The sequence below is a fragment of the Acipenser ruthenus genome, chromosome 37 (assembly GCF_902713425.1).
Source record: "Acipenser ruthenus chromosome 37, fAciRut3.2 maternal haplotype, whole genome shotgun sequence".
NCBI classification, from domain to species: Eukaryota; Metazoa; Chordata; class Actinopteri; order Acipenseriformes; family Acipenseridae; genus Acipenser; species Acipenser ruthenus.
Window position 1 is genome coordinate 10,879,876 of NC_081225.1, and position 71,872 is coordinate 10,951,747.

The window sequence follows — 71,872 nt, forward strand, 5'->3', positions numbered from 1 at the left end:
AGAGAGGGGGAGCACAGCACGAGCGCCGCTGTGACGGGTCAGAGACTGGGAGCGGAGCACGAGCGCTGCTGTGACGGGTCAGAGAGGGGGAGCACAGCACGAGCGCCGCTGTGACGGGTCAGAGAGGGGGAGCGGAGCACGAGCGCTGCTGTGACGGGTCAGAGAGGGGGAGCGGAGCACGAGCGCTGCTGTGACGGGTCAGAGAGGGGGAGCGGAGCACGAGCGCTGCTGTGACGGGTCAGAGAGGGGGAGCGGAGCACGAGCGCTGCTGTGACGGGTCAGAGAGGGGGAGCGGAGCACGAGCGCTGCTGTGACGGGTCAGAGGGGGAGCGGAGCACGAGCGCTGCTGTGACGGGTCAGAGAGGGGGAGCGGAGCACGAGCGCTGCTGTGACGGGTCAGAGAGGGGGAGCACAGCACGAGCGCTGCTGTGACGGGTCAGAGAGGGGGAGCACAGCACGAGCGCTGCTGTGACGGGTCAGAGAGGGGGAGCGGAGCACGAGCGCTGCTGTGACGGGTCAGAGAGGGGGAGCAGAGCACGAGCGCTGCTGTGACGGGTCAGAGAGGGGGAGCGGAGCACGAGCGCTGCTGTGACGGGTGGGGTGCAGAGGGGACATGCAGTGTGGGTTACTGTGTCCTGTTGTCAGATCAAACTGTAACGGAGGGTAAGCGGCAGCTGTTTCATTGTGTTGTTTTGTTTCAATGGCAGCCCTCCTCGCCCACACACACCCCTGGACGAGGGGCAGATAACCTTCGATGTGGACATGCACACGAGCCGAGACTCCTGCAGCTCACAGGTACAGCACTGACCACACCAGCGCGCACACACACACACACACAGGTACAGGACTGACCACACCAGCGCGCACACACACCCACCAGCACACACACACACCAGCACACCCACACACACAGGTACAGCACTGACCACACCAGCACACCCACACACACACACCAGCACACACACACCAACACACACACCAGCACCAGCACACACACGTGCACACACACCAGCACACAGGTACAGCACTGACCACACCAGCACACACACCAGCACACAAACACACACACACCATTATACTAAACACAGACCACGCCATGATCAATCTCCTATTAACTCTGTGTGTGTGTGTGCGTGTTTCCTCTCCAGTCGGAAGCGGACAGCGTGGACAGGGAGAAGGAGGAAGACATTCTGATGATGAAGAGCGCTGACTGGGTAGCGGACTGGTCCAGCCGACCAGAAAACATCCCCCCGAAGTGAGTCCAGCGAGACGAAGCATTTCAGAGCAGCCCAGCGCAGCGGGTTTGTCTCGTGTGCGCTAGACTAGCAGCATTCACTGTGTGCTGAGCGTTTGTTTGATCAGAACGTGGTTTCTGTGTGCAGCTGACCCTGTCTCTTTGGTGTAACAGCGTCGTCTGTGCTCATGAGATCATGCTCTTACACCAGCACGGCTGCTCTTGTCTCTCCAGGGAGTTTCACTTCCGGCACCCCAAGCGCTCGGTGACTCTGAGCATGAGGAAGACAGGGGTGATGAAGAAGGGGGGCGTCTTCTCAGCCGAGTTCCTCAAGGTGTTCATCCCCTCCCTGCTGCTCTCGCACATCCTGGCTCTGGGGCTGGGGTGAGTTCAGACTAGGAGCTGTGTTTGCACACGTGTGGACGCAGGGTCTGAAGAAGACGTGTTATTCCGATTCTCTATTTGCAAGAGTGGAAATAGTAGGCAATCTGTGTAGTTTTGTCAGAGTTTTGTTAGAGATTTAGTTAAAAAAAGCTCCCCTTTTGTTTAATGATTCACACATCAGTGCTACTTTGAAAAGGCCTACAAAGGAGGCGTGCTTCAGTTGAGTGCAGTTTGCAATGTGCCCAGCAGAGGGCGCGGAGGAGCTCTGAGCAGCCCTGAGCGCCGCAGTGCAGTGCTGCAGCTCCTCCCACTCTGCCTGGTGTCTGTATCCTGTTAAACACTATTCACATGATTGTGCCAGCTAGAGACCATCTATGGCAAAATTTACATTCAAAACGGCTCAATTTTAATGAAACTCTGCATTGCTAGAACAGTGCTCCCCATTTAGATAGCAGTAGGTCGTTTACTAAAATGTGCTTTTATAGTGCAGTGTTTTGTGAAGGTGCGTTAGATATCCTGTAGTGGTTTTGGTGGCTGCAGCTGAATTAAGTAAAGAGGCTGAGGGGATGGGTGGTTCAGTAGAAGTGAGGATGGGTTTCAGCTTGCCCCCCCCCCCCCCTAATGCTCTGCCCCTCTCTGCCTGTTTTTCAGCGTGTACATCGGGAAGAGAATGACAACCCCCTCAGCCAGCTCCTTCTGAGCAGGGAGTGAAGAGCCTGGGGACTCCTGTCGCAGTCCGTTCCATGGACCTCTCTCTCTCCTCTCTCCTCTCCTCTCTCTCTCCTCTCTCCTCTCTCCTCTCTTGCTCTCTCTCTCTCTCCTCTCTCCTCTCTTGCTCTCTCTCTCTCTCTCTCTCTCTCTCTCTCTCTCGTTCTTGTATTTTATTATAATGGATTTTTTTTTGCCTTCTGTAATTTGGTTTGCGAGCAGCAGAGACCGTTTGTTTGGGGCGCCACCTGCTCCTAAACTCTTGCGATTCATTTTCCTAAAGATCCTGGTTTGCTGGACTGGCTGGCATGCAGCGTTTTTAAATTTGAAAGGATGAGGATGTAGAGCTAAATCGTATTCAGAATGACGCTGATGACGTTGTTGTAGGTGCTAGGAATTAAAGATTATCTGGGCAGGCTGACCTGTCCTCGCTAGGGTAGGAGATTTTATAAGGAGCAGATTTGCAAGCCGGCCGCATAGCCTGAACAGTGAACCGCACAGTATACTTTGTAATCGCTTATGCTAAGATTTTTAAAATGAATTAAAAATAGATGAATTTTTCTTCCAATATTTTGCAAGTCAGGGCAGCAGTAGGGGAGTTGCTGGGTGGCTTTTTAGCTAAGATGGTTTTAAGGGCTTAGGGTTCTACTGGACTACAATTGTGACCCAAATGAACCAGACTGTGAACACCCGGAAAGGGCTTTCAGTCCCAGGTGAAGGATTACACCTGCCTGGCCCGCTAACAGATTAGACACTGAGCCCGCAGGACCAAGCTGAACTGCACCAGAGCCCTGGCACCCCCTGTCTGTGGGCAGGGGAGACAGAGGAGCGAGACCCTACGCGCGCGCACACACACACACACACACACAGCCACTGCTCTCTCTATGTCACCTGACTCCACAGAGAAGTGTCCAGAGGAGCATTGCAATAGTCAGTCAGTCACTCAGCTCCACAGTCTTTGGCTTGCCATGACTCTAACTGGTGTGTGTTGCCTGTGACGTTTCTTAGCACTGCTTTTAAGACTGCTCTAGATCGCTATACTCTCTGTGTCAGGCAGAGCTGGTAATATAAATGGCCTGACTGCTTATAGAGATTATTCAAGCCCTGGGCAGCAGGCTCAGCTGAGCTCAGCTCCTGAGACGGGATAAGAAGATTGGTGAGCGAAACTTTCCTCAATGCTGAAGACAGGTTCCTACCAAAGAAACCCACAGTGTGTGATTTGTGCTTTGAAAACCCCAACATTTGCAATGGAAGCAGGCGCTGTGGCGGACAAGCTGTAGTGTTTAAATTGTGCAGTTCATGCTTAACACTGTCGTGTCCAGCACGTTCCCGATGGCAAACCCTTAAACTCGTGTGTTCTGTTTTATTCCGGGGGCGGGTAGCATGCTCATTTTTTTATGGATTGACGCATGGAAATAAAAGTCTAATCATCCATTCTCCACAATGTTCAGAAGCTGATATGAAGCTGCCTAATACAATTAGGAAGAAACACACGCTCTGTACAGAGCAATAGCTGAAGAAAGACTTCTTGTCTGCAATGGGTTTTTGAACAGAATACTCTGAAGGAAGCGACAAACTGAATTAGCCTGGCTGTTGAATTGAAAACTACCAAATAACTGCTTTGTTTGAATCTATATATATTTTTTTGTATTCTTTTAAAAGTAACTATTAAGGAAAGCCGCAGCACTGTAAGTAAAATGTAATCTCAATATAGTGTTACTGGAGGTGACAGTCGTATAGTTGCATCGTTGGCCAGACTGGTATAGATTAACGTCTGGTGAGCATGGGCAGTACTGTAGCATTTCATCTCAGTGACCCTCTCTGCGGTTCAGTATCGTCACCAATCGCTCTTCCTGTTGGTTCAAATTGAACTGCAGTCTAGATCGGGTGGGGGGGGGGGGATTTAATATAACCCCCCCCCCAAAAAAATAAGTTTTATTGTGCTTATGGAATGTTTTTGTGGAATGTTTGCTTACACACAGCCTTGAATGACGAAGGCAGTTATTTAAAAAAAAAAAATTATTTCAAAGTGTTTTGAAAAAAAAAAAGTTTATGCGGGGGGGGGGGGCAGGTGGGTAACTAGCACAGCTGACCTGACTGCCGGACGCAGTCTGACTCCAGTGGCTCGTTTCTGATGCATGTCCCAGTGGAACGCAGTCAGGACAGCCAGCACGCTCCCTACACGTTTCGGGTAACGCCTTTGTCAGCTGCTGTGTGTTTTTACATTAAGAAAGGGGTCCTGTTGTGCCGTTCCTCTTGTTCTACCTTTGCCTCACCTTGATGTGTACCTCACCAGACCCGTGTGCATCCTCCACACATAGGTGGGCATACTGTAAACTTCATTATCACAGGTAGCAAAGGGCCTCGCGTCTATAAAAAAAAAAACAGCAACAGTCGAACCCGTGACTCTGACGAAGGCGTTAACCAAACGTTGATGCAGTTTTAACCGACTGGAACAAACGCACACAGACAGACACATGTGTAATACAAGGCAGTTGGAACAGGCTCCAGTAACCTGCTGGCTGGCTCCCCTCCCTCCCTCCCTCCCTCTGAGACTCCCCTGGCTGCTGTGCCCGCACTCTGCTTGACCCTTGCGTCCCGCACGCCTACAGTTTAAAAACTTTATCAATCGTGTTTTGAAAGCATTGGAGTTTACTGAGCCAAAGTGATTGATCTGACTCTTTGTTACGTTTTATGTTAGCACTTTGTAGCATTGTATGTAATTATTAATAAGAACATGTAAAAGTAGTGATACTCCTATTGTGCCATTAAAAAAAAAAAACTCTGTGAAAGATGCTGTGCCTTTGTGTTTCTTTGTCACGTTTCTGTTAAGTTTATTAATCACGAAACGGCATGAAAACAGGGAGCAATCTCACTGGCTTGCAAATCCGTCAGCCATGCCAACACCGCTTGTAGCTTTCACAACCACTCTGTCTGATGTACTCGACAACCACTTCACTTCGGGTCGGGCGGGGGGGCGTGATGCCATTTTCTAAGAGCAGTAACGCTCCAGGGTGTTTAAATGCGGTCCAATAACCCAGGCTGTTTCATAGCACCTGGCTTCACCTCGCCCCTAGTTGTGAATCTCTATTAGCCACAATTCTCAGTGCTCTTGTGAGAAGTGCAGTATTAACAGCACTGGGAAATTAGACCTGAAATCGTTTCATCCACTGTAGAGGGAACCCACACCAAGGGAACATCAGAGATATTCTGTTCTAATACAGGGCAGCTGCAGCTTGCTGAGGATGCGCTGGTAGAATGGCACCACAGTGATAATGTTGTTGTGTTTGTACATGCCAGCGGCACGCTGGTAATCCGACACGGTGTCATGTAGTACCGGACCCGCGTGCTGTGCAGTGTTTGCTTCCGGTCCATTGTGTTGCTGTTGCTGGTGATGCTGTGGTCTGCTAGCTAGTGTTTCTTCAGGGGGATACACTTGTGTTATAATAGGATCCCAATGGGATTATTCAAACTGTTCTGTAAAGGGTAATAGGGCTGCCTTCAGAAAACGTAATGGAGCCACACAGGCTTTGTAACGGATGAAAATTGTGAATGAAATGCATTCTGAATGGAAGCCACCTGGAAGCGAATGCAAAGGCTGAGCTCTGGTTCAATGCATTATTAATGTATTTACTTTAAAGTGAACGGCATATATACAAGAAAAAGAAGAGCCTGAAACACATGGACGGGTGCAGTCGTGCTGAAAGATGAGGGACTGCCGGGGTGCAGACCTACGTCCGTCTGCCTGGCTGTGTGTCTCCAGAGGGTAAGTTCAAAGTCACCAGTCGCACTGTCCGATTGTTAGTCTGCCAGATCAAAAGAGGCACTGTTATCCTCCCAGTCCCTCAGCTCTAACCACTACACTCTGCTCCCCTCCCTCCCAGTCTCAGCTTGAGCCACTACACTGCTGGTCCTCCCAGTCTCAGCTCTAACCACTACACTCTGCTCCCCTCCCAGCCAGTCTCTCAGCTCTAGCTAGCCCCAGGCACACTGCTGTCCTCCCAGTCTCAGCTCTAACCACTACACTCTGCTCCCCTCCCAGCCAGTCTCTCAGCTCTAGCTAGCCCCAGGCACACTGCTGTCCTCCCAGTCTCAGCTCTAACCACTACACTCTGCTCCCTTCCCAGCCAGTCTCTCAGCTCTAGCTAGCCCCAGGCACACTGCTGTCCTCCCAGTCTCAGCTCGTCACTGCTTTTCTCCCTCCCAGTGTCTCAGCTCTTACCAGTAGACAACACTGCCTCCCTCCCAGTCCCTCATCTCTAATCACTGAGCCACATTGTTTCTCTCCTTCCTGTATTGGAGCTGTGAATCCTGGTTTAGGGAAGGTTGCGCTTGTGTGCGTGTGAGAGAGAGAGAGCTTTATTTCCTTAATGGGATGGACCAGGCAGGATGCAGATTAATATTAATGTGTTCTGGTCTTAACCTCATCCAAACACGAAGACCCTTGAGGGCTGGGGGTGCAAATATTCATGCATAACCATTAAACACTAAATAGTGCTGAATTTAGAAGCACTAAAATAATGCTAGTTTCTTTTCACATTCCTAAAGGGCAAATTATACCCAACCCCTAGCACACACACGCACACACACACACACACAGCCGCCAGGACGATGAACCCATCAGATATCAGGATAGCGCACTCAGCTGTCTCGGTTATAGACTGCAGGAGTCTCAATCAAAGGGATTGAGCAGACAGGCAGGATTTCATACAGAAGCTGCTTTGCTGCAGTGACTTGACCAGCCCCACAGTTCTGAGGAAACCATCAGAAATGCAGAGATGCATCCTCACATTCACACTGAGAGGTGCTACCTAATAGCTGTAGGTAACAACGTTTTTTTTTTCGTTTTTTTTTGCCTGATTTTCTTGAAGCAGTCTGTCGTCTTGCTGTCCCCACTTGACTGTCTAAAAACTGATGTAACAGGGAGATGCAACTTCAGTTTGATAAAACAGCTTTCAAGATCTAAACTGAGGCGCTGCTGTGACTTCAGAGAGACACGAAGAGCAGTTTAAAACCAGAGGTTATGCCAGGGTCCAGGTTATGCCAGGGTCCAGGTTATGCCCGGATCCAGGGTATGCCAGGGTCCAGGTTATGCCAGGGTCCAGGTTATGCCCGGGTCCAGGTTATGCCCGGGTCCAGGTTATGCCCGGGTCCAGGTTATGCCCGGGTCCAGGTTATGCCAGGGTCCAGGTTATGCCCGGGTCCAGGTTATGCCAGGGTCCAGGTTATGCCCGGGTCCAGGTTATGCCAGGGTGCTACACAACTGACCGGAAGTGAAGCAGACGGATGCTTCAGCTCCTGCCTTCGTCGGCGATCAGGGTGAGAGGTGGATGAGGAAGGGTTTCGTGCACGCCTCGCACAGCACTGTCCGGCAGAACCAGGACACATGATTCATGAAAATCCTTGTGCGTTTGTGCAAGAACAACTGTGGCATTTTCACTTACAAGAGCATCCTTGCAAAATGGGTGAAGAGGATAATGGGGGTCAGTAATGGGCCACGCTGTACGCGGTATGCAGCTATCAATACACACACACACACACACACACACACACACACACACACACACACACACATGCTGCTGCTGCGGAACATGGACCCATTAGGGTAGAGCCGACGCCCAGTCTCCCACGGCAACATCACAGAGCTGCAGTGGGAGGAGCTGGGGGTGGCCCTGACACACGTTATTGGCTGGCTGCAGGTGTTCTGAGGCGTTTCCACGGAAACAGTGACAGGGCAAAACAAAGCAGCCCTGCAATGGCTCAGTGATGAGGGGGGGGGGGTGGCCTGTGAGCACGCCCTCCTTCTCTGAGGCTGGGACCAGTTCACACGCCAGTTCATTTGGATCTAGGATTTCTCTGTGCTCTTCCACAGGACCTGGGTTCCATGTGGGCACAAAATTAGTATGGCGTCTGCCCAGCCCCCAGTGGACAGGGGTGTGACCCACATAATCACAAACACCACACAGCCCAACACAGCTGTCTGTTTGAACGCTATACACACGTAGCTGCTGATCTGAGATTGTCTGGGTGTGACCCCCACACTGCAAACCAGCCCCGCCCTCTCTCAATCCCACAATCCCTATAGGAACACCAGACCCTGCCTCGTTACCGTGGAAACTGGCAATTACTTTTGAGCAACGAGAACAAAACCATGCGTGTCTGACAGAGAGAGAGACAGAGAGGGGGGAGAGAGACAGAGAGGGGGAGAGAGAGACAGAGAGGGGGTGGGACGAAGGGAGAGAGAGTCAGACAGGCTCTCTGAGCCACTAGCAGACCACAGCTGTACCAGCAATGGCAACACAGTGCATTGGGAGCAGATACTGCACAGTGCAGCTGTGCTGATACGCCAGCACACTGTCTGAATGACTGAATGAGCTCAGTGCAGTGGGGTTGCGCTGGAGTCAGTATTTAGGCCCCCGGGTGTATTAAGAGTCTCTGTGCTGTAGCCTGAGTCCCGGAGTTCACAGCTGATGACGTGCAGCTCTGTGTTTTCATTCCAGTCTCCTAATGAGAGCGCCCATATCTCTCTCTGTCTCTCTCTCTCTCTCTCTCTCTCTCTCTCTCTCTCTCTCTCTCTCTCTCTCTCTCTCTCTCTCTCTCTCTCTGCTTCGATCTCATTGTAATATTAAGCATTGAGAAAAAATTCGAAACGTTGGTCAGAGAATGTATTAAGCTTATTCTAAGACTTCTAATAAGATTCCAAAAGCTCCAGAAAAATTAAAAAAATTAAATGCTTTCCACTTCTCCGAAGACTAATAGCTAATACCTTCATTTTAATCCACTTCGATACGGCGCCACAGTTCAGTAAAGACATGCGGGTCCAGTGATCTCACTCTTTAAAGCTGTCAGGCATTCCTGCGGGTCCCGTTTGAACCCGTGGTTTCGGCCCCCGCTGCCGCGTGTGGTTCAGTGTGTGTACCGAGGCAGGGCGCGGCAGTGCTGATCGGACAGCTCCTCGGAGTCTCACCAAGCGAACAGCGGGCGCGTTTAACCCGGCAGTGACCCCATCCACCGGGAGAAACACTCTGCACGTTATCCCTGTATCAGTCATTGCTGGTATTGAACGGTTGCCTCTGTCTATAAGAACATAAGAACATAAGAAAGCTTTCTTCGGGGCACTGCAGTGGGGGCTGGTTTAAACTCTTCTGCAAGGGCATCTGCTATTTGTAATATTATGAAATCTGGATTTGAGATCAAAGCCAGTCCGTGCATTTGCAAAAACCAATTACCGAATCGATTTCTTTTCTGTGTTAATGGATACCTTTTAGTAGACCCGATTATTTTTTTTTAAAGATTCCTTTTAAGTAGATTGAGTTAGCTATACAATACTAATACACCGCTGTTCGGCGTCACTTCCGGATGCTCGTTCACCCTCCTCTCCCCCCTCGCTCCCCCCCCCCCCCCCCCCCCTCTCTCTCTTTCTCCCTCTCTCTCTACACGGAGTTTCTTCGCCTCTCTGCCGGGAACTTCGCCCATCAGCCGTCTGCCAGCGCTGTGGGGAAGACAGCTCACTGCGGGGCGAGCAGCAGGTTACTGTTTTTTAAAAATTTTTAACTCATAATAACAACCATCTTTTTGTACAGAAATAAGCATTGCAAGGATGGGCGATGCAGCGGCTCGAACAAAATATATTATTAGGCTACACAACATACAGAAACACTGATATCTTTCATATATATATATATATATATATATATATATATATATATATATATATATATATATATATATATATAGTAAATCTGTGAGGGGTGGGAGTATTTTAAACATCATATAAATACATAGGTATATGTTTATGTATTTTACATTTGTGTTGTAGGTAATTTAAGCATCCTTATAGACGCAAATTAATATGAAATACAGTAAATAATAAACGCCTGTCATTTTTTTTTTGCAGATTTGTATATATATATGTTGTCCTCTGCATGGTAGGTGCGCTGTCACTCAGTATATTAAATATTCCTGACTCTGCCTGACTCTCAGAGACCGCACACCGCTCCCGGAGAGCCTCGCCAGTGTTCACTTTCAGTTACAATCTCTAGAATTAGCGACAGCGGCAGCATTCAGACAGCCATGTCCAGCACACAAGATGCGCCTTCCTTCTTTAAGAACATGGGCTCCGGGAGCCCCAAGCCGCGGCAGAAATTCTGTGGCATGTTCTGTCCGGTGGAGGGCTCGACAGACAATAAGACGCTGGATTTCGGCTCCCTGACCGGTGGGCGAGGCGGGGATGTGGCCGGAGCCAGGAATACCAACAGGGTCATTGCCCAACAAAGAGACATCTCGACTCTGGACCGCGGGAGGAAGGTGGAGATCCGCAGCGGTTCGGGGAAGGAAGCGTTGCAGAATCTCAATGACCAGGTAGGCGTCTCTCCAGAACCGCATCGCAAACTGTTGCTTGGGTCTGGGTCTGGTTCCTTTGTACAGCTTCTGACAGCTCCACCTATACCTCAGGCAAACAGCAGGTCCACGAATTATTATTTTTTTATTGCTAACAAGCAGCATGCAAATACTGTCACCCTAAATCCACTCACAGCACAAGCTTTAAATCAATTGGATTTAGGGAAACGCACTTGTTTGTGTTGAATGTCGCATTAAGAACAACACAGTTTGCTTTACACAGACCTACAATGAAAGTCGTGTTGTTTTACATTATCTTTTGAAGCACAGATGCGTTGTCCTTTTCTGTATTAATCAGAACTCGTGCATGCCTGGAGTTTAGGCTAATGCAGTATGATACAGTATTCATGGGTTTGCTAGAAAACCCAGTAGAATTCACGAACTGGTCCATACTGGTAGAGCAGCGTGTACTGGTTTACTCTGGACATGTACTGGTTCAACTGGTGACTTTTCAAACTCAGGATGCTTTACTGGTTTAGACTGTTGCAACACTGGCTGGGTTTATACTGGGGCTTAACTGGTTTAACTGGGATCTGTACTGGTGTGGTGTAGTTGGTATTAGGCTGCATCCTGGTTTGAACTGGGAAATCCCTCATGTGTAGCTTTGCACCCCCATCCCCCCTCTTAATAACTCGTACCAAACACTGGCTCAACAGGTATGCAGTGTTGTGGAGTAGTCAGAGCTGATTTGGAATTATTATTATTATTATTATTATTATTATTATTATTATTATTATGACTATGACTATATATAAGTGTGTGTGTGTGTGTGAGTGAGTCAGTCCAGCATGTGCAGGGTGCAGGGTCTGGTGATGCTGTGGAGCGCTGGAGAGGGCACACCCTGACTGAGAATCGCTTCACACAGGTCTGGTGATGCTGTGGGGTGCTGGAGAGGGCACACCCTGACTGAGAATCGCTCCACACAGGTCTGGTGATGGTGTGGAGCGCTGGAGAGGGCACACCCTGACTGAGAATCGCTCCACACAGGTCTGGTGATGCTGTGGAGCGCTGGAGAGCTGGAGAGGGCACAGCTGGGGTCCAGTATAGGGTGGCAGTCTCAAAAAGAGGGAAAACATTCCTTTGGCTTTTAGACTTAACCTAAAACAAAGCGTGCTCCCTCCAGTCCAGGGCAGACTTGAGGCAAGGAGAGTGAACTGCTCCCTCCCTCACCTCCCTAAGAGAAAGGGTGCTCCCTCCAGTCCAGGGCAGGCTTGAGGCATGGAGAGTGAACTGCTCCCTCCCTCCCTCACCCCCCTAAGAGAAAGGGTGCTCCCTCCAGTCCAGGGCAGGCATGAGGCATGGAGAGTGAACTGCTCCCTCCCTCACCTCCCTAAGAGAAAGGGTGCTCCCTCCAGTCCAGGGCAGGCTTGAGGCATGGAGAGTGAACTGCTCCCTCCCTCCCTCACCCCCCTAAGAGAAAGGGTGCTCCCTCCAGTCCAGGGCAGGCTTGAGGCATGGAGAGTGAACTGCTCCCTCCCTCCCTCACCCCCCTAAGAGAAAGGGTGCTCCCTCCAGTCCAGGGCAGGCTTGAGGCTTGGAGACTGAACTGCTCCCTCCCTCACCTCCCTAAGAGAAAGGGTGCTCCCTCCAGTCCAAGGCAGGCTTGAGGCATGGAGACTGAACTGCTCCCTCCCTCACCTCCCTAAGAGAAAGGGTGCTCCCTCCAGTCCAGGGCAGGCTTGAGGCATGGAGAGTGAACTGCTCCCTCCCTCCCTCACCCCCCTAAGAGAAAGGGTGCTCCCTCCAGTCCAGGGCAGGCATGAGGCATGGAGAGTGAACTGCTCCCTCCCTCACCCCCCTAAGAGAAAGGGTGCTCCCTCCAGTCCAGGGCAGGCTTGAGGTATGGAGAGTGAACTGCTCCCCCCCTCACCTCCCTAAGAGAAAGGGTGCTCCCTCCAGTCCAGGGCAGGCATGAGGCATGGAGAGTGAACTGCTCCCTCCCTCACCTCCCTAAGAGAAAGGGTGCTCCCTCCAGTCCAGGGCAGACTTGAGGCATGGAGAGTGAACTGCTCCCTCCCTCACCCCCTAAGAGAAAACGCTCTGCTCCAAACCCGTCTGTTATTGTGCCCCTTCTTGAACTTGAAGTGAGAACCAGAGTTTATATTTGAGGTCATAGGTAAACACCGTAAAGTCCAGAAAGGTTTGCTAAAGCATATTAAACACATTTACCGTTATAAACTTTTTTTTGCCCTCATGCGGTAATTACCTCCTGCTCACAAATGTCATTGTGACTCGTTCCTGCAGCCATTTCGTCACGGTGACGTAAATCTTTATGAAAACAAGTTGTACAGCTCGAGCATCAGAGTTTGTAAAAGTTTGCGTAGTATCGAGTAGTCGCACTTATCGCAGACACTGCGAAACAGGAGCAGCAGGAAGACTCGACTTGTCGAAGTTTACAAGAGCGGGAACAGAGGAAAATATGATGGTGCACGGAGACACCAGCAGAAACACGGGCCGGGGGAGACCGAAAGCCAAGGTACAACAACACAAGAACCATGTCATTATGGGTGCATTGCGCTTGCCATTAGGAGCTCAGACTGTACGGTACCGGTGTCACGGGAAAGCGGTAGGCGTGGCAATGATTTTACTGCGCTTGTCAGCTGGCATTTTCTACTTGAGAAACTGTAACCGTTGAACGCCCTTTATAATTACATCGCGGTTTCAAACTGGTAACCACAACACTGTAAAACACAGCAAACTGTTTTAAGCTTAAAACATTCTGTCAGAATCTTTATTAAAATTATTAAAAATATTTCGCTACAGACATAAATCACATCGTTTTAATAATAACATTTTTTTAAGATGACATACCGTTAAATTAATTCATATAAATGGACTGTATTTTTATTATGATCTATTATTATAATTAAACATAGTGGCTACCTTTACCTTAGTTTTTTTAAATTGTATTTATTTTTTAAATTGTTTTATTTATTTTTTTGGTGAAACACATTTCATTCAATTTTTAAATACAGACATTTGTTAAAGAATGAAAAAAAAAAAAAAAAAAAAAAAACATTGCTCGTCTCCTGAAGATAAAAATAAATGAAACATGAATTGACTTTACACCTAGATAGATAAGATGACACACGTCAGACTTTGCTTTTCGGTCCCGTGTCAACTGATCTTCAGAGAGTTTCCAAGGAACCCGCCAGCTCAGACATTCGCGCATGCGCAGTATAGGCGATATTGAATTTGGAGAGATGTCTTACTTGCAAAAGAAAAACGAAGGAAGAAATCCGAGTCTACAGAAAGTGCAAATCGGCAGAAAATTATACAGAGTCCCCGTGGATCAGTTTTATGCTGGCTTTAATAATAATAATAATAATAATAATAATAATAATAATAATAATAATAATAATAATAATAATAATAATAATAGGATTATCAGTGTTAGTTATTATAGTTTTATCTTGAGGGTAATGTTTTTGATACTGTGCACATGGCACACTGGTGTGAAGTACATGGTGCGTTATTTATAATGACTTTACCGAATGGAAAGCGAATACGAGAGTGTCCAAAGAGATTCCTAAACGCGGCATTTTAATCCTGTGCATCCAAAGACATGTCATTAAGTTGTAAGAATGGAACTACGGTTTGGTATTCTGTCCCAAACCAGCAGTTTGTCAGTCCCAGACTGTTGTGAAAAATGATATTAAATAAACGGTACCCTTCAGTGAGCGAAAATTGTAAAGGGTACTTTAGCTGAAACCTCCAGACAGAAGGGAAAAGGTTGATATCTATAAATAGATAGATAGATAGATAGATAGATAGATAGATAGATAGATAGATAGATAGATAGATAGATGTAGTATATTGTGCATCGCAGAATGAGACAATGGATCCAAACCAGACCCGGAGCCTCTCTCCGCCTCTGGCCCAAGCTTTAACACCAGAGATTCGCTCGGTAAGGTTATTTCGACAGAGCGTTTTCCATCATTAAATGGATTTGAAAAAAAAAAATGCAAGGGATGCAATAAATAAAGGAAGGAAGAAAGAGAGATCGAGCGGGCGGGCGGTCCAGTAAGGGCAGTTAGTTCATGCTGTGATTTGAATGCTGAGCAGAAAGCCCCCCCCCCCCCCCCCCCCCCCCCCCCCCCCATCCCGGGCAAAGAAAGAGGAGGAGAAGATTGTTCTATGTCGGAGCAGGGCGGGGCACTGCGCATGCTCGCTGGACTCCGCTGAGCAAATCCCTCTCTCAGTGTGTGTCGGAGTAGACTTGGTGCAGCAGCAGCAGATAAAGAGAAGGTGCTGCATTGGAGGCACAAGGTTTTTCTCGGTTGTGATATTATAGCGGCGGTACACCAGTGGCAGCGACGCGACTGTTAGTACAGGCTTCCCGTTGAGCTGGTGTTAGGCTGGTAGCGTGATCTGGGGCTGCTGTGCGTTGAGAGATAACACCCCCCCTGCACCGTGCAATAAACTTGAGCATCGCTTTGTACATTTTTATATCACACACTGTAGTAAAAACAACAGCGGATCCAAGATGTCCGGATATCAGGGCAAGAAAAATATCCCTCGCATCACAGTGAGTATTATTGAACAATGCAGAAGGACAGAAAACAAACACCCCTCAAGGTGTCTTTTGTGAAATGCACGGATTATACAATAGGGGGGACAGACCGTTTTAGCTTCGGGGACCTACTGCTTTGTAAACACCCCTTTTAGCGACTAGGGAGCAATTCTCGGGCTAATAACATTTTCTGAGACAGTTGCATGCCTATATAATGGCTTGATAATAATAGATATAACGTTGCATAGTCAATTGAACATAACTGTCGTGTTTTCATCGTTTAAAAAATTGTTTTGGCTTATTTAAATGAATAGGAATCGTGCATAGCCTTTATTTTCGACGATAAGGACAGTGCGCTATTTACTCGGTGTATCGTTATTACATTATGTGTGGCTAGCGGTCCATTCTGCGGCTGCCGCTGAAAGAGTCCCCACTAAAAGAATTTACGACCATCATTTGATTAAATTAAAATAAAAAGCCAAATGTGTTTTTATTTTTTTTGATCACCGAGTTCTCAAAAGATGTAACGGTGCCTGTAAAAAATAAAAAAAAATCATTTGAACCCGCCCCATCCGTCGCAGGAACTCCGTTATTCGGCTGTGATTCAGACTTCGCTGGTGTTGTAATGTTACTGTATTCTTGAATACAAACGAGACTGTGCGTTTTAAATAGCTGTGAATTGTAAAGGACTCGGGCTTTTTTTTCCAGTGTCGCTGCACACAGAGAGAAACCATGGCCAATATAAAACATTAGCGACTAGAATAGCGAGGACAGGATTGGCTGAAAACTCACAGCGAGATGGAGCCACTGCCGCCCCGCTCTCTCATCACAATGCTGCGGGAAAGCGGCCGACAATTCAGCGTTAAAAAAGAATCTCATCACACTACGTGCTAATGAGACGAGATGGGGGTTTCATTATGTTTTGTCGATTTATATATATATAAAATTAACAGCTTCTTACTCATTTCCATTGTTCATTGCAGGGGGAAAAAAAACAGGATACGTCCCATTTATACGAATTACTAGACAAAGACCTGCTGGGCAAAATCCATGACAATAGATGTCATTAAATATCAATTACAATCTATGGATTTTATGGTTTGTTGATATAATCTCTCGATGATATATATATATATATATATATATATATTATATATATATATATATATATATATATATATATATTCAAATGCTCATTACTTTAACAGATCGGACTGCTGCTTTTGTCTTGACAAAAACCGAATGCATGAAAGCGTCCCTCTAGCCAGCCCTGCAGAAGCATGGGAGAGATTCTCCAGACCTCTGTCAGATTTATATGATCTGTAGTTCAAATCCTCCCGAGGAGATGCTGCATCTTCTGGGGAACATGAACGCTAATCAGAAAAAAATGGGTTTTGTGTTTAGCAGTTACCAGTATGCACGTGTGTGCACAATATAGACGGACAATGCGTCTGAATTATTGTGCTTATGAGACGTTGTATTAGTTGAACACACAGAATCAGTGTTGCCCTTGCAGTTCGTATGAAGCTGTTAACAATCACACCTGGGATAGCATCGCCTCTAAATCAAAATGAGGACATTTTGGAACTCAGTGAGCCACACAAGCACAGCTCAAAGCCTGTAATATATGCATGCGCATCTGTAAATAATATATGTGTGCGTATTGTCACGCATGAAGACACGGCCACGCACACCCACGCTCTGGATTTTGGTGGACAAAGCCTCAGCCTGCTGATTGCTACTGTACTGCTGTGAGCCCACACCCAGGCTAGCAGCTGAGAGGGGAGGAGAGAGGGAGGAGGGGGTGGAGGAGGAGGGGTACAGCTAGGATCAGGGGCTGGAATATTAAAGGTTGTGTGTTTGTTCAAATATTCTTTAAAAAAAAATCAGATTACCATTTTAAATGTTCTTTAATTTAATTATCTTAAACAAAAACAACAAGTAATAATAATAATAATAATAATAATAATAATAATAATAATAATAATAATAATAATAATAATAATAAATAACAAAATAGCGAAACGTTTCTGAACCCCAAACACTTTCAGGTCTCAGAAATTCAATCACATTGCAATGTTGCAGGAGGAAGGTTAGCTTTGGGGGGTCCTAGTGCAACAGAGACCTGCTGGCATTTATTTACAGGAGTGACTCTCTGCTCACGTTTCTTGTCTTTTCTTTCAGACTGTTTCTGTTTCTTATAAATGTGGGTTTGATTAAATATTCTGGTTCCCCTCCAAACTGCACCGTCTGCTTCACGTGACCCCTGCGTGTGGTATTTAGATGCTCTCTTACTGAGGGCACCCACAGTTCGTTTTGTAATTTCTTGCACTGATCCCTGTATTCTGACTGCGTTCCGCTGATCTGCCAAACTGCATTCCTGAAAGTTTTCATCATAACCGAATCATTACTACCAGTTGTTTGCATTGAAGAGACCATTACTTAACCCTTGTATTCAAGAAGCTGGCTTAGCTGAATGGTGCTGGAACTTGAAACCTATTTCTCTAAGTATATAATTGTGACTCCTCGGATGGCACTGAGCTTCATTTAATGGTGTGACTAACAGGACCAGGGGGATGCGGATATTGCTGCGTTGTTTTTCTGGTAACTTGATTAAATGAGTCACACACACACACACACACACACACACACACACACACACACACACACACACAGCATACCAGCTCCGTTGCTATACCCGAGACAGGCTTGGATGAGGCAGTCGGCTCAGGAGAACACAAAGCAGCCCTTGTTTGTTTGCTTCTGAAGATGTGACCAGGATCTCAAACCTGAGCCGCTTCTAACAGAGAGCTGCTCTCTGCTTTTAAATACGTTCGGATTCACCTTTTCTAAGGACTTTTAATTGTGCTGTAGTTTGAATTCTTTTTGTTCAATTACTGTTGGGTGTAGCATAAAGTAATAAGCAAGCCGATAGTAACCCTGTAGTAAACGTGGTGTTGGCTCTTCAGCTGTACAGGTACACTATTCTAGATACATTGCTTACAGAGCTAAGCTTTGTATTAAGTGCTAAAGGTCCAACTTGGGGTTTTATGACCACTTTGGCAGTTGGAAGTCCAGGTGCATTGTGGTCCACAGCTGGTCTAGGTTTGTGGTCTTTGTCTTGGTCGATGGGGACGTTACACACTGCTGTAGATTCTCTAGTGGAATAGCATATTGATTCTTAGAGTGTTTAGATGTTCTAGTGGAATAGCATATTGATTCTTAGAGTGTTTGGGGTTTAAACCATTGTGGAACCAGAATCCTGGACTTGCTTCCAGGATATTGTATTTTAAAAAAAGCCTGACTACTGTTCTGTCCCACAATAGAATGGGGGGTGGGGGGGAATTAAGTTTTCGGTTTCCAGTTTAATTCCGTGGCTCTGTATCTTTCACAGTCTTGGTCTGATGCGGTAGATTCTGCGTCATGCTTTACTGCCCTTGAATACAATTACCTTGAGAAGAATAGATATGGAGACATTCAGAAATGAGGCTGCTAAAGCTGTGATGTCACTGTGAGGTTTCCCATAGTGGCTGTGATGTCACTGTGAGGTTTCCCATAGTGGCTGTGATGTCACTGTGAGGTTTCCCATAGTGTCTGTGATGTCACTGTGAGGTTTCCCATAGTGGCTGTGATGTCACTGTGAGGTTTCCCATAGTGTCTGAGCTCCATTGCAATCCTCCAGCCTTCATTCAAGTGGAGAATGTAACTGAGCACCGTGTTGCACTCTGTGTGTAACTGTATAGCTCTCATAACAAAATACTCTACAAAACCTCTTTCAGAGTGACCGGATGTTGATCAAAGGGGGTCGAATCGTCAACGATGACCAGTCCTTCTGCGCTGACATCTACATGGAAGATGGGGTGATCAAGTAAGTATCACACTTTTACAAACAGTTGTAGACAAGCACATTCAAGAAAGGCTGTTTTCCATGTCTTTGAGGAAGCAGTTTAGTTGTGGGCACCCGTTTTGAAACGTAAAGCCTCTGCTGAGGGAATGTGTGAAAGCAAAGTTCAGTGAAGACTTCCAGGAATAGCCAAGCTAAGTCTGAGCATAGCCAGTGCGGCCGAGCCCTGGGTGAGGCACGGAGCCTGTTGGGTGTGGAGGGGCTGGACTGTATTAACCCTGTCTCTGCCCCGCAGGCAAATTGGGGAGAACCTGATCGTCCCAGGCGGGGTGAGGACCATCGATGCCCACGGCCGCATGGTGCTCCCAGGGGGGATCGATGTGCACACGCGCTTTCAGATGCCGGACCGGGGCATGACTGCAGCCGACGACTTCTACCAGGGAACGCGGGCAGCACTGGCAGGGGGCACCACGATGATCAGTACGGAAGTGCACGGGGAGGGGGGCGGGCTGAGGGACACGGAGCCACTTTCAGGAGACTAGGTTTCACAGGCCACTGCACGGCACACCAGGGGAGACTCGGGGTTTGATGCAGAAAAGTGGCTTCGTGTTCTGATTGATTCTTAAATGTTCCAACTTTAAGTATAAACAAGTTTAAACACTAAACATGCTTGACATGAATTTATATTTAAATAACATAATGAAAAGCATATTTGTGACTTAATTAAGATTGACCAGCGTTTGCTCTGAAAGAGGTGAAGTGTCATTCTCATTATAACCAACGTGCCTTTGTGCATTTTCAAGCAGGCTCTTTTGATTTTAGTTTTAAAAATGGTTTTGTGGCAGCAGTTCAAACGAGACCCTGCCTCTCCAGGGCTCCCCTAAACGAACGAAGGACATAAACGAATACAGAAAGGTGACCAATCCTCTCTCGCTTCGAGCCGGACGCCTGACCTCTGTTGTGTCCCGCAGTTGACCACGTGGTCCCGGAGCCCGGGATGAGTCTGCTGACCGCGTTTGAGCAGTGGCGCGAGTGGGCGGACAGCAAGTCATGCTGCGACTACTCCCTTCATGTGGACGTGACCGAGTGGCACAAGGGAGTGCAGGAGGAGATGGAGGCTCTGGTCAAGGACCACGGTGAGCACTGACCGCATACTGAGCACAGCAGCTTATCTGCGTTAGTCTGTGAAATCATTCTTACAAACATCTCTCTTTCTGTCTCTGTCTCTCCTTTCTTGATTATCTTTCAAAGCATTTGCTTGGGCTGCGTCACGTTATTCCCATGGCGGGTGTGAATGAAGCAGGTACTGTAATGCCCACGATTCTGTCTTTCTTTTCAGGTGTCAACTCTTTCCTGGTCTACATGGCATACAAAGATGTGTTCCAGCTCTCTGACTCCCAGGTGAGAAGGAGACACAAGGGGCTGCTGTACATGTGAGCGTTTCATATCTGTGACTAACTCTGCTCCTTTAACAAGGACTTTGCCAGTCATCTCATTGTGCACACGCTGACTCGAAACTGTTGTGAGAATCTGGGATTTTAAAATCTGGGACAGTGGCTTGAAACCTGGTTCCAGGAGACCTATTTTGAGGCAACGCTGCTGTATTGAAACCTAGTCTCCTGAAACCAAGTTCCAAGCCACAAACTGACTCTGTGTTCCCTCAGCTTTACTTTAATTAAAGAGGGAGCAAACTTGCTTTTGCTTGTACAATTCCAAGCAAAACAAGCCTCCCACATTTGGAGTCAGCAGTAAAAACAGGAGGCGTGAACATTGCTTCAAATTTCATTGGGGTGCAGTGTTAAAACAATCAGCCAGGGGGACAGACGCAGTGTGCTGTCCGCTCCACTCCCATCCCCCGTCAATCCGTCCCTCTGCAGCGCCCGCATAGTGGATCCTCAGTTAGTGTGCCCCCCTAATGCTGCTCTCTCTCTGTCCTGCAGATCTATGAGGTGCTGAGTGTGATTCGGGACCTGGGTGCCGTTGCGCAGGTCCATGCGGAGAACGGAGATATCATCGCTGAGGTAACACACTCCCAGTGCTTGGTTGCTGCTCTGGGTGAAAAGCAGTGGATGCTAATGTGCATTCAGAAATATCATGTAACCTTGCATGTAATTAGACCGCATCTTACAAATTTTTTTTTTTTCATGAATTCTGTTCACTCTCCCAGTAATTGTATAGTTGATGGTGGCAGTGTCTCATTTCTTACTTAAGACTTGCAGGGGAGATGAGGAAAAAAACTGACTGTGACTTGATTTGGAGATGTGTTCATTTAATATAATAATAATAATAATAATAATAATAATAATAATAATAATAATAATAATAGCCTTATTTCCAAAGTAATAGAAGCCACCTAGTGGTGAAGTGATAAATAGGTTTAACACACTGTCCGCCGGCTCCCCCCGCAGGAGCAGCGTCGAATCCTGGACCTGGGGATCACAGGACCAGAGGGACACGTGTTGAGCCGGCCAGAGGAGGTAAGGACATCTGGGGCTGAGATCGCCGTAGGAGTCAGCTGTGCCATGCTGTACCAGGCTATCAGAAACAGGGGTCTTGCAGGGATAGCTTTGTTCAAGATAAGCCATGGCAATTCTGACACATGCATTACACATCATTACACACAGTGCAGATCTAGATGTGAATGGTGCTGGTTTTGTATGTGTGTGTTTGCAGGTAGAGGCAGAGGCAGTGAACCGCTCTGTAACAATCGCTAACCAGACCAACTGCCCGCTGTACATCACCAAGGTAATGAGCAAGAGTGCTGCTGACATCATTGCCCTGGCCAGGAAGAAAGGTAGGCACTGCGTTACTAGCGCTTTCACCCCAGAGCAAGAGAGCCGAAACCCTTGGCATGATCCAGTCTGAAAAGGCATTGCCAGCTTTAGGGACCGCTGCGTTATTGATTGTGAATTAAGGTTCTTTTTTAGACAAGCTGAAAATAAACATCATAACTGATTAGTCTTTTACTGAAAGCAGTGTCTCGATGCGTTGGAACCCACTGTGATGGAATACTGTCTGTGAAAATCCTTTTCAAATGTGAAATAAATAAAAGAGAACATCGAAGAGCACGCTGTGTACGCTTGCTGTAATTGATGGTCATTTTGGACGACCCCTTAGCACTAGCCCTAGACTACCTTACCTAGAGTGACCTTGGCTTGTCCAAGATCATAATCAGGGTCTGTGAAACCAATCTGACCAGCGTGGATTTACAGCCTTACATTACGCATACTGAAAATCTGCACTACCCAAATGAAATAGTTAATTAACCACACGTCTGCCTGATGACTTTTAACCTGGTGAATGCGATTGTTCCTCACTCAGGTTCTGTGGTTTACGGAGAGCCCATCTCTGCCAGCCTGGGTACTGATGGATCGCACTACTGGAGCAAAAACTGGGCGAAAGCGGCTGCCTTTGTCACCTCTCCCCCGCTGAGCCCGGACCCCACCACCCCTGACTATCTCAACTCTCTTCTGTCCTGGTGTGTACCTCCCACAGCTCCCCCATTCACCAGCGCTGCTCCGCACCACACAGAGGCAACACCAGCTGAGGAACCAATGCAGCACATTGAGGTCTAATCTGTTGATCTACACAGTGGCAGATCTCTATACTGACACCATGTTAATATTGCATTGGGACTTGCTTTTAAAGGCACAGTGACACTTGAGAGACGCACACGCTGTTGGAGTGTGATGTTGATTTTTTTCAGTGTCCTCCTCTTTCCTTGATGTAGAGTTGATCGTATTTAGATCCTCTGTCAGCCTGACCCCATTGGTTGCAAGCTGGTCTCAGAAGTTGCCTGTCTCTGTGTCTGTCTCTTCTGGTAAAGCTAGCTCATGCTTCAGTGGTTGGACAGTGATAGCAACAGTGAAGCACGAGCCAGCCTAGCGTTGTAGAAGGGTTTTTATTTTATATAACCTTTAAGATTAAAGATCGTGCATTAACAGATTAAAGAGAACATGGAAACAAACAGAAATAGCAACTCACACTTTCCTTCATGAAATGGAATGTAAAAACTGTCTCCTCCCTGCAGCGGAGACCTGCAGGTGACTGGCAGTGCCCACTGCACCTTCAACACTGCCCAGCGCGCTGTGGGCAAGGACTGCTTCACCCTGATCCCCGAGGGCACCAACGGGACAGAGGAGAGGCTTTCCCTCGTGTGGGACAAGGCCGTGGTAAGAGGACATTCCCAAAGCTGATTGGTTAGGAGAGTGCTGATTGGTTAGGGGTGTGCTGATTGGTCAGGGGAGTGCTGATTGGTTAGGGGTGTGCTGATGGGTTAGGAGAGTGCTGATTGGTTAGGGGAGTGCTGATGGGTCAGGGGAGTGCTGATGGGTCAGGGGAGTGCTGATGGGTCAGGGGAGTGCTGATGGGTTAGGGGAGTGCTGATGGGTTAGGAGAGTGCTGATGGGTTAGGAGAGTGCTGATGGGTTAGGAGAGTGCTGATTGGTCAGGAGAGTGCTGATGGGTTAGGAGAGTGCTGATTGGTCAGGAGAGTGCTGATGGGTTAGGAGAGTGCTGATTGGTTAGGAGAGTGCTGCGTAGCGATGAATCTTCATATTCTCTTTACATGGCTTGTGTGTTTTGCAGCTGGTATGAATACACACACTCTCCATTTCATTTTAACAGGATATTTGATCTTATTGCGCGTCACGCAAGTAGCCCATCAGGCCCCCTGATGCTTACTGTATCATGATCTAGATATCCCAGTAGCTGTTGTATTGTGACATCAGTGTGTCGTTGCACCCCTGACTATTCAGACAGCTCTGAATTCGGGTTGCCATCTCACCCTGCTTGGAAGATCAAAGGGCTGGCTCAACTCCTCCTCCCGCTCTCGCTTCCTGCTGTAGGTGACCGGGAAGATGGACGAGAACCAGTTTGTGGCCGTGACCAGCACCAACGCAGCCAAGATCTTCAACCTGTACCCACGCAAGGGGCGCATTGCTGTGGGCTCCGATGCCGACCTGGTCATCTGGGACCCCGACTGCGTGAAGACCATCTCCGCCAAGAACCACAACCTGGTACGCTGGGGGTGCTGCGGGGTCTGGCAGGGCAGCCAGGGATACTGTTTGAAAGGGTGATCCGTTCCATCACCGGCTCGGGGTCTGTCTTCCACACAGAGCTTTATCTGTGTGTGTTTTAGTACCCGGATAGTGGATCTGCACGCTTCATACTAAGGAATGCATGGAATCTGGTCTGGGTTTGAGAGCTGGTATCGTCCATGATGTTAATTGTCTTGCTTTTAAGGGCACACCCAGACTTCCCCATTGGAGATAGCATGTATCTCCCATGCAGACGCTGTATAACTAGAAGAAAATACCTTTTCTGATTCTTCACCTGCTCTACAGCTCTGGCCAAAGGCTTTGCATCCCCCTATAGAATGAACTAATGTTGCTTCATAAAGTCGAATGAAACCTGCCGAATAATGTTAACATATTGAATTACACACCGCTTTGTAGTTTTCCATATGCTGTACTTAACAAAAAAAACTGGCAACAAATTGAAAAATGTGACATTTCGAAATCTAACATGAAATACTGTACTACTATTATGGCTTCCGGTATATATATATATATATATATATTTTGTTAAATTATGACTCAGTCCTAAAATTCTAGGTGATGCAAAACTTGTATAATGTAAAATCCAGTGTGCTGTGAGCCCGTTGCTGTTGTCAGCCTCGCTGTGCCTCCCTCCTCCCCAGGCTGTGGAGTACAATATCTTCGAGGGGACAGAGGTGCGCGGAGCCCCTCTGGTTGTGATCAGCCAGGGGAAGATGGTGCTGGAGGAGGGGACCCTGCACACCGTCGAGGGGACCGGCCGCTACATCCCCCGCAAACCCTTCCCGGACTACGTGTACAAGAGGATAAAGGCTCGCAGCAGGGTGAGTGAGTGAGTGCCCGCACAGCCTGGTCATACAGAGGGGACACGCCAGGTTCTGCATGGGCAGCAGAGGAGAGACGCAGAGGGGAGACTGTCCCAAGGCTTTACTCACAGATTCATTTCGTTTCAGTTATCCACAAAGTACCATTGCATTTTCTGTTTACACCAGGAGTAACTATTTACCTATGATGATACATTTCATGCATGTTCTGGTTTTAGGGGTTGAACGTTGCCGTTGCTTTTTGAGGCACTGTCATTTCAGAGAGGGGTAGCACCCACATGCATGCTGTAAATCTGCTGTGTGTGCCGTATTTTTGATTGGCCTGTGTGGCAGTGTGCTGTTTTTGAGTTGAATAACCTCCTCTGTCTGCTGTTCCCAGCTGGCTGAGCTGAGAGGGGTACCCCGCGGCCTGTACGACGGACCGGTCTGCGAAGTCTCGGGGACCCCCAAAACCATGACCCCTGCCTCCTCCACCAAGACCTCCCCCGCCAAGCAGCAGTCGGGCCAGTCGTTGCGCAACCTGCACCAGTCCGGGTTCAGCCTTTCCGGTGAGTTTCGAGAGCACAGACCCTGCCCAGGGAGTCAGGCTGGGGAGCACATTGTCCCTGACACGAGACAGCTAGTATAATGCGAGAGTCTCTGAGAATCCACATTGAGGAGAGATAGTGAGTATAATACACACTGCACAGAGACAGGGAGGGAGAGAGTATCCACATGGCAGACAGACAGACAATGCCTGGTTGAAAGAAAGTCAGACTCTGGCTTTATCAAATTTATTTACTCTTTATTGAATGATCTTTATGCTTGGCAGGTTCACTGAGATGCAACATTGTGTTGACAGGCAAGCGCACCCCACAGTGTTGAGGGACCGGAGGCTGACTGGTGATCGCTGTGAAAGGAAGGCTTTGAAAAAGGAAATGACGCGTTTGTGTGTCTTTCTTTCTTTCAGGAGCCCAGGTTGACGACAACATTCCCAGACGCACCACCCAGCGCATTGTGGCTCCTCCTGGGGGAAGGGCCAACATCACCAACCTCGGCTAAACCAGCTCCTATTGGCTGACTGGGGGTGGAGAGGCGGGTCCAGCCCTAGTCAGTGTTGAGCCTGTGACCCTCACTTCAAACAGACGGGCTCAACAGCGCCCCCTATCTCACTTCCCTAAACCACCCTCCACCCAACACACAGACACCCACTAACACAATCAAGTCTCCTAAACACTACACTCCATGCTCCGGCACTCAAGACTCTAGTATTATTATTATTATTATTATTATTATTATTATTATTATTATTATTATTATTATTATTATTATTATTATTATTTAGTGTTTTATACTGTATTACCCACCTGCCATCACCATAGTTGTTTTTAAAAGGAAGAATAAAGTGAATTGACCCTGAGCTGTTAATAACAACAATAAATCATTACAAGAAAACAAAGGGAGGAATTCTGTAGAAGTTTCTAAAGTTTTTTATTCAGAAGTTTTTTTTGTTTTATTTTGTTTTTAATTCTCAGTTCATCATCGCTTGACATTCAAAAGATCAAAATGGCAGCTCCACAGGAAAGAAAAAGATTGCCAAGCGACAAAATTCTTCTTCTTATTTTGTGTTTTGTTGTGAAACATTAAAACGGTGTCTCAGTGGAGTTAAAGATCTCTGTCCTCATTCTAAAAGGATACAACACTGAGCCAGGACCAGCTGATGTTTAGCTGCCACACCCAAGGACAGAGTGTAGAGAGCTGGGCCCTTTGTGGCACAGTGGGCTAATGCAAGGAGTTCTGGTGAACTCGCTCAACACCAGCACCCAGTACAGTGTAATAATCTTACTATATGGTATAGCCCAGGTCAGTGTAATAATCTTACTCTACGGTATAGCCCAGGTCAGGAGAGACCCAGGGGGCAGTTGTGGTCTGGATTCTTATTAGTAAGCTTTGTGCCATACTGCCCACTTACTGGGTCTCGCTATAAAATCAGTGCTGGTATCGTTACCTCCGGTGGGCTACAAATTCATTTTAGATAGGAGTGCATATTCAGTGCAGCTGGCCCCGTGCACAGTGTAAGCAACTAAAGTGTCTTGACGGGCACACAGATTTACCTTTAACAAAGAATAATTAATCGCCCTCACAAACCGAAAATAGATTTCCTCTACAAACCCCGCCCTTTTTCTAGATGGACAGCGAGTCGTGTTGTAGCCTCATTCCTTCCTTCACACAAGCTGTCCTATCCAGGGCTGATTTTGTGTGAAACCCTCCTAGTGTGTGCGTGGGTGTGTATAAAGTATTGTGAGCTGTGGCACCTTGGGAGACGATCAGAATGGAGTTTTATTATGACGTTACTCCATTGTTAGCAAAGTATACAACGACATATTCTTGTCTAGAAAGATTAAATTGCAATGGATGTCTTAATTGAATCACAAAAAATGCAGCTATACCTGTGCTGTACTGAGTAACTCTCACAGATTTTTGTATTATTATTATTATTATTATTATTATTATTATTATTATTATTATTATTATTATTTACATGCTATTTGGTTTACTGAACAGGTATCGTGTAGCATATTGAGTAAAAGTTATTAAACGCTTTGATTTGCTTGGGGTAGATGGGAGGAGATCGGAAACCCAGCCTAGCCGAGCTCATGGAGAGAGCTGAGGGGGGCGAGGCGCAGTGGGTGCAGTGGGGGAGTTCTGTGGTTTCAGTGTTGTGTGTAGGTATTACACTCATAAATGGATTACGAAGAACAATCCACTTATGAAAATAATAACTTTGCCTTTTGACTTTCAATAAGACGATACACTGTTATCATTTTTAACAGATAAGCTTTAAATGCCGTCTTAATATAATACTGCACAGCTCAGCATCGCACAGGATTTCAAACGCGTGGAAACGGGCAGATGGAAATGGGGGTGCGGATTCGACAGGGGTCGGTCTAACGCGAGGCTCAGTATTCTTCAGATTCACTTCAGTCTTCCTTCCCTTTTCCACACACATTGACGCTTTTGATTAATGTCATTTTCTTTTTAATTTATTTTTACTATCACGTTGTTTTTTTTAGTGAGTGATCAGTCCTGAATTTGTACATTAACATTTCCACAGAGTCTGTGTGCAATACTTGGGCATGTTTAAGACCATGTTCTTTGGAGACTTGAGGTCATTTGCTAGTTTTTCCTTCTTTTTTTTTTTTTTTGGCTTACTCGCTACCCTGGCAACAGTACTGCTTGAAGCACAGTCGCCATAACAACTGGCCTGGCTCTAGTGTTTGTCATGACAACGGTGCTGGAGCGGAAGTTGTCCTAGCAACAAATTTAGGTTTCTATTGCCAGATTAGCAGATGAATGAGGGGAGTGATATTGGCTAATAAAGCTGGTCTCTCCATTACTGTACCTCCCCTACACCATCCTCGAACTGCTGAGTTTGTGTTAACCCTTTCACTGAAAAGTTATATCCGTGCCAAATACTGAACCCAGCATTTATGGGTATGTAATATTAATTCAAAAGCCCCATTGAGTCAGGTGACGCAGACACTTCCCTGTCCCATCTCTGTTTTTGTAGTTTGCTCGCCCCTTTCCGCGCAGACTGAACGGTTCTCTGTAACCCGCCCCTCCCTCACAGCTCTGAGACGGGTATCTGTCCTCCCGGCCTCGCTGAGACTGGCTCCTGTATTTCATGCTAGTGTGTGATGTAAGCTAAGTGCAGAACGGGAGTCCTTGGTGTGTGTTTTTAAAACGTTTTTATTTTCAATTGTAAAAGTGAAAATGTTGATGGCATATGTTCGTAGCCTAAAGGTTTTGAGGGTGCTTGTATCTCGCCAGAAAGAAATCAGTTGATGGCTAATTAATTAAAAATAAATCAAAAGTGAATAAAAAAGCGCCTTATTTTGTTAATTTCTTTGAAGATTAAAGTCATCTCGTGTTACATTGACTCCTTAAAGGCACCGTACAGAGCGTTTAAAAGGGACCAAGAACCAGGTACACAGAAAGAGTACTCGGAACTGCAAACACAAGTCAAAAAGGAAGTTAGAAAGGCCAAGAGAGAGATAGAAATGAGCATTGCCAGGGGGCTAAAACCAATTCCAAAAAGTGTTTCCAATATTATAACAGCAAGAGAACATTCAAAGAGGAGGTAAAATGTCTAAGAGATACAAATGGCAAAATCATAGACGAAGAGAAAAAAAAATAGCAAATATATTAAATGATTACTTTTCACAAATTGAAAAACCGAACGAAAAGTCGATGACCATTTGTAGAAGTGGTATTTAAGACTTGGTGTCGTTTAGGTATGCAAATGCGGCATTCGTATCATGGTAAAGTATATTATAAGAGACATACACCCGCATATATACCCTCAATGTTAATCCTCACAGTAACCTGTGCTAAAGCACACGGCACACAGTCCACCCCAGTTCACTGCAGTCCATTCTGAAAGCAGCGGAACCCCACAGAGGCGTTAAAAACAGGAGCAGATTGTCCGGGGGGTTCGGAATCACAAGCCTCAAACACGTAACACGTTTCGTGCATTCCAGAATCGGAACCTGCAATACTTATCAAGTCGTTTCATATTGTTTTTAGAATTGTGATTGGTGTCGGTATAAATGGCTAATTGCAATTGATTTGATAATTTCACCCCATGTATTTATTATTACTACAATGAACAGCACTCGCTCTTTACCGACTTGATCTGTGCCGCGCTTGCTGCAGTGTTGCGCCGCACGCTGCCAGCAGATGGCAGTATGGACCACTGAGACACTATTTACAGGAATGTATCAGCCGTGGAAGCAACACCTATTCACGTTGATTAATGACGGACTCAGCTAAAGAGGAGAGAGTCCTGCTGATACCAAATCTTAGCTAAATCGGTTCCTATTAAAAACAGCCATCATCACAGGCAATAGCAGACATGACGATGTTTAGGAGTCTCTCTGTTAAACCGGGCGCCACAAACCCGTTGACTATCTGCACACACGCATGATAATGATCTGAAATCGCTCCTCTTTGCTGAAAGTCGTTTCACACCAGAAGGAAACAGAGAGACGACCGATATTATAATGATGTCTCTGATGCCTGACACCCTGTATACACGAAGCGCTCAGTCTGCGTAATACGTTCTGAACCAGTCCGCTCAGCTACCCAGACAGGCGCTATGGTGAGAATCAAGCTAAAGGACACAATCTACAGCTGCACACTTTATTTTTCACTCGTGTCTGGTTCGTAGTCAGCTGGAATCGTGGGCAGAAGCAGGAGCAGAAACAGAACATCTTCATTTTACTGTTCTGGGAAACAGAAACTCTTTGGAAAGTTGCCAAGTGTTTACTGCCGTCAGGTGCACCGGAAAACCAGCAGGGGGAGCCATGTACTGAAAAATCAACGGGCAGTTCGCTGAAGTCACCTCTCAAGTTTGATGCACAGAGAAGGGCTCCAGGATCTCTCTGCACAGGAAGCATTTGTCTCAGGGTGGGACAGGGCTAGCATAACAATCTGCTGCAAAGTGACCCTTACAAAGCTATATATATATATATATATATATATATATATATATATATATATATATATATATATATATATATATATATAAGCAAAATGTTTAAAGCAGTAGAATTCTAAAAAAAAAATGATGTGAATCTTGCCTACATTATTTACTGCAGAACTTGTTTCAGCTTTAATGGAAACAACGAAAGGAATGTAGGTCAGATTAATCACTCATCCACTCGACCAGCATTCCAGTTGACGAAACCGAACCTCTGCATCTCCACATCTCCGATGACAGTCTAACTCTATAAATACCCTTAAACATACTTTGCAGAATGATTTATTAAAAAAAAACAAAAAAAAAAAAAACACAACAACCTAGCTATCAGAGTGCAGTCCTGGAAATTTTCCCTCAGAAACAGAGTTTCGGCCTAGCACAGAGGGGCATCCTGGGATTAACCTTTGTGAGCTACCGAGGGTCGAGTTACTGTCTGGGGGGCAGCTTTCCTGCCCAGGCCCCTGGTGAGAAGGGCTGGTTTTAATTCATTTTGTTTGAAAGTGTTTATTGTGTAAATCCAGAAGATTGAGTATCGAGTTTTATCCCGTGGGAAATCCCTGGCTGTTGTTTTAGTAAATTAGGTTCAATGGCCTTTAGCTGAGGGAAGAGTTTCTTAGTAACTGGGAGAGAGGAGACCGGGCTAGCTGGCCTGACCTCATTGAAGTCGTCAAAATGACATCTCAAGACATCCTGCCTCTGTGTTGTGCTGACAAAATAATTCCAGACAGCCTTCGCTAAGAAGCATTTCCATCAGCTTGGGGGGCTCATTTTTCGGGTACGTTTCGTTCTTCATCGAAGTGCGATCGTACACTCCTAGCCTCTGTGGATGTTTTGGGGTGCTTTGACTAATTGACTTATTTTTATATTCATTATTCAAACCTTTCAGGTCCTGTGCGATTGTTATTACATCCTGATGAGAACCTCTTTATGGTTGACTTTATTTTTTATTTATTTATTTATTTTTAAATGGAAGTTATTTTTTTTACGTAGCATAGTGAAGAAAAAAATATCTTTATGGTCTTCTCTGTGCTTTATTACACTGAGTGTGCTTTTACCAGGGGATACCAAAGCAGTGAACTTTGAGAAGGGGCTGGTTCATTATCTTCACTGTGCTTTGAGAAGGGGCTGGTTCATTATCTTCACTGTGCTTTGAGAAGGGGCTGGTTCATTATCTTCACTGTGCTTTGAGAAGGGGCTGGTTCATTATCTTCACTGTGCTTTGAGAAGGGGCTGGTTCATTATCTTCACTGTGCTTTGAGAAGGGGGCTGGTTCATGATCTGCTCTGTGCTTTGAGAAGGGGGCTGGTTCATGATCTGCTCTGTGCTTTGAGAAGGGGGCTGGTTCATTATCTGCTCTGTGCTTTGAGAAGGAGGCTGGTTCATTATCTTCTCTGTGCTTTACTACACTGTGCTTTTAGAATTGGATCCCGCGGTGCACTTTTACAAAGGGTAGTTTGAGGGCACTTTCTTCCAAAGAACTGAGTCGTCATTGTGGATTTGATTTCATTCATCCCCCCAGCCTCTAACAGAAATATAATCAGAAATGAAGCCTGTAGAGTTAACCCTGCGCTCATTATCCAGAGTGCAGGATTTCAGCAAGGACATACAGGGAGAAGATATTAAAATCAGATGTGGTGACTGTCACAGAGATGTGTGTGCTTACATCAGACCAATGAAATAAACATGAACATGTTTTAATAGATATTACTAATAGAGATTCTTTTTGATGTTTTTTTAAAGCTGCAGTGACCATGAATCATGCCTCAGTCCAAACTAGAATACAGATCCTATACTGTGAGCTCACGATCCACACTGCTGGTAATCCACTGCAGTCCCCTATCAGCAGCAGACAGACAGTGTGCTGCCGTATCAGGACCGCTGCACTGTGCAGTATCTGCTCTCAATGCATTGTGATGCCATGGCCGGTACTGCTGTGGTCTGCTGATGGTCCTGCTAGCTGGGGTTTCTTCAGGGATTAGAAACAGATAAAGAAAAAGCTCACAAGGATAGCACGTCCTGATAAGAGTTGTAGCATTGAAGACAAATCTCAGCGGCCACAGAGAATGACAACTAATTAAGACCGTATCTCTGCTGGTACCGCGCCACCAATCTGATCAGCCATCGATTCAGGCAGCACAAAGTGACCCCTCAAAGTTAATTCCTGAGTGCTGGACCTCTGCCAGGGCTGTGCCAGCTGACTCACATCACACACCGGCAACATTTCAGAACAAGAGTTCTATAGTTACCATTTTACTGTTTGTGAAACGAATCTTGCAAGAGATTAAGGAGTGATTAATCAAAGCTTTTAAAATCATGAGAATGCAGGTATAATATGTTGAATTTTGTATCAGTGTGCATCAGTGTGTTTTTGTGCTCTGACTAATGAGATGGAATGAGAGAGCACTTTATCAATTAGCTCCTTCATGATCTTTGCATGGGCGTAGAATAGAGAGCAGCGTCTTTCAGAGATAATGACTGGAGCGACATGCTTTGTGTTTATCCCACAGACTATCTATAGGTCTCTGGAATGACAAACGCGACTCTATGAATAAGACATGGAGTCTGATGGAGGTAATGTCAGCAGGCTGGGATTGCTGCCCAGTTTCTCTGTTCACTTACACACAGGTTGGCTGCACTTTAGTGAATTTTCAGCGTTTTCTTTGAATTCTGTTTCTTTATAGTTTATTTTTTGCCTTTCCAAAGCTTGAGCAGAGGTTTCATTGTGTGACAGGCATCATCCAGGTCTGCACTTTATTATATTGTCCCTGCCTGTTAAAACGTTTAAGTAGGACACAGACTCGGGCTCTTAAAATATCTTCTTGTTTTACTCCAACACATGACATCAAAACACACAGGAAGTACAACATTTAAACTGGAAACCATTGCCTGATGTCCCTCAGATCACTGGGAGTGTCACTCTGACAGCTGCTATCCCAGACTGGGAGCACTGGGAGCGGTAACTGGGGGTGCAGGAACAGCCCTTACCGCACATACTGCACATATATATTTTATTTTATATTATAAAATTAAACAAACTGTTCCTTTTAAGATGAAAACATCTATCCGCTTCAGTCCCGACGTTTTCTGAAACATTATCAAAATATATAAGCTAAATAAATTGATTTTAAACTTCTCTTTTAACATTATACTCAAGAGTCATTTGATTTATTGAACACAGAATTTGAAATCCACATTTGTGAAGTCAGGGCCTGAAGGGGAGACAGATAAAGTCACATATTTGCTACGTGAAACATTCCCAATCCATGAGAAAAAGAATCCTTTGGGCATTAGTTTTGAATCCAGTTGGATTATGAAAAGGAAAAGATTGGATTCATTTTCGAATCCCAGCCATTTTGACAGGTAATTTTTCATCGTGTGCAGGACGTGACTTACAGTTAAAAGAGATGTCATCTCGTGCAATTTGAACGAGAGGAACACAAAGCAAGGCTGATCAACATACATGGAATCAGAAATACAAAGACTGTACTCTGCTATTGTTTTTTAAGCTTCAGGATGGTGGCATATGTTCCCTGCATGGGATGACATTGATACACAAGAGCAGATGTACTGGAATCCTTTCCAGTGATTGGCTGATCTCTCATACGGTAAGTGATTTATAATGTGAAGACTCGCTCTGTAATTATGGAAGAGCAGCTGTTGAAATGGCACGGCCAAAATCAACATAGAGAAGTAGAATTTAACATCAAACAAGACATTCAGAGAGCTGTGTGCACACGCCACACATCCATATCCACATCCCAGCCCCCATCCTGATCAAACTGCCAAGGATGCCAAGGTCAGATTTTTACATTCATGTCTTAGCTTTGCGTCCTTCCACAGGATTTATTTTAATCAAAGTGTTTTTCGTTTAGCATTGGCTTTTAGTTGTATTGTCTGTGCGAATATTCAAACTGCCGGTGCGTGTCACAATAAAACATGAATTACTGCACAATCACAGTCTCAGGGCTCTTAGAGGCAAGAGAGTAATAGAATACCGACTCAAAAAAAGAACCTGCACCCGCCTGCCTCCCTGCAGCTCAGCTGGTTCTGCAGTTAGACATGTTCGTATTCCTCTGATAAGATCTGGATTTGTCTTTGCATAGGCTTCAAGATAACACTTTAAAATCAGTTACCACAGTAAATTTGCACACTGGTTAGTCTTTACCATCATTTACCATGGTTTGCCATGTTTATGTAATATGCTTTGCCATACCTCACTGGGCTTTACATTGCTGTATCTATCTTTACCATGCTTTACTACAGTAATGTGCAATGCTTTTATTTAGGGACACTTTTATAAAGGAAGGCATTTGGTGTTGCTCATAGTTCTGTCTGTCTGGGCTTCAATGCTGTGCTTCCCATTCCCTTGTGCAAAGCAGTGACATCATAACAGGGATTCTAGAACACATGGAGGACAGAGGATCAATTAGTCAGAACTGTGAGCTCAGCTAGCAGTGGGAGGAGTTAGGAGAGGGATTAGACACGCCCACTCTGGAGAAGACCGGGGCTAGTGCTGTACAGAAATACTCATTTACAAGAGAGTCCTGTCCAGCAGTATTCTGTGAACTGCAGACTCCTGAAATGCTTTCTTTACCCCTCAGTTTTGATTGAGTAACACCAGAGGTCTGATGAGCACAGTCACAAGTCCCATTGAGAAGCGGCTCTGGGAAGGACTCCAGTTCTTTCTTTGTTCCAGGATTTTGGAGAAATATTTTCCCCTCCCAACAGTTTCCAATTCCTAACACTTGAATCCTGGTTCTTGTTTAGTTTAGGAGTTCAGAGTGCGCTGAGTCAGGGCTGGGAGCAGGATCCCTGGTCGCCGTGGTTACACAGCCTCCCCATTCTCGCACAGAGAGAGCATGTGCACCTTGATGACAGGCAGGGGGCTCGGCCTGATTGGCTGGGGTGTGGTTTCCGTGGCAACGCAGCAGCAAGCCCGCAGCAGACTCTTACTGCGCACACGGGCCGTCGTGGCCCCGCAGCACGCACGACCCCCCACCCCCAGCCCCGGGAACCCCTTCCACTCCGCACTGCCCCCTCCCAGGGACAGCTGGCAGGACACCGGCCTGGAGGGGCTGAGCCCCGGGTCCCTGTGCCCCTCTGGGAGCCCCAGTGGGGGCGTTTTGGGGCCCGGGCCCCCGTTCAGCACGTTCTGGAAGGCCTTCTTGAACTCCTGGCTGGAGCAGGGGTAGATGATGGGGTTGATGCAGCTGTTGAAGTATCCGAGCCAGAACGTGATCTTGAAGACGGTCTCCGAGGGCCGGTAAGCAGGGAAAATAGACCCTGGAAATGATAAACGAAACAAACATGCGTACAATAAAGAAAACAAGAGGAGAGACAGCAAGATGAACCCACAATGAACCGAATTCATACCCCCCTGGCCCTTTCACATCGCTGGCTCTCCCGCTCTGAGTCTCTGGTCAATGGATGTTTGACTTGGCTTTGAGCTGTGTTGTATTCTGCAGCATGATATGACTGTCAATACGTCTGAGTTGAATTGACTTGAACAGCCTCGTTTCCAGAGTAACATTCAGGTAAAGGATGGTCTGGGGCAAGGTGTAGTTAGTGAGCAGGCAGGCCAGGTCTTAATAATTATTAAGAACTTTTTTTTAACTGTCTCAGTCCCAAAAGGAAGGAAATCGCAATGCAATTTAATTTCCCAATCTCAGTTCTAATCTTCCCCAATCTCACTCCTAATATGCTCTAATATCACTCCTAATCTGCTCCAATCTCACTCACTGGATGTTTTGACGTTGGCATCTGAGTGATTGTTCCGCTCTCGTTGTGATGCATGTCAGGGTCGAGTCACCAATGTCTGTGTGTGTGTGTGTGTGTATGTCTCTCTTTCTCTCTCTCTCCTTCCCCCTCTCTCTCTCTCTCTCTCTCTGATTTATGGAGACTGGAGCCGTGTGTGGTGGGAGCGCATGAATGATAATAAATAAAGCTAATGATCTGTGGTACAGTGTGAACGTGACTGAGGTAGAATGCTCTCACTTGCTCGCTCACTGTGGGACACGTGTGTGCGTGTGTGTGTGTGCGTGACTGAATTCAGAAAGGAAAAAGCAACTGCATTTATCCTCAACCCTGGGAACCAGCTGATCATTTATTCTCATTCTCATCTCAGTAGAGCTCAGTTTAGGAACACTAAAAGGAATGTACCAAATTCAATGACAAATGTTTTACTGGACGTCGTTCTCAATGTCTACCGAAGAGAAAGACTTCTAGACAGAACGTTTGTCATTACATTGATGACGTTAATTTCAGTGTTTCTAAAAGTGATCACTTTCTGCATTGAACGGCCAGTTTGGTTGCTTTTCCTAACAGCCGTTTTCAACTGCGTCAGAGGGATGATATGATCAAAAATGAGACGGCCCGCGTTGTTTCCTTGTACTGCAGCAGTATACTGGATAATACAACCAGTCGTTTTTTTCAGTGAGGTGCTATGAAAGGAAGTTTGATTTATGTTACCATTAAACAGGGCAATAACGTTGATCATAACCCAGCACAGTATCTAATCATTGAATCTACCCCCCCCCCCCCGAGTGTTTATTTAATTTATCCGGATTTCAAACACAGCTCTGTCAAACATCCACTTACAAGGGGGAGGAATGTTGGCGTGAACCAATGGCAAACAACGCAGCCTTTTTTGTTTGTTTTGAGCTCTTGGTTGAAGGAGTTTGGCTTGAAAAAAAAAGTTGTCCGAGTTGGCGTGTACACGCTGGCTCAAACTCATCGGCTTGTCAGCATGCTGGCTGGTCAGCGTTCCCTGGCTGTGAATCAATGCAGTCAAACTTCTCAAACACTGACAGGCAGGGACACTGCAATGGCAATGCAGACAGACGGGGGCACTACAATGGCAATGCAGACACTGTATGTAACTGCTGACTGTGCTTCACTGTAGCATCACTTTGTCTGGTGTTATTAATAACACCGGTGACGGGGAGCAGCTGTATGCAGATGTGGTGTAAAGTTCAGGCATTCCTTCTGTGCTTGTGGTTAGTGAGGGAGCACAGGCTACACTGGGACTCCTATCACAGCTCCACTGTGTGTTCTACTGCACCTCCATATACAGCACTGTCTCGTGTGTTCATACCACCCTGATACCACTGTGGCACCATTCTGCCAGTGGCTGCTTCACCCCTTGTGCTACCCCCTTAGTGCAGGACTGTAGTGCTACCATTGCATTGCTAGTAAAGGTCTCAGCAAAACAGCAACACATTCTCAGAGGAGACCATTGTTCTTAAAAATCTAAAAAAAACAATTGCTCTCAATTAGGTTGATGAGCAGTGATTGAAAGTGTGTGGAGACTGGCGCAGTGGTAGCACTGATAGACACTGGTGCAATGGTAGCACTGAGCCATTGATCTTGGTTGGGGACCAATATGGTGCGCTGCACTGTCTCTGCATAAAAATCCTCTGGGGTTGGTTTGCCTCATCGCATCAAAGTGACCCCTACTGGACAGACGGAGACAAGTCAAGCTGAGCTCTCTTAAAGGGCTTGTGTGATTGGCTCGACAGCCGAAGCGGAGGTCACCTGATGAGTTGCTAAGTTGGTGGAAGCGGTGAGGTGGAATTCAAAACTGGGGGCACAATACATCATCGGGTGTCTTAAATAAAAATGAATGAATCAAATCAACAAAAGCAAGGGAAGGACTCACCGATGGGCAGCACGATGAAGAAAGGCAGCCAGCAGAGGATGAAGCAGCCCACCACGATGCCCAGGGTCTTGGCGGCCTTCTTCTGGCGCGAGAACTTGAGCAGACGGATGGAGAAGTGTGTGCGGCTCTTCAGGGCCTCGTCGCTGGGAGGGGTGACGGTGTTCCCCCGGTGGATGCGCAGGGTCACCTCCTCCACCGCGCAGCCTGCTCTCTCTCTCTTCACCCCGGACCTCAGCACGCGTGTCTCCCGCTTGGCCACCACGTACACCCGGCAGTACATCACCAGGATGACGGTGAGCGGCACGTAGAAGGAGCCGAACGCAGAGAAGATGGCGTAGCCGGGCTCCTCCGTGATCTTGCACACGCTCTCGTCCTCCGGTGCCGGCTCCTTCCATCCGAAGAGGGGCCCGATGGAGATGGTGATGGACAGAGCCCAGAGCCCCAGCAGCACCAGGAGCCCGCGGCGCTCCGTCATGATGGCGGGGTAGCGCAGCGGGTAGCTGACCCCCACATAGCGGTCCACGGAGATCACGCATAGGCTCATGATGGAGGCGGTGCAGCACAGCACGTCCACAGCTGCCCAGATGTTGCAGAAGATCCTGCCGAAGACCCAGCGGCCCAGGATCTCGAAGGTGGCAGAGAAGGGCAGCACGACGGAGCTGAGCAGCAGGTCGGCCACCGCCAGGTTCACGATGAAGTAGTGTGTGACCGTCTGCAGGTGCCGGTGGCAGACCACGGAGAGGATGACCAGGATGTTTCCCAGGATCCCGAACACGATGAAGACCCCCAGAATCAGCCCCAGGGTCAGCGCCTTTGTGAGGTCCACCCCCGCGCCCGCAGTCTGAGTGCAGTTGGAACAGTTGGAGAAGATCCCGGGCGGAGCGGTTTCCAAAAGCAGGACCATCGCTCCGCAGAGACCCGGAGAACCGCAGGAATATGGGGGAGGTATTTTTTTTAAAATTCACACGAGGTTTAACGTAGAAAGTGGTCGTAATCTCTGTTCTCCAGTCGGTTTTTTCAATGGGCTGCTTCAAATCTCCAAGATATTTTTTGTTTGTTTTTCTTGCGTAGAGTAAATTTAAGCATGTTCCATCATAAAAAAAGCTTGGCAGGGTCTTGTGGCAAATAGTTATAGCGGAAAGGGCATGTTGAGTGCATCTTGTGACACGCAAAGGGTTTTTTACTGTGGGAACTGCAGGGCTTTGCAAAACTGCAAAAACGATTGATTTCTCCAGTCCAGCTGTTTGACAGAAACAGTCCAGCCTGTTCTGAAATATAAGAAGAAAATACAAAAATAAAAAAAGTGGGATTCACAATGTCAAGGTTGAGGATTGCTAGAATAGTAACAAACATTAACTTTGTAACAGACATTACAGATCCACAGAAGCATTTCTATTTTAAACCTTCATCCCTGTCCCTCAATGAGTGCTAAATTTAGAAATACATTTTTTTTTACTTAAAATAAAATCTCCCGAAAGCATATTTAATTTCAGTATCATAATAATCATGTTTTCTTTTAAGCATGATTAAGTTGGACATAATTCAGCCTGTCTTTATCGCGCCTGGCTGTGCTTGCCCATGCTTTTGCCATAAGTGTGTTCGCTTTCTCCATACCCCGTTACACAGTCATGCTTTATTACAGATTTACTTTACATCCATGCTTGGCTAAGCTGTGCAGTTCTTCAAAAAAAAGAGCATTTTTTTAAGTGTCAGGGGTTTATCCCAGTAAAATAAATGAATCTTTAAATGTCGAGACAGATGCCTCCTCACTAGTTTGCAGTCCCCTGGTAGAACTCAGTTCAGCTCAGCACGCTGTTTGTTATTCTGCTAGGAGAGACCTGGGGGGGTGAAGGGCAATATGCTGCAGGCCACACGTACTGCATACAGACACTGAGAGAGGGACAATGCTGTCTGAATTATAAACCTGCTGCTTTAATATTCCCTCTGGGAGAGTCATCCATCATTTCAAACACTCAATTGTAAACTATTAAGGTAAAACTGATACGAAACCAGGTCAAGCAGACAAATGCTTCGGCTGATGCCTTGATGAAGGCATGATCCCAGAACGTTCTGGACTGGGACATTTGATATGCTCTTAGTCTTAGCAGTCACTCTCCGTTGCAAAAAACGAATTTAAGAATGAATGTCCATTCAGAAGCGGTGTATTCTTAGTACATGTTTCATTTGCAAGGTAGCACTTCATTTGTGGGACTGTTTGATTTTATTTGAAGATGGGATGCTGTTCAGGGATACCAGGATGAGCAAGCAATGGGGTCTTAGTGGGGTCATATTCTGCATGTATTCTGCAGCAGTCCCAATACTTATGCATACCCCAGCCAAGGAATATAAATAACACATTTCGAGTGGCTTTGCCACCATCAGCATTCGCAAATTCACAATATTTGAAATACCTGCTTGTAACAAATACAGGGCAAACAGGGTCATTGAACACTCGAAAAAAAACCCATCTGATCTGAAAACATTCCTTCTGCTTGTCGCTGACAGGCTGTGATCAATGTGACGGGTGAGAAGGAGGAATGGCTGAAACGTGCGTGTGTGTTTACTTGACTTACAGGCTAAATTTCAAACACTGTGCTCTGATTCCCTCGGTGTAGGCTCGTCCACTCCTCACATGCTAGTGTGTGAAAGCGGACGATTTTCCGAAGCTTGCTTGTGTCTGATTGATTGATCATTATTGATTGAGTGTGTTTGAAGATCTGGATGAAATGCTTTCTGATACAATGGGGTTGTTTACCCTGTTTATCCCAAACAGTAATGACACACTTTGTATTCAACAACGTAGCCCCATTTCCTGTGAAGACCGAGGCAGTAGAATGGTATTGTGCATGTCGGAGCTGGGCTGCCTCTGGGAATGTACCAGCAATCCTCGCACTGACAGCACAGAGAATGGCTTTCAGCTTCATAACAAACACAATAAATGAACGAATAAATAACGCTGTCAGCTTTCCAGGAAAAAAACACAACCAGCAAAGAGCTCTTAAAAAATGCAGTCAACTGCGATCTCTACTGCCTGGGGACAGAATAAGAGGCTGGGCTAGAATAGAATAATTTACAATGCATCCCGGCCAACTGGAAAAGTCACAAAATAGTGGGATTCTGAAACCTGTGTTTTATTACCCCAAAGAAGACCTTTGCAGAATCTGTATACGCTGCTGGTAATCCACTGCAGTACCCTATCAGCACCAGACAGACAGTGTGCTTCCATATCAGGACCGCTGGACTGTGCAATATCTGATTCAAACTGCACTGCTGGTCATGCTGTGGTTAGGAACGTGGCATTATGATGGTCTCTGAGTAGCCGTGGCCTTGCAGCTGGATTGCTTCTCTGTTCAGAACTTGCCATTGTGATGTCATTAACCCCAGAAGCCCCTCCCCAAGGCTAGACCAATCACTGCTTGGCAATAACAGACCGAATCTGCGCTGGCCTGTTTATTGTTCCGAACACTATTTTTTAGCCTGTTCAATTATTATTGGTAACTGCAGTTGCCCATAGATTAAAAATAATTGTTGTGTACTGCACATATACATTCAATGGGACAGATATCAGATGGGCGTATTTCCTCTAAATGTTTTTAATATCCGTTGTGTGCATGATCACACTGATAATCTCTCCTGTACAGCAGCGATGGTAGCTTGTTTGTTTTGCTTCACAGAGAGACACAGTGGCTGGACTGCAACATCGATAATCACACCATAAGAAATGGCTGATATTACTTTTGGTGTGAAAAAGATTGAACGCTATATTAATACATCTCATAAACAATGCTTCTGTGTAGATGGATCAATAACAGATGACTTTTAAAACCTGCAGCAAACTGATAACAAATCATCCCTGAATCTGATGTGCATGGAGACTGAAGTGATGACTCTATGAGGACAGATCCACTTTCCCGAGCGGGCGTCCAGGTGGTAATATCACCGAGCGAGGATCACGTAGTCCTGCGGAACAATTTAAACACCTGGCAGACTGCATTCTGTAAAGCACTGCTGCACGGGCACTAATACTATCTCAGTGGCTGGCTGTGATGTACTACCATGGTCTGAATCTCTGTGATAATGAGCTGAACGTGGTTTGGCTGTGGTGCAATACACCAAGCATGGACAGACAACCCGAAAAAAATGCACATGCTACCAGCTCACAGTGCAGCTTAGTTTGAACCCAATACAAGAGCCCGGGCCCTGCTTTTCTGTTGGCAGTGCTATGCTAGGTGTTTCAATGTGCTTTGTGCTTTTAAATAAGATAATGCACTGCTCTCATGAGGACTGGAGCTGGGAGAGGGGACTGCGTCTGATTCATTGCAGCCTTCATGTTATTATTGTGTGTGATAGAGAGAGGCTCTGCCCTGAAGAACAGAGATCATCTAAATGGAAACTGGAGTGAGCGGTTTACAGTGTGGCTGCTCTCAGGGAAGCCTGGCTGCACTGTGGTTAAATGCCTCCTGTTTGGGGGCATTGAGGACCCAGTAATAGAGCTATATAATAGAGCTGTATTTAATCAATAGAGAAGGGCTCTGAGATCCAGCACTGTGAACTCAATAAAGCCCCAGAGGTCTGCTGGTTAAAGTAATGGGAACAAGCATACAAGAATATTGTGGGAACATGTCTTTGGATATTATCCACCCAGGTTTTTAAAATTATTTTAGCCCTGATTTTCTCCCCCAATTTAGAATGTCTATCACAGCGATTAGCTCTGGAGAACTGAAGGTCAGTGGGCGTCCTCAGATCCCATGACCAAACCAATTACACCCAGGACGTCTGCTTCAGCTCAGTGCAAACGGGGGTGGGAGTTTGACAGAATTCCTGGTTAACAGAATTAATTGCATATAGTAATACATGAATAAATAAAAAAAAACCTCAGCATTCGCTTGTGAAAAACTCTCTGCTAAATGAATGCTGCGGGACGTGCCTGCGTTCAGAGGTCCTCACTGCTTGGCAATGGCAGATATGTGTGTTTATGTGTGAGGGGAGCGGACAAGCTCTTCAATAAAACAGACAAGCGGAGCAAGCGGCGCTAGATAGAAAGTGAACTATCTCAGCTCATCAGATTGCGCATGCAGTTTCTTTCAATTGGCCATGACTGTCCACTTTGTATAAGATCAGTATACATTAAAATGTTTATAATGTTTTTTCCTGTGTCTAAACGTCCCCGTTGCTTTTTTTTGTTGAGAAAATCTCATTCAAATGAGTTTATTTTCCGAAAGGAAACGTCTTAATGGATTAACGAGAAAAGACTTTCCAAACTTTGGGTTTTGAAAAAATAAACCGACACGCTGATGAATAGAGACTAACATCCCTAAAGATTTATGCAAGACGATTAAAATAAATATGCAAATAATAATGACCAAAAACATAGAAAACTATACAAATATATAGATAGATTTTTTTTCAGAAAACGACAAAAAAAACTACATTCTAACAGATTGAATGATCGTAATAAACGCTAGCAGCGCTCTATAATATACAGTGAGCAAGGACTCTGACATTGAATGACATGCATATTAAACGCTAGCAGCGCTCTATAATATACAGTGAGCAAGGACTCTGACATTGAATGACATGCATATTAAATGCATTGTATTCAAATGAAATGATGTCATAAGGATGAATTAACCGCATTTCAGTTTGCAATGCTGCCTGTTCCTAAACAGCATAAATATCTAAATACATGTCATTATTGATATATACTTTACACTGCAATCTTTAGTTTGGTAACGTACAGTCTATGAAAAACGCTAAAATGTGAATATACATGGTTTCAGGTATAAATAATAATAATAATAATAATAATAATAATAATAATAATAATAATAATAATAATAATAATAGTTTGGTTTTACTGTGGATTTATGTAATTCTCAATACCAATGTACTGCTTTTCGGTAATAGCACGTCATTCTAAATGTCATTTATTATAATATAACGGCTTCCCAGACCGGATGCGAACGTTCATGACAGTCAATAAACAACACGAACATTGCCAAACAAAATTCCCTTCACCCCAGGACGCAACCCTTCTCAGCACAGCATTTCATTTCAGTGCTCCAGCGTCCTGAATTCCTGGACGGCGATTGTAATGGCCTCTGACTCGCCTAATTAGCACACGGCGTCTCTCTAATTCAAAACTGAAGTAATGATTTACTGTTACCAATGCACTTTCATTAGCAGCCTAACCAAGTCGCCTCTGGTTTCATTTCACTGTGCCGTTTCACCCCCATATCACAAAACAAAGCAGCTGGGCTTAAAATAAACACACTGAGGTCGAGCGTGCATTATTACTGTATCACACCGAGGGGCAATTCATTTTATGTGAAAAGAAAAAGAGACCTGTTTCAAAAGTTACAGCTTGTAACAAACAATTGAGGGACACTTTTGAGTTCATAAATTAACCTGGCCCTAGTTTCACACGGACAACACAGAACTTCATTGAGAAAGGAAGAAAAAACTAAAACAAGAGTCATAAGCTGACAGTCTCGCTGCTTTCCCTCAGAGCTGCATGAAGAATACAAGAATGCGAATCTAAATCGATACAAAGTAGCTTCATATACTTTAGCAACTGGGAATGTGAACACCTTATTTACAAGCCATAAACAGACTGACGATTTTTTTTACAATGAAATGACTGTAAATGCATTCCTGCTTTCTAAATGCATTCCTGCTTTCTGGGCAGCAGTGTGGAGTAGTGATTAGGGCTCTGGGTTCAATCCCCGGTGGGGACACTGCTGCTGTACCCTTGAGCAAGGTACTTTACCTAGATTGCTCCAGTTAAAAACTCAACTGTATAAATGGGTAATTGTATTTAAAAATAATGTGATATCTTGTAACAATTGTAAGTCGCCCTGGATAAGGGCGTCTGCTTAGAAATAAATATTATTATTAATGAACTAACTGCCCACCATCCAGTATTTTGAACCACCACAGTCCAGCTCTGAGAACCCGTATGGTCACAGTCTCACCTGGCCACCTGAAACGCAGCCTCCTTCCACGCGTGGAATTACCACAACGAAGAGCTCATATTGCAGATCATATTTTTTAAGAGTTTGCATATAAATGATCCACATTGGAAAGACATATTTCCAAAAGGCGACTTCAAGCATTTAATGAACCTACCTGTGATCCTTGCTGTGTCAGCCCGCTGAGGAATGAAAGCCCTCGGCGCTTCACAGTGATGTTATTAGAGCAAAGGTTCGTTCTTTCTGAACAACAGCAACGTGCAGTGAAAACAAAGGACAAGAAAGAAGTTTCTCGCTGTGAAAAAGAAGAGACGAGCGCGGGTTAGGTCTCCGAGACAGCTGCGGGGGCGCTGAGGGTGAATCCCGCTTGTTGCTCTGCGCTCATCTGTAACTCTGTGCCAGTCGGGTTGAAGCCTGAGTCAATGCAAGCTCACTCCTCTCTCCTCTTGAAACGTAAAGGTCCCGTCGTTCGTGTCCCTCACAAAGAAACTCCGTTCTGAAAGGCTAATTGGAAGTGACTCACTGCTCTCTCTCTCTATCTCTCTCTCTCTACAGCGTAAGTATTTACGTCGACTCCTGGCATAGCATTCAATTATACTGTACCTCCAGCACATTCCCTCAGGAAAGTATAATAAATACAATGCGCCCCTATATAGTAACTGCACCCCCGCACACACCCACCATTCATTTAAAACATGAATACATAATCATAGCTCTTCATTGTATATAGTGCTTTAGTTTGCAGTAAATCAGAGGTAGGACCAACATGGTGTTTTTACAAATGAAATGTCTTTTATAAATAACAGAATTGGCCTTGACAAGCACAACCCACTTTCTTTTAAGTCATACATTATTTGTTCGTCTCACGTGGATACTCAACGTGTTTAACAAAGCCGTCAGCATATTTAACTGCGGACAGATATAAAAATGACCGCTTGAGCTTCTCTCCTGATGAGCTCAGCAATGTATGCAAGTTTAATAGGTGTAAGGTCAGCGTTGGAGTCCCACAGTTATGTTTCGTTTCACACACAGCTCCTCCATGCGTGTTTTCTCCACTTTGCCACAGTTTCATGCACTCCCCCGCCCTTCCTTTCAGATTACTAATGCAGGGCCTCAGGAAGAGTCAAATCCCCCCCCCCCCCCTTCACCACAAACCCATCTCCAGTCCGCTTCACAGAGAGAGCAGCAGCCGCTGGGTGAGTGAGAGACGTCAGTACAATTACTGATCTCAAACTGAACCCTGGAGCTCAGCCCCCTCTCTGCAGGAGTGCAATCACACTGCTCTTCATCCTCACTCTCTGTGCAGCTGGAGAGCAGCCAGTCCCTCTCAAGTAGATCATACAGATCCATATATATAGGGATATGTATTCTGTGATAGCGATGATAGCTGGCTCTTTAGTTACACTGTTTCTGGTGCTTGTGACTTGAGTGCACATGTAAAATGAGGGACTCTTGACTGGACAGGCAGCAGATCACAGTGCTTGCTCCTTAGTTGAATGGCAAGATGCCCACAAGGTCCACAAGGTCAGTGGTTCACGTCCAGCCCTGGCCTCTTCATTCAGTTCAATGGGCCAAGCCAATGGAGATTACATTAATGCCCACTGGGGTCCAGGCGGCCGGAGCTGGATTTGAACCCGGGTCTCCAGAGCTGAAAGGCACGATTGGCACGGTTGGCCTGATTTGTGTTCTGTTTTAATTAAAACAGGGCTCCACAAATACACTTTCATTTTTTCTATATTTAGCCTCTGGTTTTGTGAATGAATCCTTAATGATGTTGTGAGTCACCCTCTCCTGTCTCATCTCAGGCTCAATGGAGCGTGCCCAGGCAAAGATATGAGCCTTCAGGCTCTAGTACTGTTTGACAATAGAGCAGGTTGCATGCCTGACCTGAATGTCCGAACTGGACTTCTATATGCTGCTGAAGACATTCAAAGCAGTCCTGATTGAGGAGTCGTCCTGAGTCCCGTCTGTTTGTAGCGTCTTTGTCCAACACCTGTAGGTAAAACTGTCAGTACCTAGAGGAACTGCATGATTCAGGAGAAAGAAGCTGTCTTTATTGCTTAGCAACACAATTGCAGACTACTGCGGTTACCACAGCTTGATTCAAATACTAACTGGTTAGACTGTTGGAGAATGACTTAATGTCTCACCACAGCGAGCCAGCCAGCATGTATACCACACTGCGTCACACAGCAGGTGTAAGGTGGGGGCGGGGGGCACCTGAGAAAATGAGCCTTTTAAAGATCGTCACCGCTGGCTTGTTAGCCCACCGGCATGAGGCATCAGCATTTCACAAGCAACGCCTCTCTCCGTGAGCTGAAAAAAATAAAACAATTACAGTCGAAAGGAAACTGGATTTCAATTTCCATTTGTCTCGACTGAAGACACTTCTTTGTGGGAAAGGATAAATAATGATGCCATCGGCATTATCCCTGTGCTGCTGTGGCACTAAAGTCACTTCAGATATCATTGGAATTGCTGTTTTATTATAATGGTGTTGGCTCTCATTCTGAGTGGTTCTGGGTTGCCAGAGTTGAAAAGTCACGCTCCCACGTGACTTGAATGGAATGAGGAAGGCTGTTCAATCCTGGTACTTTGGATTCTGCAGACAAGCTCAAATCCAGGTAGAGGCGATTTAGAGAAAAATTCAAAAAACTGAGGGAACACAAAGCCACTTTGTGGCTTGGAACTTGGTTTCAGGACACTAGGTTTCAGGCCACTGCATGACACACCAGGGGAGACTTGGGGGTTTGATACAGCAACGTTGCCTCAAACTTGGTCTCCTGGAACCAGGTTTCAAGCCACGTTTCCTGGAAAAGTGGCTTCGCGTTCCCGCAGCTTTAGACACCAGACTCTAAGGCTTACAGCAACTAACTTGGGAGATTATTGTTTAAATACTTCGAACTACCAGCTGCCAGTCTTGTCCTTTCCAGCAGTGTGTCGAGGAGAGAATTATTTTAATTAAACAGAAAACAGTGTTCTCTGGAGATCTCGGGCCGGGAGTGAGTGGAGCTGCTCTGAAAGGTCACTCCCCCCAGGATCGATCAGAACCCAGCCTGTGCTAGCAAGACAGCAGTGTCTCTCGTGGGGTTCAACTTGTATCATCTACATGTTGTGAAGGTTTCATTTCTTCCCTGTTTAATGGCAGAGTATATTTCTTCCCTGTTTAATGGCAGTTGTAACAAATGTACAGGGAGCTAATCTTTGGAATTGGTGATATAACTACCTCTTTCACTTTCACTTTCTCTAAACTTAATCAAAATGTTTCGGTAAGACTTTCCATTAAGTGTCTCTAATTACTGTGCATTTACATGGTAGTCACATAGTAAATACATGTGTGCTTACACATCATTACAATGTTATTGTGCATAGTTACAATGTACTTAACATGTGAATCGTTTTGCACAATATCTATACAATTGTATCAGGAAAGGGTTAGGGTTAGGGTTAGGATTAGGGTTATATGATGCAAAAAATGTACACATTAAGTACATTGTGTAACTACTATGTAATAAATACACAGTAATCAGAGACACTTGATGGAAAGTGTTAGCAATGCTTCAGTACAATTTCTTCAGGACTGATGTTACTCAATAAAACCACACTAGTCTAATCTGATGCTCCGATCCGCTCAGAAAGGATTTCAAGAATAAGAATTGAATTAAACGTCTTACCCCTGTTAAGCCTTTCCAGTGGACGAATCGATTACCTGCTGTTTAACATTGCACTGTGTGTGTGTGTGTGTGTGTGTGTGTCAGTGTGTGTGTGTGTGTGTGTGTGTGTGTCAGTGTGTGTGTCAGTGTGTGTGTGTGTGTGTGTGTCAGTGTGTCTGTATGTCAGTGTGTGTGTGTGTGTCAGTGTGTGTGTGTGTGTGTGTGTGTGTGTGTCAGTGTGTGTGTGTGTGTGTGTGTGTGTGTGTGTCAGTGTGTGTGTGTGTGTGTGTGTGTGTGTCAGTGTGTGTGTGTGTGTGTGTCAGTGTGTGTGTGTGTGTGTGTCAGTGTGTGTGTGTGTGTGTGTGTGTGTGTGTGTGTGTCAGCGTGTGTGTGTGTGTATGTGTGTGTCAGTGTGTGTGTGTGTGTGTCTACCTGCTGTTTAACATTGCACTGTGTGTGTGTGTCAGTGTGTGTGTGTGTCTGTGGGGGTCAGTGTGTGTGTGTGTCTGTGTGTGTGTGTGTGTCGGGGGGTGGTTACATCGACTTTGTATTGCGCCTCAGTCCGTTCACTTCTTCTCATGCTGATATTCCCTCAATGATAGACGTTTAGACATTTGAACTGGAGCCCCTGTTTCCCATCTCTCCAGCCATGACCCCCGACCCACCTTCAGCCGTAAAGAACGTAGAAGGCAAGCTGCAAGGTAAGTGGAGCTAAGAAATGTGTTTCAGATAATGAACATCTCTCTCCTGCCTTTGAGCTGACTCTTTATCATCACTTCATCAGCGTGGCTGCGATCAACAAAGCTTCTCCAAGCGGGCTGGTAACGGTGATGTATCAGTGAGGCTGACAGACAGACAGACAGACAGACAGACACACACACACACACGCGCACTCACGCACACAGAAACACACCACCCACACACGCGCTCACACACACACACTCACACTCACACACGCACACCCTCACAGCCTCCCCGCCTGTCTGTCACGCTGATTCATTCTCTACATTTTGCTTGTTCGCTTCGATTGTTTGTTTTTTTCAGTATACCAAAAAAAAAACCCAACTGAAGACGTCGTCCTTGAGGGCTGCAAGCGCTGATTGATCAAAATAATTAATTTCCACTGACAGCAGAGAAATGGAGCCGTCCTGCTTTTATCAGTAAACAGCGCTCGCAGACTTCACCAGACACAGAGAAATATGTTATAAAAGAATATCTGTGACAACTGGCTTCAATTAAACCCTGACCCTGACCCGCAGCACAGATACCAGAGCAGAGCCCTGTGCTGCGGCCCTGGCTTTGCTGTAGTATCACGTACTCTATGCAACTGAAACGCTGCATCGCTGTTGTGTTTTGTGTTAATCTTGTGTTAACAGAGCATATTGCTATACACGTTTTGAATATGTCCCAAAATGCTTAAATTAACAATAGACACTTCCAGTTTCCAGTCAATAAAACCTTGATTTTCAGGCACTACCTTGGCAGTTGTCTAAGTGGTCCCACCCTTGTAGCCACACCGTAGGGCTGTACTGCTTAAATAATTCAATTATGGAAGCTTGTTCTCAAGCCCAGACAAGGGGAGAGTTAGGAAGCAGGGCTAACTAGGGATCTACAATAGGCTGTGATTGGAAGAGTTAACAGAGAACCAGTCAGGAAACACAACGCAAGACAGCCACCTAGCACCCGATAAGTGCCTGCAGCAAACAGCCCCCTGCTCGCTAGCTGAAAATCCCTACATTTCAAAAACCATGTTCTACTGCTGATTAAACAGCTAATTACGTGAATTCCACTGAACCAGCGGTGGCTTGGAAAGGGCACGTCAATATGAGCCCCCAGGCCGTGATCCGAACAGCAGGGCTTGTTTAAACACGACCCCAGAGCGACAGAGCCTTCACAGACACGGCTTTGTAACAAGACCTGAGTGGGGAAATGAACACCGCTCTCAATCCTTATTCCATCGTTACGCCAGTGTCTCAAGAGATCCATTGAGTCGTTAACATTTCAGACTTGGAAAACCTCTCTAGCTGTCTTTCCCCTCTGTCTGTCGCTGTTTTGTGGTCACAGTTGCCTCTCTTGGCTTTCCCTTTGCCATCGCCATTGAAACATAAGTTCTGATTGGCTGATCCTCAACAGTCTATAAGCCATGCGATGGACTGTGCTTTTACACAAAGGGTTGTGGATTTTTTTCCCCCAACACATGCTTATCTCATTGCTCTGCTTCAGGACACTTCAATAGCATTCTTTCAAGAGCTGAATGAATATGGCTACGTGAATGAAGACATTTTGAAAGGTCATGATGAGTATATTGGAGTTTTATAAACAGACAGGAGCCTTTATAAGCAAGCTACGGGGCTGGCTGGCGCTGTCATAACGTTGAATAATGTATCGTTTCTGGGGCTGCAAACTTATTGCAGTGTGTCCTAAAAGACAGACTCTGCAATTTGAAATGACAATGCCACATCAAAAGAAGTGACCGGACTCCCAGGGGGGGCGTGCGCGGCCGAGTGTTCCTGATCTTCTCATTTCAACGCCTCCACCTTAGCGTCTCTCGCCAGCGAAGAAGCTGTCAATCACAGCTTCCCGACCGCACGGTCATGAACACAAAAACAACCAGGAAGAATGAAACCTTCCATAAGGAGAAATGGAAGGACAAGGCTGTCTGACTCTGAAACTACACAAGTGTGAAATCTTTGCGGCAATTAAAACAAAGCTGCTGTCAGGGCGCTTTACCTTTTATTATCAATTAGTCCGGAAGAGACAGAACGCAGCCACCGTGCAGCATTTGCAGTGTGTCTGTATCCCTGCCAGGTCCCTTGACTCTGTGGGTTTCATGAAGTCTGTAGTGTCTAGGAGGCTTATAATGCTAACCCTGGTAACTCATAAACTTCCGGAGTTCAAAATCTGAAACCCATTTTGCACCTTTCCATATATTTTTAACTTTAGTTTGGGCGGAAGGACATTACATCACCTATCACTCAAGACACAGGAAAAATAAAAGAACCCAAATTGTTATGTTGAGCTCCTGTGATGAGCTTCCTTGATCTCCTTGGTCCTCAATGAGAAGGTGTTGTATTCCTCTACACCATTCCAGCCAAGCTAAACAACATTAACACAGCAGATCCACGTCCTGATCCTCAGTTCGGATCTCTTTTAGTTTCACTGACGCGGTGCTCTGACACCCGTGCACAATCCCTGGGAACGCTCGCCCTTGTCACAGCAAAAGAAACACGTTCAATTGGTTTTATATTGGGGAAATAAATGTTGGAGCTCGGTGCTTACTGTAGCAGAAAATTAACTTGCAAACGGTCGCAAATCTCTTTTTTTTATTTCCCCGAGAGCCCAGAGCTGATTGGACTTTGACTTGTGGAGTCACTAACTTCAAATGAAAGTCTGAGGATGACACAGCAATCCGACTACAGAAAAGTTCAAAGGAACGCGTTGGGGTCCCAGTGTGTTACACTAAAGCAGCCCCAGGCAAGGAAACACAATGCATTGAGAGCAGAGACTGCACAGTGCAGTGGTTCTGATACGGTAGCACACTGTCTGTCTGATAATGACATGGGACTGCAGTGGATTACCAGCTGTGTGGATTGGGTGTTCATAGCATTGGGATCCCATTGGTCAAGATAGGATACCACTCTTCTACTAATGGCAGCCTCATGCCATTGCAGCTGTAGTCTGCTACCATTGTAAAGAACCATTGCCTTTGCTGCTGTGTATAGATTTCAGAATGCAGGACCACTTCATATCAATGAAACAAATGTCCTTGTCAGCTCCCCTGTGAGCGGACAGTGCTTTCCTAAGTGTCTGGTTTATCCAATTGATTAAAACCCAATCAGGGCTGGTTAATTGGTTGTTTATTAAAGTGCTGATGAAATTGGCTCCTGCGTTTCCGCACGCCGCTGTGCATCGTGGTTAATATATAACCCCATGGATTTATTCTTAACTGACTATTAGTTATGCTAATGGGGATTCTGACAGCTCTCTTCCACAGCAATGCCTCCTACATGCACTCCAATACCTCTGCTGGACATACAGATCAATAAGTACAGTCTGCACCAGTCTAAGAAACAGTGTGCTCATATCCTGTGGAACTGTGAGATCACACTGTCATGGTGTGAGTACACAAACGGTTTTAATTGTACTTCAAACATTTACCAAAACTGAATTGGATTAAAAAGCCAGCACGAAATACAGACCCCCCCCCCCCCCCCCTTAAGGCCAGCCTTTCTCCAGAACTCACCAGAATGAGATTTTTCTTCAGCAGTAGAGCTGGTTTGAGTCAGCATGTCTTCAGGAAGCAGTGAAGCAAAAACATAGTAATGAGAGTCTGAGGAAAATGAGATCAATGAATAATGAAATGGAATAAATGGATCTCAAATGAGGTGAAGACGCGTCTAACAGAATGCCTAATCAAACGGATGAAATTGCTCCAGGAGATGGTTTTCTTTCTCTCCCGCGGCCCGGGGTTCGAAGGGACAGGCAGTATCGGAGCTCTGTTTATTTCACCTTGCACAGCCGGCAGCACACTACCTGATGAAACAGAGATTAAATATTAAACAGAAAATTGAAACAAGGCATACAAACCAAATCAAAATAAATGCAATTCTACACTCCCCTGTGGATTACAGACACATTTATCAAGTCAATTCCTTCTGTTAAACCACAGGGCAGAGTGATTGTAAAGCATGCCAATACAACAGCTGACAAGTCATAAAGCCCACAGACCCTTCACTGTTTCACAGTTTCTATTGTAAGTTGCCTAAAATTAATACCGCATCAAAGAAAATCACCGAGGTTGAAACATTTTAACATTTAATGGTAACTACTGAGTCAACATTTACATTGTAACGTTTAAAATAATATTTTAAAATGTAACAAACAAAGGTCATTTAAATGTGTTGGTTGAAAAAAAGTAACAAGCAGACAAAACTGATTAAAACAAAACAAGTTTAATGACAAATTCGGCAACATTGTCGAGTTTTGTAAACGTTTAAAACTCGTTCATACAGTAATTAAACAGACTGTGTTGTACAGCGTTATGCTGACTTTGAAAAACACAATGTTAAAAACAGGGTTAACTGCAAGTGACAAAACAGAAACGTTGTGTTTTTCTTTACACACACCAAATTATACATGACGTTTTAAACCACATAGCATCGTGCTACTTGAACGAATCGACCTATACAAAAAAAAAAAAAAAGAAAAAATCGTATGCGACTTTGTATCCATCTAGCATGTTGTGCACGCACGCACGCACGCACGCACGCACACACACAATGATTATCTGGCCCGTGAGCAGAAAACTAGTTATTTGTTGAAGGCCAGCATCGTGCATCTCGTTGCAGTTTCAGCACTCATGGTTTGTCTTTGTGGTGTAAAAACCTGTCCATCACGGAAACTGCTCCTTCTGCATCCACGGAGTTTGGTGGAATTGACAAAAAGCAGCATGCAATGTTTGACATGTTTGGGAATCTGATTTCAGATCTCACCCAGAAATCAACAATATTGACATTTTTGTCACTTTCAACTGTTTTTCACAGTAGGCAGTCAAATACACGGTTTCCGTGAAACTAATTCGGTGTGGCTTTCAGACGCGCAGATAACGACGGGACGGAGTAATAACGAAGGAGCGAGAATCAGCTGGTGAGACACAACCCGACTTCCACCGCACAGCAGCAGGACTGGCTCCTTCTACTGGAAACACAGTGTGCGTGTGGGTAAGGTGGGTATGTGCGTGCGTGCGTGTGTGTGTGCTCCGAATATACAGATCACATAACTACAGGGAACTGCTGTAGCCACTTGGGTTTGTATAGCGTTCTATTTCTTATACATCAGGGTTCATTTATTCAAAACCATCCCCTCGTCATCAACCACCCTCTGAGATCACAGGCTTGACCACGCCCCCTGCTGTTATATAATCAACACACCCTACCCACCACAAGGGGGCAATATGACATAGCGGTCACTTAGTAAATACATGTTTGCTTACACATCATTACAATGTTATTATACATAGTTACAATGTAGTGACTGAGTAACCCGAATCCAAGCTCTAACCCTAACGCTTTTCTGATACCATTGTGTACTTGCATAGATCATTGTAACTCTGGTGCAGCACCATGTGAAACGAGTGATATTCTTTGACAAACGTTTTCACAAGAACTATCACTAATGGTCTAAGCTTTTATCAAACAATTTGTTCCATTTTTTAGCATTTCTACGTGGATCTCAGTGTAGCTGAATCTCTTTTGAGATATATGCAAGGCTATTCTCTGGCAGGACGTCCTGTATACGAATCAGACCGAACAGTAACTGAACAACACACAAATCAACGCCAGTAAAAAAACGATGCAGTTTCTGAAGGGTTGGTCACGGACCACTAAACATTGCGAAATCTATTCTGGACAGAAAAGCTGTTTTCTTTAAAATCCTCCGCAATGAAGCTGCAGTACGCAGCCAAATGCGTAATAAGTGCCTCACTGCATGCTTACTTATAGACATGATAGAAACCAGGTGGAAATCAAGTATCTATGCATACATGTATGTATGTATGTATGTGTGTATGTATGTATGCGTGTATGGATGGATGGATGGATGGATGTACTACTAATACTAATATGTAGGTAGGTAGAGCTATGGCCAAAAGTCTTGCATCACTTAGAATTTTGGGATTGAGACTATATGAACATAATTTGATATTTTATTCAACATCATGTAATTAAATACAATACAAAACGATATCACTAAAGTCTACCGGAAGCCATAATAGTAGTACAGTATTTCATGTTAGATTTCAAAATGTCACCATAATGTTAATGTAACATTATTCAGCAGATTTCATTTGATTTTATGAAGCAAAATGAGTTAATTGTACAGGGAGATGCAAAACTTTTGGTCACAGGTGTACAATGATGCCACAGACAAAAACAACTAACTAAAACAACAAAGAAAAATTCAATTCGGGAAAGCTCACAAGTATTGCACCAATGTGCAGCCTTACAAATGTATTGTAACTGTTAGCAGCTCAGTCACTTTTTACAATCTCTCTTGTTTGTATCTGTGGCAGATTGCACTATTTTTTATATCATTATTATACCCTCTTGTTTTTCTGGGGGTGTGTACCAAGAAATATTCCTTAGACACTAAAGTGCTCCTAAAATATCGACTGCCTGTCCGAGACAGACATTCCAGAAACGTTGAATTTCTTCAAAGCCCCCCCCCCCAGAACTCCGCTTGATTCAGTGTGACCGTCAGAGCAGGCTTGTATTGAGGTCCAGGGATGCTAGGCATGACTCTAATTTATTTTATAGCCAAGGTGGATAGCAGGAAATCTCAGTTCAGACTGCAAAGAGCTACTGTATTGCTTAGGAAATACAGCTGCTGTGACGTCTTGCTGGTTTGTGGAGATGCTGCTCCACCTGGTGATAGAAGACAGGGTAACACTTCACAGTAAGTGTCTCTAACTACAGCACACATACGGTGTGTTTACTATTCTCCACACGGTGGTGACAGATCCCACAGATCAGGTAAGCAGCAGTAACACTGCACTGGCCAGTAGGAGTAGTGGTTAGGGCTCTGGACTCTTGACCGGAGGGTTGTGGGTTCAATCCCCAGTGGGGGACACTGCTGTTGTACCCTTGAGCAAGGTACTTTACCTAGATTGCTCCAGTAAAAACCCAACTGTATAAATGGGTAATTGTATGTAAAAATAATGTGATATATGTATAATGTGAAATAATGTGATATCTTGTAACAATTGTAAGTTGCCCTGGATAAGGGCGTCTGCTAAGAAATAAATAATAATAATAATAGGTGGCAGCTCTGCTGCAGGACACTCAGGGATAACAGGTTAATAGAAACCAAGCCAATGATACTTGTATAAAATCCCTAGTTTTTGCCATTTACCAAAAAAAATTAAGTCTGGTTTTCTATAGATTTCTTCGTAAACATTCTATAAAAATCAATAGATTTATATTATATAGGATTTTTCAAAAGGGTAATTCTGCCGATATAGCTTGATTTACACTCAGTATTTCCCATTCACCACCAGATGGAGCCACATCCCAACAAATCCATCCGGTGACTAGCAGTAGCAGTGTACCGACCAGCAGGTGGCAGCACTGCTGCAGTAAAAGTGAGTTCAGGAAGTTTCTGCATTCCGTAAAACAAGCGTAGTGGCTGTTTCATGACATACGTACTACACAGGCATAAAAGAAAATACAAAGGTTGTTTTAATTCACAAGAATTGTCCCGACTAAAACACATGTTCTGTATTGATTTAAAATGATTCACTTTTAAACAGTACAAACAAAGACTATAGGAACAATCTTCATTTAAAAAGGACAATTAAAAACCCAGATACATTAGCTGCACATATAGTTCACGCTGTCATTCCTGCTCGCTTATATGTATGTTTAATATGTCATGTGATTATCACACAATTCTGTGATTGTGAGTATATATACTGTGTATATATATATATATATTATATATATATATATATATATAGAGAGAGAGAGAGAGAGAGAGAGAGAGAGAGAGAGAGAGAGAGAGAGAGAGAGAGAGAGAGAGAGAGAGAGAGAGGAGAACAGACCACAGATGGAGTTTCTATTTCTCATTTCTCTTGCTTAACAAGATGAACACGTCCCTGCAGGAAAATGATAATTTTATTAATTAACATCCTTCTATTATCAACCCACGACGCCCAAGTTAACAAAAACAAAGCCTGCTAAACATTATTGTTAGCTACCACTCACAACATTTCATTTAAAATAATTAGATGTTTTGAAACGATGGGAGATGAGAGAGAGAGAGAGAGAAAGAGAGAGAGAGAGAGAGAGAGAGAGAGAGAGAGAGAGAAAGAGAGAGAGAGAGTTAAATGATGAAAATCACTGGTAGTTCTAGGACGAAAATTGCATTTCTAATAAGAGATCACAACTGACAGTTTCACAAAGACAATTTTTTCAAATAAAAAAATATTTTGACGTGTTCAAAAGAGGAAATAATTAACAGAATTAACAGATACTCTTCAAAACAACAGTTACATCAGCTTTGTTAAGACACAATGTCGTTACCACTTGATAATACTTTCTACAGTTAGCACACTAGTAGCGATTCTCATCAGGAGGCTTCCCTGACCCCCTCTCTGTGCTAGAGGTGGGACTGAAGTGAAGGGTTAAAACCTGAACCTCATTAGATGGTGAATTTGTTTTTAATTACTTTGAAACACAAGCTCACAAGCCCTTTCTTTTCATTAACCTTCAATAGTAAAACATTAATGAAGAGCTTGTCATTCTCCGTGTCTCCTGGGACCTCTTTGCCTTGTTCGATATAAACAGTGAGACACGAGAAAGGTAGACAACAGCCCTTAATAATCTACAAGCAGATGAATTATTCAGTCTGTAAATACGTGTCTCCTTTCATCAGCGCTTGCAGTTCAGCGGGTAGCACTTTAGATGCTACAAAAATCAAAGGGCCAAACTCACTTGAACCCGGCATCTCTTGATCTGTAGACAGCTGTTCTGAAGACATACAGCAAACCTCAGCAGAGTGACAGCCTGCATCAAATTGATTGTGCTTGGGATGTACGTGAAAGTTTGCAATCAAATCTGCAGCTGGCTCTCAGATTGATTAATGACCTGACTCTCCGATCCCCAGTACAGCACTGAGCTCTCTATACTAGATTGTATTGAATTAGCTGACTCTCAGATCCCCAGTACAGCACTGAGTTCTCTATACTAGACTGTATTGAATTAGCTGACTCTCAGATCCCCAGTACAGCACTGAGTCCTCTATACTAGACTGTATTGAATTAGCTGGCTCTCAGACCCCCAGTACAGCACTGAGTTCCCTATACTAGACTGTATTGAATTAGCTGGCTCTCAGATCCCCTGTACAGCACTGAGTTCTCTATACTAGACTGTATTGAATTAGCTGGCTCTCAGACCCCCAGTACAGCACTGAGTTCCCTATACTAGGCTGTATTGAATTAGCTGACTCTCAGATCCCCAGTACAGCACTGAGTTCTCTATACTAGACTGTATTGAATTAGCTGGCTCTCAGATCCCCTGTACAGCACTGAGTTCTCTATACTAGACTGTATTGAATTAGCTGGCTCTCAGACCCCCAGTACAGCACTGAGTTCTCTATACTAGACTGTATTGAATTAGCTGGCTCTCAGATCCCCAGTACAGCACTGAGTTCTCTATACTAGACTGTATTGAATTAGCTGGCTCTCAGATACAGTACTGAGTTTTGTGTGTATCATTAAAGTGATACACTGATGTCCAGCGCTGACCGTACCATTAGTGAGCTGATCGCTTTGTCCAGTGCCTGCTGTATCATTAAAATGGGCTGTATCATCCTCTCAGCCGAGCGCTCTGAGAATCCACAGCCTCAGACAACAGCAGTAATCCAATTAGCTGGTCGCTCTGTCGCGCACGCAGCGACAGCATGTCCTGTTAGCTCAGTCCCAGAGCAGGCCGGGTGACTGGAAACATTCACAGACATCCATGCTCCACTGTCTCTCTCGCTCTCTGTCTCTCCATAAACTTCCTACAGGCACATTGGGAGTGACCAATAACTGACAGTATTACCAGATATCACAAACCCTACAATACATCCCCTGGGTCACACTTTCCATGAATCACTAATCACTGTGTATTTACATGGTAGTCACTTAGTAAATACATAATCTCATTACAATGTGATTATGCACAGGTACAATGTACTTAAAGTGTACATCTGTTTGTACGATATATATATAAGTACACAATTGAATCAGAAAAGGGAACTTTTTCTTCTTGTTTGAAAGCACTCACACTTTATTTAATTCAGCTCTAACCACAGGTATAATACTGAGTGCCCTGCCATCAGACTGCCTGAATGCAATGGCTATTTTAGGATATCAGCATGTCCCATAGTTATACTATGCATTTACTATCGTTTACCGTCTGCCACCGTCTGCCATTGTTTACCATGGTTTGCCATGTTTTTATCATCTCAAATATTTACCATGCCTCTCGGATTTACAATGCTTTACAACTATGGTGAACTTTTATTATTAGTAGTAGTATTTGTTTATTTGGCAGACGCCTTCATCCAAGGTGACTTACAGGTGTCACAGGGTTACAATGCAAAACAATATCTAAACACAGTACAGTTTACAGTAAGCGCACATTATACTACTAAAATACAATATAAGATCAAATGCAACCAGTTAGGATTAAAACAATTGAGATCTGCAATGACAGAATAGTAGTGCACGGATAGTGCTTCAGCTGAGGATCCAGTAACGTGGTGCTGAGGCAGGTGAGCACAGCACAACGTGGCTCTGAGTCTTGCTGGGCGGGGCTGTATGCAGATGGCAGAAAGCTTTTACTAAACCCCCTGGCTCCCAGCAGGTTCTGTTCAGTGTGCCCGTAGGAGACTGTGCCTGGGAATGCGAATGGGTTTGAATAGCGGTCTGTGTGCAATGCTGGAGGCCGGGCAGGGTGATGAATGGGGGTTCACACAATGCTGCCTCTCCAGCTGGTATACTAATGAGAAATATGCTTCACTACAAGATGACACGGGCTGATTTAAAAGGAGCTGCACTTGCTGCCATGCTAGCCATGAACACCTCTGCCTCACAGGCAGCACATGCAGGGGTGCATTGCCAGGACTATGCAGCTGGTGTAATTGAAGAGATGAATCATATATGATCTAGACTCTCACAGAGGATGCTTCTGGAGTCCTGCACAGCACGGCTCCATGATACGGCTCTTTGGAAAGATCCTATTTCGTGTTTTTATCAGGTTTGGAAAGACTGCAAGGTCTTGAGCAGAAACAGCTACAGTCCAAAGCAGCATATCAGTGTTTCAACATGCAGCTTTAACAAATGGGAAACTGCTGAGGCTGTGTCATAGTGTAGCTGATACAATAGTCAGCCTGGTGCTTTTTTTGTATGGCTCTATAAGAACGTGCAGCTGAACTGTTTTTGTTGTCTCTAATAATAACACTTTTTTGCATGATATATGTAAGGACACAATTGTATCAGAAGAGGGTGAGGGACGCGTATCTTTTTGAAACCCTTTCCAGGTTCAGCACTCCTAAAGGCAGCCCGGCAGCACTAGTAATTGATGCTGTAATTTCTCATTTGCAGGTTCAGATTATTCAGTAGGCAGCAGTAATTGCGAGGCTGGATTCTTCAAAGCGGGGCTCCGCTCCTGTGACACAGCGACAGCCTTTTTAATGAGGGTGTTCAGAGTCTCTGCGCCAGTCCCACGGCCACAATTAGCTGCTCTGCGGCGGCGCTCTCCGGGGATTAGAGGCGACTTTGATGCAATCACAATGTTTTTGTTCGTCTATGCTGTGTGTAAATCTGCGCTACACCTGCCTTGCTGTAACGGGTCTCTGAGTTAATAATACAGGCGTTAGATCACAACCTCTCCACTACAGAGCTGACTCTTTCTGTATAGTTTCCGTATAGTTTGCGGTTCACGTCCAGCCCTCCCTCGCCTCTTCATTCAATTCAATGGGCTGAGATGCCCGTACATTGCCGTACGCACACATAATTACTTCAAAAACAAACAATAGAGGAACGCAGGGAGTTCAGAACAACTTTCCATTATCCCACCACAATGCTATTAAGCTATGTAAGGATACTGCATAATTTAATTAATTGTGTTTAATTATGTTTAATTGTTTTCCGCTCTTAAACAGTTGCAGATTTCAAGTTAGCTAGAGTATTTTATAAGTAACTTAACATCTGCAACTGTTTAAAAGCTCAAAACAATTACAAAGGTCTAATTTTAGCAAATTCTCATTTCAATGAAGGGTCTGGTTAAGTGATTGAGAGCTCATTTGGAATGAAAACCAGCAGACACAGGGGGTCCCCAGGACCAGGGTTGAAAACCATTGTTTTAACAGACGTGTAAAGTGCTCTGAGATACTGCAGTATGAAAGGCGCTATATAAATATAAGAAACAAAATTGAAATTGAAATGGTAGCAAATGCATAATATAAGCATGGGGGGGAAACTGTAGATATGCCGTATACATTTAATGTGCAAAATTACCAGGCAATTTACTGTGCCAATTTACTGTGCTATCGCCTCGACATTACAATTCCAACATTAAAGTGCTGAGGCAGATACAATGAAATCTGCACTTTATAGATGCTGAAGGCTTCGCTCGACGCCTGATCGAAGGTGCTCCTGTGTTCAGGACTCCCGGAGTTACCGATGGAGAAAACGCTTTTGCTGTGTTTGGTGTTTTCTCTCACACAGCAGGCTCCCTCTCCATAATAACAGATTTAACAAATTACCAGCAGTGTTTCATATTTAGGAAGTGACAGGGCGAAGCAGGGGGCCCCGCTCTGAGATTAATTAGGAAACAATACGCCACTACGGAAATGAATCCCCTGATCCACTTCGTCTGGGAGCACAGCGGCTCGATTCTTCACATTCCCGAATATTTTCCCGTAATCACTCCCTTGTTTAATGATGATGGGACTCGGCACCACGGGGCAAAGCAAGAGGGATCGTCTGGAATATTAAACACAGTTTACTGCAGAGAGGAACCGTTCAGAAGTGTGTCAGTTCACTAACAGCTATTACTGATGCCCCAAGCCAATACACTGACTCTGTACTGTCTAAGGAGCAATGCTATCAGCTACAAAGGGACCAGGCTGCCATCGGTAGAATGGTAATGCAGTGGGAAATGGCATCACACTGACTTGCAAATGCGATGACACTGAAGACAGAGTGTGCTAGCGTGTCAGGAGAATGTGCATGGTTTGTTCTTAATCCATTGTGCTGGCAATGCTGATGGTTCTGCTAGCTGGGGTTCCTGCAGGGTAATGCACTGGGATGAGAATGGGATCCCAATGGGATTCTTCTAACTTTCCTGTCAAGGTAGGCAATGGTATGCTAGAGTTGGGATCTAAGTCATGTGATGTGTCATGTGGCTGACTCATCTGTGTTCAAGTCCTAGATCAGATAGCTGCTAGGGCTCAAACTTGTTGATTGGTAGTGCAAAATGAAATCTTAAGGGGGGGGGGGGTATTGAGGTTGTGCTTTCATATGCATGTAATTGAAGCAGTGCGAGAGCCCAGAGGCTTGTTCCCAGCGAATCTCTCCATTCAGGCAGCTCTGATTGCAGGCTGTTATGAATTCCTAATTGCTACAGCCTGCACCTACCGCTCTGAGCCTGCGTCTTTGTGGCTGAATTTCACTCTTTGAAACAACGTGACAGTTAATCTAGTCAGACAGCCGTTGACAGGGGAGCCTGTCGGGTATGAGAGCCGCTGACAGGGCTGTCTGTCCTGACACGGCTCCTTACCGCACTGTGAGAAACGAGGTGCGGATCTGCTATTTCCTAGTCTCTCGTCACGTGTGCACTCTGTTCTACATTAGCGGCGTGTGCGGCCCCCTCGTCTGACCAGAGCTAAGAAAGCACGGTGAAAGGCCTCTGCACCAAGCTTTCGTTCTGCGCCTCTGAGAAATATACACAGCGATCTGTTGCAGGGGCTGGATTAATTGGAGAGCAGATGATTTTGTTGCAACAGTCTGCAGATTCGGAGTGTGGTTGCCTGGGTGCTGCCGTCATATTGAAATGTAGGGGTTGGTAGGCTAGCCTTACTTAAACCATTCGACGCATCTGCAGTTCTCGTTCGCCCCGAAGTGTAAACCGCCCTTACTGACAGCTTGGAGCTGTGTCGCACTGTAAACGAAAAGGGAGAAGGGTAAATAGATATTTTGTTCTGCGTTCCTTTAGTTCTCCTGCCGGTCAGTCACTTACTCCACAGTTCCCTGTTTTGTAATACTGTGTTGCCGGGCAGATTTGAGTTTTTTTCTTCAAACCGCTGTAATAAATCAAGCGTTCAAGAGCCCCCTCAGGAGAGCAGGGCTGTAATCATGCTGGAGGTTTCAGAGGGCCTATAAACTGAGTGACCTTTGTCTGTGAGGTTTATGATACGGCTGAAACATTCTCTCTGCTTTAATGCTCTTACAATAGACTTCAAGACATATAATGCCCTATAGACTGTATAACTTTAATGATAATTGGTTTTCACGTACAGGTATTTAAAATGACTATAAAGCCTGGCGCTGCAGACCAGCACAGTGAGAGTGCAGAGGCTTTCCACACAGTCCATTCACAGCTCCTAAACATCATGATCATTCCTCTGTCTCTGTGAGCGGAGTTCTGTGGTTATTTTAAGCAGCATGCTGCCCCCCCCACCCCCCCAGGGCTGGTTTCCTCGAGGTTCACACATGAAAGCCCCCCTCCCCTGTGAGGCGTTTTGTTTCTTCAAATCTTTTTATCCCTGAATTCCTTTTTTCATTTCTCCCAGCACTGATTGAAATTGCTCTTTATTGATCTGCTCGCTCTTTGAAGCGATGTGCGTTCCACTACTTGATCACATGCTGCTTGCTACTTTCTTTCTTTCTTTCTTTCTTTCTTTCTTTCTTTCTTTCTTTCTTTCTTTCTTTCTTTCTTTGTGCAGGGCCCTTGTGTTGACATTGTAGTTCTACTGTGTTGCTATTGGAAATGAATTGGAGTTGGTTACTGTATGTTCTACCATGCCAGTTGCTTGCTTGTCCTAAACCCTAGTCTGTCCACCTGTCTTCATGTCCCCATTCACTCTCCCCTGTGCCTCTCTCCTAAAATAAATAATAATAATAATACAAAGGGGCCCAGTGGATGTGATCTGACACCCCGGGCAGGTGAAGGCCCTGAAACAGAGAGACAGGGAGCAGCACAGGTGTGAGCAGAGTTCTGTGCATTCATCCCTAAACAATAGCACTAAAGAGAGCAACCGACCCAAGCAATACAGCACAGGAGTCTAGCAGATCTTTGCACACAAGCGACGGCCAAAGATGCAATATTTACTATGGAACTTTTTCATGTTTAATGAAACTGCCATAAAGTATACATGCAGAATCTACTGACACATTCATTGCAGGATAGGATTGTGCAGTTTTGTTAAAAAGTGTTATTGAACAGGCTGTAGGGTTTGAAACACAGCACATTACTTTCCCCAGACTCACACACAAACTCACACGCTCACACACACACTCACTCACACACTCACATTCACACACACACTCACATGCTCACGTATACATGCACACACACACACACACACAGTTCTGTATTGATCGTCTATAATTGGTTTCACAAGCCACTCATTCAGCCTCTGTCACCGGCCACTGTTTCCAATTAGTGGGACCCAACAAATCAGAGCCAGCCCTCCTCACTATGACGGATGGGAGATATGACAGCCAGCCTCTTGATTTCTCTGTTTTTCAATTTGAAGCTGCAAAGAAATTCTCATTGCTCATTTATAGTGCCTGTCGACACGGCAGTGCTGACGAAGCATTTCAAACCCATTGCCTTCTCTTATTAATATCAAGGTCCGTGTTGTTCATTTCAGGTACAATTAACCTGAACCCTTTTCTGATACAATTGTATACTGACACACTGCAAGAAAACGTACACGTTCAGTACATTGTAACTATGCGTAATAACAAGGGCAGCAGTGTGGAGTAGTGGTTAGGGCTCTGGACTCTTGACCGGAGGGTTGTGGGTTCAATCCCAGCTGAGGGACACTGCTGCTGTACCCTTGAGCAAGGTACTTTACCTAGATTGCTCCAGTAAAAACCCAACTGTATAAATGGGTACTTGTATGTAAAAAATAATGTGATAACTTGTAACAATTGTAAGTCGCCCTGGATAAGGGCGTCTGCTAAGAAATAAATAATAATAATAATAATAACTTTGGAACTGTAAGTGCACATGGATGTAGCTACGATGTAAATACACAGGAATTGGAGACACTGTCTGCCAATAGGGGAAGCAGCTGGTTAGTTAGTAAGAAGACATTATGATGTAAGCAGAAATGACAATAGATAATCACACAGGACACGCATTTTAGGACACTAAACAGATTTAAAAGGATCGCTTTATGAGGACAGGGTGCGCGCGTTCTGAATCGTCCGCAAGTAGTCCGAATGATCGGGGGAGATTAGAGTTAATCAGAGTAACAGCAGGTGAGAATGGATTTAAATTTGCAGTTGTGTGAGAATAATAATAATAATCAAAAATAAATAAATAAATAATAAAATATATTTTCATCTTTTTCTTCCTCCGTTTGAAGAAGATCCGGTTTTTTGGAAGCGAGCCCAGAAAGAAGGCCGGGTGTTCAGTGAAAGGGTAAAGAGACTACCTGCCGTTACGCTTAATAAGGCTGTGAAAAAAAGTGACAGTGCAATGGCTTTGCATTACTTTAAAAAATAATCCTTAGTGACCGCTCTGAACGGCTCTGCTTATCACGGCCAGGGTGATAAGCAGAGCAAACGTGAGCGGGGTTCATAACAACAAATACGAGCCACTGAAAATTAAAATAAACTGTTTTCAATCTGAGACTTTCCTCCTGCATGAAAACCCGTTGTTGCTGGCTTTAAAATGATCTGCCGGGAATCTGCATTTGAAATGTTTCCCCGTTCTCTTCTTGGAGTTCTTAGAAAGCACGTTTCCGGTTATTAGTCCTCAGCCTCTGAGAATCCGTAACCCTAACCCTAACACGGATTCATTGAGACAGCCAGCCTGCAACGTGTTTAAATTAACTACGTGACTAGTACCCAGTGATTACAGAGTCTCCTTCCTTTAAACTGGGAGGTGGAAATGTGCAGTGAAATGTGCTCTCCGGAGACGCTTATCAAACAGCTCTTACTGGGAAAGGAAGCACCTGCCAACAGAACACCTGCTATCCGTCAGATCTACTCTTGGCCATTGGGACGGTTCTCTACTGTATAGCTCTGTTTCATATTCCAGGCAGAGAACAAATGATTAATTAATTTGTCATTTACCAGACGCTTTTATCCAAAGCGATTTAAAGAGACGTTTGAGTAGCTACTTCACTTTGATGTATGTCGAAGTGAATAGTTATTTAAAACAAGCTCACATGGGGTTCTCGTAAATATTTTACCACTAGAACTCGGTGATTGACGTGAATACGATTTTAAACATGGAAAGATAATCACATCGCACTTTATGTAATATGAACGGTGAATATAGTTAAAAACTGCTTGGTGAGCTTCAAATAATATGTAATTTTACGCATGTGTATTTCGTAGTAAATAAAAAGTATAGTTTATTTTAATAACATTGCATGTGCGAACTGTGAATCAGCGACGCAGAACGCATTACATTAAAACTATTTTTTGTTTATTTACATACATGTTTGTATCGAATGTAAAGTCGCGGATTTTCTTGGTGTAAAGCAATATTATCACATGCTGGAGTGGGACAAATTATGGGCGAAAACCCGGTAAATGCAAACCTATAGTTTATGGAAATCGGTAAAAACGGAAATTAAAGAAATGATTGCATTATATAAAAAAGCAAAAACGACTAGACTGACTTCAGATGTAACTGAAAACACGCGTGTGCTTGTGATATAAGACATATCCGAGGCTCCACTCCATCACAGGACGCTTGACTGAGTCTCGTGAAATAAACGCGGTGCCGATCAATGATGGATTTATTGTTGCATATCTAACGAAGGAGGCTGAGATCACTGAAATACGTTCGCTCGAAACACACACTGTAATCATTGTAGAATTAATTGAACAATAACACTGGAGAGCCTCTGGACTGACCAGGCACAGCAAGGAGAAGTAATCACAAAAATGGATTAGTGTCCCGTCGCTGGATTAGTGTGAAGTCAGCAGGCGAAGAAACTCGAAATATACCTCTGGAGAAAAAACAAAATCAAAGTGTGCTGGTGATAAATCATGCTGCGTCAAGCAGGTCCAGTAATGTAATTGCCACATCATGGCCAATCATATAGGCTTTGAAATGACCTGGGTTTTACACGTATTGATTGAATATGTTCCATCCACACTGTACAGAAAGGCTTCAAGACATGAACTGGAATGCATGCAATAATGAAGCATTCGTGGTACTGACAAGTACAGATTGAGGGAGAGTTGGGGGCTGTGTTACAGTATAGAGGGGTACAGATTGAGGGAGAGTTGGGGGCTCTGTTACAGTATAGAGGGGTACAGATTGAGGGAGAGTTGGGGGCTGTGTTACAGTATAGAGGGGTACAGATTGAGGGGGAGTTGGGGTCTGTGTTACAGTATAGAGGGGTACAGATTGAGAGAGAGTTGGGGGCTCTGTTACAGTATAGAGGGGTACAGATTGAGGGAGAGTTGGGGGCTGTGTTACAGTATAGAGGGGTACAGATTGAGGGAGAGTTGGGGGCTCTGTTACAGTATAGAGGGGTACAGATTGAGGGAGAGTTGGGGGCTGTGTTACAGTATAGAGGGGTACAGACTGAGGGAGAGTTGGGGGCTCTGTTACAGTATAGAGGGGTACAGACTGAGGGAGAGTTGGGGTACACAGATATACTGTAGCTCTCCCTTATGTTTTTGAAAAGCTTTTCTTCCTCTGAGTGGATATGAATTGATTTCAGAGCATACATAGTTTTGTATTAGAGACCACGACTGTCAATTCAAAAGGCAGCCCCACAGGCTGCCAGCTATTCCTGGGAAAAGAGAAGAAGGAAAATAGAAATCAGTGGTGAAGTCGAGATGGCAATCTCAGGGGTCGGAGGGTTCGAGAGGAGCTGGGGGAGAAGCGAGATCGATAGCCCACAGAAATTGCCATGTTGATAAGTCCTCCCAGTTAGTGTGGAGTGGAGTGGAGGTCTGGGAGGAAATGTCTTTATTTATATACCTGGCGAGCCTTCGCAGATTCAATTGGACTTGAGTTGGTAACGGAGATTGAATATTAGAGCAAGGGAGATAAGGAAACCCACTGGGCAGTCCCTGTGCTGTCTGCCGCTGCACTAACCTTCCTCACCAGATTACATGCTCCTGCTTTACGAGTTTAGAGCTCATTAAAAAAGTCCCAGGCCTCTCTCAATAATATAAGAGACTATGTTAATACTGCCACCAAACTCCTTTCCTTTAGGACCTGAGCAGCTGGATTGAAAGCCAGGTCTCCAGAGACGAGGGAATTAGCCTGCTGTCTGCGTCTCAGTCCCCCAGCGGCTCTGCTCTTCAGCAAGCCTTATCCTTTCAGGCTGGATAAACTCCGCAGCCTGGGGATTTCAAAGCCGTCAGCCTGAAACAGGAGGCGAGCAGAAGGAACCCAACTGCTCCCGTTCCCCTTCGTCAACCTGCTCAAGAAGCAAACGCACAGCTTCACCGGGTCTCACTGGCTTCTGAGCACAGCATTTAAAACTGTGCAAAGTTTCAGGCAGGAAACTCAGAACACTCCTGCGGAAACGATCATTCGATTGACCCGGAAAATCATCACCTAACGTCAAGCAGACATTGCACTAAGGAGGTGACTCCCACATTCATGTCCACCTTCAGTCAGTGGCAGCTAACAGAAGTATTCAAGCTAGATTACGTTTAAACCTCTGGTCACACATCACACGAAGTGTATCTAATTACTGTGTATTTACATGGTAGTTACTTAGTAAATACATTCATGCTTACACATGATTACAATGTTATTATGCATAGTTACAAGGTACTTAATGTGCAATATATGTAAGTGCATAATTATATCAGAAAAGAGTAAGGGCTAGGGTTAGGGTTATCTTGTGCAAAGGGAGTTTAGGAGAGAGAAGCTTTAAATACATTTAAACAGCCGGGTCAGAGAGGGATTCAGCAGCATGACACCTCCCCCCCACCTCCCCCCCTCCCCACCTACCGGCCTCCGCTCTACCTACAGCAGAGAACAAGCAAGATCTGTCCCGATGTGCACAGGACAGCTTGATTAATGATCTCACAGCAAGCACACAGCGCCTCTCTCAGCACGCTGCTAAACTTCTTTCGCTATTAAACTTTTGTTCAACTGCAGCTTGAAACCCCAAATCGTTTTCAGTCCTGACCACGGGATCAGTAACAGCAAGCAAGCTGAGCGTTCAGCAAACACGTTTTCCTGAGTTAAAGAAAGTTCTCACTTTGCATGCTTTACTTTCAGGTAGTTGGGTACACCGGGTCATTTCGCCTCATCTTCGGGGTCGAAGCGCATGACCGCCTGTGGAAGCATGTCTGGAATTGCTGGGGTTGCATAAGGTAGAAGTGTGAACGGGATATCTTGGTTAAATTGGACCCCTGAGTATTTGAGTGGTTTAACTACAATTTCTGAGACACATGTAAAAAAAAAAAAACAACTTTTATTTGTTCTTTTAAAACCCAATTAAAATCCACCCTATTCAACCAACCCGATATCTGAGAGCTAGTTACTGAATCAGCATGGCTAATGTATTAAACAAGGAAACTTATTCCACTCCAGTAAACAATTAACTGCTATGTGATTAATTAATACATCAAGACGCATGTTTGATTGCAAAAGGGGCAGAACAATCTAGTTCTTATGCGTTTAACAGGGTCTTAAACGCACAAGTGATCTACCTCCTTTTATCGTGCTGTAATTAGTGCATAATTAGATTCTGATTAGCAGGCTTTTAATACAAGTCTTATCTGGATCCTCATGTGAAACAATTGGTTGCTAATCCTTTCATTGAACATCCCACCCTCACTGCAAGCAGGCAGGCAGGGAGAGGAATCCAAACTCCATTAAGAGCTCTGCTGTGTGGTTATCTTTGGTATTGGGGAGGGGTGTCAGTATCTATTCAACTTGCCTTCACAATCTGCCAGGGGACAAAGACTAATTCAACAATCCCTGTGAACCCCGAGCCAAGATCAGCAACTCAGTGCGACCAGTATCCGCTGTGCCCGTGGGAACTGCACCCCACTACCCCCCCGTCCCCCTGTCAAATAAGATCAGGTGAGATGGAACCAGAAACACAGCTTCAGCTCCGTGATGATCGGGAGAGGATTGCTGGAAATGGAACTCAATGAAAGATGAGAAAAAACAACAAGAAGTGAACACATGATCCGCCTCACGTCTCATTTCATCAGTGAAGGGTTTGCTTGTGATTCAGGGACAGCTTCAGGGAATGCAATTAATATTGATTTGAATAGATTATGAATCATTTCACGTGACTCTGTGTTATTTGAATGCACGCATCGGGGCTTCGGAAGAGTGTTTTCAGAGCTGATTATGGATGCCTGCTCTGTGCTGGAGCTCAGTGCTCTCAGAGAATTCTTCTCTTCGTTTGAACAGCCCGGCTGTCAGGCTCCAGCCTGCTTTCTGCAGTTTAGTAGCGAACCTCTTACCTGCCGTCTGGAACTTAAGGTGTATATTTATATTGATGTGCTGGTTAGCAAAATAAATAGTGATATTCTTTCTTTCTTTCTTTCTTTACAGAAAGGCAGGCAGGCAGGTAGAGAGACAGACTCACAGACAGGCAGAGAGACAGACAGACAGGCAGGTATGTAGACACTCAAGACAGACTCACAGACAGGCAGACAGACAGGCAGGCAGAGAGACAGACTCACAGACAGGCAGACAGGCAGGTGGAGAGACAGACTCAAAGACAGGCAGAGAGACAGACAGACAGGCAGGTAGGTATATACTCAAGACAGACTCACAGACAGGCAGGTAGACAGACAGACAGACAGGTAGACAGGCAGGTAGGTAGACACTCAAGACAGACTCACAGACAGACAGGCGGGCAAGCTTCAGTGCTGTCAGTCCCTCTCACGTCCCTCACTCTCAGAGACAGAAACTCTCTCTGAACAAATTGAACATCATCAGTGATAGCGCAGAGTGGGGACTGCGGCAGAAGAAGGGCCCCGAAGGGAGCAGACATTAATACAAAAGAACTGAAGTGAGACATCTATCACCTGACTGTCTGACAGCATCCAGCGCCCTTCACAGTGTGACCTCAGAGGAGGCTGCTTTGGGATCGCACTTCAGCAGGAATTCAAACATCACACAGGCACCTGCAAACTTACTCCTACTCAATTACATTCAACTAAAGACACACTCCCTTCTATCCGTGACACGGAGAGAGCAGCTGGTCTCCATGCCTCAAGCCTGGCCTGGACTGGAGGCTAGCGCCCCAGATCGGAACCAATTATTATTATTATTATTATTATTATTATTATTATTATTATTATTATTATTATAATTATTATTATTATTATTATTATTATCAAAGCATGGCCCCAATATAAATCTATATGCTAGT

General features: G+C 45.1%; 3 protein-coding genes across 5 annotated transcripts in view; 2 read left to right on the forward strand and 1 right to left on the reverse strand.

The window, feature by feature from the left end:
- Positions 1-2,959, forward strand: part of LOC117962651 (BCL2/adenovirus E1B 19 kDa protein-interacting protein 3-like) — a 7,522-nt gene extending 4,563 nt beyond the window's left edge. For both annotated transcript variants that reach the window (XM_059008589.1, XM_059008590.1), the window contains exons 3-6: positions 708-795; positions 1,149-1,255; positions 1,469-1,618; positions 2,270-2,959. In XM_059008589.1, coding sequence (XP_058864572.1) covers positions 708-795; positions 1,149-1,255; positions 1,469-1,618; positions 2,270-2,318 — 394 coding nt within the window. In that variant the 3' untranslated portion in view covers positions 2,319-2,959. The remainder of the gene's footprint in view (positions 1-707; positions 796-1,148; positions 1,256-1,468; positions 1,619-2,269) is intronic.
- Positions 2,960-9,744: 6,785 nt separating this feature from the next.
- On the forward strand, positions 9,745-26,607 carry LOC117966115 (dihydropyrimidinase-related protein 2). 2 transcript variants are annotated; one of them, XM_059008587.1, is made up of 15 exons: positions 9,745-9,855; positions 10,224-10,687; positions 19,019-19,107; positions 19,379-19,563; positions 20,055-20,219; positions 20,423-20,484; positions 21,024-21,104; positions 21,492-21,560; positions 21,757-21,877; positions 22,405-22,561; positions 23,114-23,255; positions 23,931-24,101; positions 24,785-24,964; positions 25,344-25,512; positions 25,914-26,607. In XM_059008587.1, exons 2-15 carry the CDS (start codon positions 10,400-10,402, stop codon positions 26,003-26,005), a joined length of 1,971 nt encoding a protein of 656 aa, XP_058864570.1. In that variant the 5' UTR covers positions 9,745-9,855; positions 10,224-10,399; the 3' UTR covers positions 26,006-26,607. The 2 variants fall into 2 exon arrangements, with proteins under 2 accessions (XP_058864570.1, XP_034767444.1); XM_034911553.2 differs by lacking the exons at positions 9,745-9,855; positions 10,224-10,687 and adding an exon at positions 14,918-15,254.
- An 8,703-nt stretch (positions 26,608-35,310) lies between these two features.
- On the reverse strand, positions 35,311-45,740 carry LOC117966103 (alpha-1A adrenergic receptor-like). Its single transcript, XM_034911527.2, has 3 exons — positions 45,271-45,740; positions 38,143-39,410; positions 35,311-35,768 (listed from the first exon to the last, which is right to left on the reverse strand). Exons 2-3 carry the CDS (start codon positions 39,044-39,046, stop codon positions 35,311-35,313), a joined length of 1,362 nt encoding a protein of 453 aa, XP_034767418.1. The 5' UTR covers positions 39,047-39,410; positions 45,271-45,740.
- Positions 45,741-71,872: the final 26,132 nt, after the last annotated feature.

Coding starts and splice junctions, on each gene's coding strand:
- LOC117966115 (XM_059008587.1), top strand. CDS start 10,400: ATGTCCAGCACACAAGATGCGCCTTCCTTCTTTAAGAACATGGGCTCC. Junction 23,256..23,930: donor TCGTGTGGGACAAGGCCGTG/GTAAGAGGACAT, acceptor TTCCTGCTGTAG/GTGACCGGGAAGATGGACGA. Junction 24,965..25,343: donor GGATAAAGGCTCGCAGCAGG/GTGAGTGAGTGA, acceptor TGCTGTTCCCAG/CTGGCTGAGCTGAGAGGGGT.
- LOC117966103 (XM_034911527.2), bottom strand. CDS start 39,046: ATGGTCCTGCTTTTGGAAACCGCTCCGCCCGGGATCTTCTCCAACTGT. Junction 35,769..38,142: donor CTTCATCGTGCTGCCCATCG/GTGAGTCCTTCC, acceptor TATCATTTCCAG/GGTCTATTTTCCCTGCTTAC.